This window comes from Ixodes scapularis, unplaced genomic scaffold (assembly GCF_016920785.2).
Source record: "Ixodes scapularis isolate PalLabHiFi unplaced genomic scaffold, ASM1692078v2 PGA_scaffold5__190_contigs__length_132052651, whole genome shotgun sequence".
NCBI lineage: Eukaryota > Metazoa > Arthropoda > Arachnida > Ixodida > Ixodidae > Ixodes > Ixodes scapularis.
Window position 1 is genome coordinate 61,028,862 of NW_024609880.1, and position 72,089 is coordinate 61,100,950.

The following is a 72,089-nucleotide window of genomic DNA, read 5'->3' on the forward strand; positions in this document are numbered from 1 at the left end:
GCAACAATGTCGGGAAACGGAGTTCCGATACTCTAAGCGCAGCACATTTAGTGGCTCTAGCTCAGCTCTTAGAAAATAGAATAAACTAAGATTTGCTCTCGGGTCGCTAAATAAACATATATTTCCCTTTCAAACTTTCGAAAACGTGACGACGTTTTCACACTTTGAGATGTCTATCCTCCCGAACGACATTCAAGTTTTTGCCGTGCACTGGGTCAGATAAAACTGTTTTGGCTGAGTATATCTATAGTAGGTGATGTGTGTACCAGAACCTAGAATAGGTAAAAGTTAGTGTTGAAGACCTGCAGGCAAATTTCCCGGTTTCTAGTTACCGCTGATTTAATTAGGACCAACGTTGTTCCCTCACTTTGCCCTTTGTCAGAACAAGGGCACCTTGTTACTCCGTCCCTAGCCGAACGCTGTTTTCTTGCCGTTGTGAATGCATTGTTTTGCGATGCATTGTGAAGACAAACGAACGCTCCCGGCAAGCATATGTCTCCCATCATAAAATGAATGAATGGATGGATGATGGATGGTATTGACTGTACCCTTTGTTTCCGGCGGTAGCTTGCGCAATATAGTGTAGAAACATTTCCATCCCTTCCTCTTTAAATATTGCTACACATTATGTGTCTAAATCACCTACCACGTAAATTGTGTATATAAACATGCTACTTTAAACCTTTTTCACGAATCTTCTAACTTACTGCATTGCCAACAAAATCATTTGTTCCCCCGTTCTTCGATCATAACCAGCAAAACCAAGGGCTAGGCAAGTGCTGATTGTTGGGCGAGTTCGTATTGTACGTGAGAAAACATGATTGCGCTTTAAGGCAAGGACGGAGGAAGAAACCAAAGGCTCTCTCCAAATCGGTTGCCTATTTAGGGAGAGCAGGACAAAGCTACGTGCATTATAACAGAACACATTCTAGCGTTTAATTATCTCTTGAAATATAATACCGACGTGACTTTGTCCACAACACTCACATTCTGGTCTCAAACAGCGAGAAGCTTTCCCGTCAATTATCGAACACATATTCATTTCGTTTTACATGCTTTTCTGACCTGCAAATTGCTAAAGCTGGTTTTTCTTGTCTTTTTCTTTCACACTTTTTCTTTTATTAATCTTTTACTTTCTTTTCCACTGAACTAATTTGGTCAGCCAAATCACTAGTTCATAAAAGTTTAAATGTGAGCGTTCGGGTTTCGTTCGTCCATTTTGTGTTTTCATGTTTTCATGTATGTAAAACTTCCGTGCCTGTCGCGTATCCTCCATTTCAGTTGACTTTTGTTCAAATTTCAATTTACTAATGGCCCCTTTGCTTTCAAATGTGAGCCAGCCAGTTCATTTCTTCCTGTAAACCTTCCTTTGGAGTGTTCTGACACGCCCCCAGTGCCAACATACCTACGCTCCTTTGTCGGAATTCTAATCCTGATTGAACCTCTTACCTCATGCAAAGTACCATACTGGCAAATATAGACCAGGAACCATCACTCCTTTTCATATATCTCCTACTCTTTCATATTAATTTTAATTCCAGAGTGCCTTGAGTTTTATAATAGATGAATATGTTTTCCCTTTCCTAATTGAATCGCATTATGCTCCTTTATATATTTCCTTCACTAATTGAGCCATACATCAAAATACGTGTATTTCACTACAAGGTCTGTTTTTTACAATGTCGTGTATTTTAGGGAGCTGTCTAAGACACAGACCCAAGATGTACCCTTCCTCTTCACATGTCCCAGTTAGTTCCCGCACTGTATTTTGGGATATTTGTAATAAGTATTATGTACGGGTTCGAATGAAAAGCGAACACTGAAGCGCGTGGCAGTCGACGCATGCCGCGCCTCGTGGAGTCCTCTGAATACTGATAAAGCTGTGGTGTGGAGAGTAGGGAGCTGCGAGGGTGTGCGTCCTACTCAGATATGTTTGACCATCGTCCAGCACAACTTAAGGTTCGACGTTGCACCGGTAGTACGCTCAAAAGTCCGTTACTGTTCGCATTTTATTCGAACTCGATAGTACTACGACTGTTGAAAGGCTGCCCCTTGTTGCGTCACACGACATAATATTACTGTTCAAACTTTCTGCATCAAAATTTTATTTCCACGTTTGTTATACAATATCAAAAAATTCACAGTAGTTTCTTTTAAGAACTTAAGCAGTAATTTATTGCAACGTTTTACAGTTTTTTAACAGTTTTAGTAGATAGCCTCCGCCAAGTCAGTCGAAAAATATGATAAAAAAACATTGTTCTCTAAAGTATGTTTCAAATATTTCAGGGGCACCTGTGAAATAAGATATGGAAAAGGTATTTAGCGAGTAATTTATACCTGCTCACTACATATATGTTCAATAAAAGGGTATCAGATGACTGACTAAAAAATAGATGAAAAACGTTAATGGGGATCGTGGAGATACTCGTCGTAGCATAACGAGCTTTGTGAAGAAAGCGCAGGAACATTTCATGACGTCATGTTCGGCACTACATCGTTACGCATCGAAATCGTTAAAATTTTTCTACCATCCATACACAAATATCCGCCAACATTCATTACCTTCCCTTCGGTTTCAGTCAGAGTTCTGATCGTAACTTTGGGCACCCCTTCCTACGCGCCCCTTTTGCAAAAACCACCGAGACGAGAATGTTAATTCAAACTCGTCTGAAATCTCCGCAATCGGTCACGCATCGAGACACGGGCTCAAATGAAGCTCGTCTATTTAAAAAAGGGAGTAGAAAAGCACGCACGCATCAACCAGACGCATCGGCAGCTACAACACCCGAAAGGGTTCTCCAACCCATCACTTCCAAACTTGTCAGTCCAGTTCCCAAACTCTGGACCGGGACGGACCACCAAAAAGACACCAGAGCGTGTCTGAAACTAGGCTTGAAAGTAAAGGAGTAGCCCATTAACATTCCGGGCGCATAATTTTATATCGGTGTTTCAACCAACCTGTCCTGGGAGAGAAACGCAGAGCGTCCATGTGAAGCCTGATGTCTCCGATGAGACCTCCAAACAAGAGAAAAAAGGGTTCTTATCGCGCACCTGTCAGGCTGCGCATTGGGAGTGTCTCGGCGAGTTTCTTGACCTTGAAAATATTTGTTGTTTTCTTGCCTCGTGGAATTCTTATCATTTGAGTTCCCTGTGCTCCTGGGTTGAAATGAGCCCTATTAAGTCCCTGGATGCCGGCTAAGAGTTGCGAGCCCTGTCGAAACTTGGGGATGCGTGTATTCGAAGCACGCCACGGTTTGAATTGACTGAGAAAAAATAAGATTATTCCACGTCGAAGCATATCCAAGAAAACTTACTTTTTTTATACCTGTTTCGCAAAGTCAGAACTTGAATATTTCGAAGCACTCTCAGAGTGAAGTTAGATTATATTGGGGGGGCCACCTGAGCTATAGTGAACATTTATGACTGTGCAGGTAACAAGGCACAAAGCGCGACACTGTTAGCACCAAAAAGCCGCTGCCAAGTTGTGGTTTTCTCTAATAATTTGTTATAACGGTCTATTATCAAAAATATTCTTACATTGCGTCACTATATCATACGGTTCATCAACCTAAGTTGTAAAATATTATGTTCGTCATAGCCCTGCTTCATAAAAATGCGAAAAAGCACCGATGCCGTCTTCATGCTCACTGTGTAGCACAGTGTACCTAACTATGCAGAAGGCAACTTTGTCTGCTTCTTGCACAGGGGATGCGATGATGTCAGCTCTTTTCGGCTGACTGAAAAATAATGGTGGGTTGACCTCAAGGCACATTGCATTCAACCCAACCACTATCCTTTAAATAAAAATCCAATCAGAAATCGGCGTCGTTCTGACATCACCGCAAACCCTGCGCAAGAAGCAGACGACTTGCTCTCCGCGTAGTCACTGACAGCTTAAGAAAGCAGGGTGCGGCTTATTGCGTTCCGGCTTCTTGCTTCCTGATTGGTCCTTCGGCGTTCGTATCGGTAAATGCTGCAATCTCATTGGCTGGAGAAATATAATGAGATGCCCGGGACTCCCCACGGTCTGCATTCCTTAAGCTGCCGAGAACTATGGGTGTGGCCATGATAAAGTGTTATTTAGATCAGGATGAGCAAGCGCTTCACATCGACAATTGCACACCAATTATACGCGCCGCTAACACATAAGTCAATTCATAATAATGCGTTCACCCCTATGAGCCAACGTACTAGTTTTGAACTTTAACAAAATAAGTTTCTATGCACCTAAACAACAAATCTTTAATGTTTATTGTTTTTTTGTTTGTTTTTTTTAGCTTTGATTTCCGTATTTAGGCCTTTCTGGAGAAGAGCCAAGACCAACCGACCGGGTCGCTTCTCTGGTGTTCTTTGTGTCTCCAGGAGCTCGCGAACGTCAAGTGCCCCGAGAACGTCAACTTTCGCGTATTTTACAACATCCTCCGTACGTGGAACTTGACCATTACATTTTCGTCGAAATTGTTTTTCGCGGTAGTTATTTATCGGGGCCTTTTATTTCGCTCTCCGCTTTTTTTAGTGATGGTCCAATACTCTAATTTTGAAATATTACAAAGAGCATAGTGCCACTCAAGCATTTGATCGCAATTCTACTCCGAGTAATTTCATTGTCACGAGCAGTGATGCTGAATGGCAGTTCTACACTAAACATATATTCTTGATAGTCTCTAAATACCTGAATGTTGTAATCTAAGGCAGAAATTCCCAGCCAGTAACGAATTAGAGCTAACATTTAGACTTAGTAAAATTAAATACCTTGAGAGGTCCAGCCTGTTGCTTATTCTTTAATTTTTTTTTAGATTTTCAATGTGTATCGCACATTGGGTCAAGGTTGTTTCGTCCCGCCAGATTTTTTATAAAAAATAAAATATTGCATCTTCTTGCACTTTCGCCACATCGTGTGTCTCAGCGTTCTTAATAAGTAAAGTCAGCCCTATGTTAAGCTGAGTCTACGATAGTTATATGGCATTAATAGGCAAGAGAAACTCGTAACATTGTGTCTTAGAGACACTACAGAATTTGCTTCGCAGCCCTAGACTCCCTGTGATAGTTTTCAAATGACCGAGTCACAAAAGAGCAGCTATTGTTGATATTATGAACAAAATAAGTGCAGCCAAAACACAACTTTATTGCGCTTCATGTTCCAGCGTGCAATGACACTTATATATTTACTCTCGTAAGGGTGTGAAAATTGTGTTTTCGGACTTGCACAGACGGCTATAGGTTTTCGTCAACCCTTGTTTCAAATTATACATATTTTTTATTGTACCTTAGTGCGTTGTTGCAGGGAACACGTCATTTCTAAAAGGTATAAAAAGGATGTAAAAACGTGTGCGATGATGCCCTTGTCCGCTCCCTTCAAACAGCTTAAGCGTATGTTTTCTTAGCAACTACATCAAATAAATATTGCTCATAAGAAGGATTTTTCCCTGGAGATATTTTCCTCGAAATTTGAGATATTGTGCTTTATGCTGCGTCTTCAGGACAACAAATCAACATACTTATAACCTTCGTACCTGCAGAGACAGTCAACTGTAACTGAGTATCTTTCAATTGTCAAGCATATAAGACGCTGGAGCAGTCAGCTGGGTTTGTGACGAAGGTATTTGGAAGGTCTTGCCTGTCAACTTGTTGCGACTTGAAAACAAAATCCCTAGGATGCTGCTAACAGTTCCAGCATTTTATGTTAGGGTGTTCGGAAGCACACTGAGGATGTTGCCGTAACGTAATTGGGGTGTTAGCCCTGGGTAAGCAAATTTAAACCCTTCATTATGTGAATGTTCTCACTTGTGTGTCAAAACTTAACTGAATTCAGATTCAATCAAGCCGTCGACTTCTCGTTGCTAAATAACGAGAGGTCAACGGCTTGTTCCAAGCAAACATACTGCTTACATCTATATTTTCATTAGATAAAATAGGCCGCATTTCTTCTCACCTGTCAAACTCACATTCCATTCAAAACATGAGCAAGAGAAGCCCACTCCTCTGCTCCCAAATAAACTACCGTGAATGAAGCGCTTCAACCTGTACAGATCTTCATAAAAGCTGGAAGGAATGAGGAAGCACGTACATTTCCTACGAATAAGATGCCGTACCTTACGAAGAAAATAATAACGAAAAAAGCAAATTCATGAAAGTAGTCGGAATTTCGAAGCCGTCTCGGAACCTACTCACAACCGGGTAGTACTTGAAGAAAAAAAACACTAAGGAATTTGATGAAGAAAAGAAGAGAACGAAAGCAGGTAGACATGACGCAATTCCTAATGGTAGATCGCGAGTCGTCGAAATAACAAGAGCCTTAACGCATCGAGAAGCTACCCCGAGCGCACGCCGTAATTTGGACATTAGGAAACATCTTCGGGGAGAGAAACTAGGCTACACCTTCCTCACCACGATTTTTGCACCCTTAAACTCATCATGAGCTCAAAATTTTTTGTTCTTTTTCTTAAATTTTTTTTACTGTTTCTGCGTTTTTTATTTTTTTTTTTATTTACGCGTTTTTTTAGTTAAACTACATGCAGGACTTTTCTACGTGCCCTCAACGTAGCCTGCGCCGCGAGAGCGTGGTCATAAAGCCGTTAAAAAAAAAAGAACGGATATGGAGCGTTATGGCGACCGTGCGGAAAGGCAGCGCAAAAGAAAAAAACGGTAAGCCGGTAGGATCCAGGCCCGTCTTGATGGGTGGCATCCGAAACACGCGTATGCTGCGAAAGTGCACTTCTGTAATGATGGCGTTCGGCGAGTTTCACCGAAGCGCTGTCAGAAACGGTGCGCGGATGTTTCGCTTTTTACACGAGGAAATATGGATGAGGCATCAGGATGAAAATGAACAACGGGAAAACGCATGCTCGAAATAAGTGGGATTCATACATGTACCGTAATCGTCCCCACGTCAATTATTATCACTTCCAAGCATCTCTTCGGTTTTTTTTTTTTTTTTATGGGAACGTTACATGGTTTTTGCAGTTATATTTAAGGGGGTGGAATAAATAGATAACTATAAAACGAATCTCCGAAATAATATTTCAAGGAACGAAGTAGGAAACGGAGCACGTGAACAGTTATTACTGAAACATAAAAGCGATATCAAAAGTGAAGGCTGTAAGCAAGACATCGTCCAAGCGACGCAATGAACGATTAAAGATATCGAGAATACTGGTATTTGAAATGTTTGAAGAAAGAGGGCTCAACATTTGAATTTGTTTTATGAACTCTAGACACAAACCAATGTATCTCTGGATATTAAATTTGTCCTAATGAGAGACCTTACGTTAGCATGCTTGAGTCAGCATCGAATCGAAATAGCCTTATTTTAAGACAAGGGTTTTTGTGCCCTTGAGGAACAGACGGAGCCAACTTAGTGTTAAGGGACCTGATATGCACTCAACAAAATGCCGGAGCAATTATTTTAGCGTAGTGCACTTTATGAATTAATCACTGAACAAGAGACCAGATAAGATATGGCCTTAAATGTGTTCGATACTTTCGCTACAGGGACACTGAAGATGACCCTGCACAATATCAGTGTCCCATCACAGACAACAATGTAAGAATACAATGTTTTGTGCACCTCGTCCTTATATAAACTTCCTTCTTCAGTAAGAAAGACTGATCCTTTTCATGTTTCAACAAGAAAAAGAAACACGAACTAATCACTAGTCCACACTTGAAATAAAAGTGTCTGCTAGAGGTGCATTCTAATGTGACAGTGTCGTTTGACACATCTCTCACATACTTAACATCGGTTTGCCCGGTGTGGCTTGTTGTTTTAAGGCAAACGGTTAGGCGGCTTTCTTTGTAAGGGCCGCAGTGAAATACCAACAGTGAACCTTTCCTGGCAGGCCCACCATCAAAACAGATTTCAATGACACTCCCCTTATTTTGGCAATGATGTAGGAGAATTTGTAATAAAAAAGGTCGAATATCATGAAGTTAAGCAAGAAAAGAATTACACTGTATACCAAAAAGAGAAGCATAAAAAACAGAATTATAGCATATATATGCCGCTAAAAAAACGTAAAGAATGAAAATATGAACGAGTGTTAGTGTTGAGAAAGTTAAACAAACGAAAAGCCGCGTAAACACGAACGGTTTTGAACTGGAATATAAAAACCGTCGGCGTGAGAAGGACATAGAACACAAGAGTGCTTCATGTCGGTTAGTTTCACTTCGTCACTTCCCACAGGCCTTGAGGGCCGGCAAGATGTCATATATATATATATATATATATATATATATATGAACGAATATGTGCAGATGAAGGAACCGTACTTAATCCAATGAATCAAAGAATCAAAGTTTCCAGGAACCCGCCGAAAGCCAAAAATTGGCGGAGCCAGGATTTGAACTCTGGGCCTCCCAATGTCCGGTCGGGTGTGCTAATCACTATATATATATATATATATATATATATATATATATATACATATATATATATATATATATATATACATATATATATATATATAGGGCATAGTTGCGTAGGGTTGGCCGAAGGCGTGGAGTAGAGAAAGTTGAAAATCCCAAGTCAGAGAAACAAAAACACGGAAGGTTTATTTCAACGTTTCGGCAAGAGTCTTGCCTTCGTCAGGAATCTGACGAAGGCAAGGCTCTTGCCGAAACGTTGAAATAAACCTTCCGTGTTTTTGTTTCTCTGACTTGGGATTTTCAACTTTGTATATATATATATATATATACGAATCGGGAGTAACGGGATGGGCGGGTAAATACAAATTTGAAATCCTCACAAAAATATTGTGATTTTACAAAAGTTTTGTGCCGTAAATATCTTCCTATAAACACAATATGCAGCAAATAAAAAAAATAGTCTATGCCTTTCTGCAGGTTTTCTAAACATTATCAATCAGAGCACCGAGGCCACGTGAAAAGTCATTTGAGCTAAAAAGAACAGAATGACTTCGATATTTCGGCGACTCTCCAGGATGCCAAAAAAATGCCTCCCTGAATATCAATGAGTGACCCTATCGGCGACGAATGCCTTTGAAGCCCTTCAGAACGTACTCAACGGTTCTTTTTTCTTAAGGCGTAAGCCGGGGTTCAATATGTGGCTGCGTTTCAGGCTCGCTGAAATCGGTAAAAAAAAACTTAGCGTCTTCTCCTCACAAAAAAGAAAGACTACTAAGGGCTTTCCATTTCTGTCACGTTTCAATGGAGTTCTGCCAAGCAGATTAGATGTCGTAACGTGAAGTGGGATGCAAATATACCACCCAAGACGGGTTAAAAGACCACCTTCAAATTTGGATCTTAACATAAAAAAACAACTGGTGCAGTCGTGGTTACCTTGAACTCTAGACAGTCTTGGATACGGTAATTTGCATAAACATACAGGGCAAACAAGAAGTTTACATGCATATTTATTCTGTAGATACATGTGTCGTCCAGTTTGTTCTGTATTCTTTTCTTCTTGGTAACATACCTTAGTTATTTCTCCAAGCGCGACTTTATCGATGGCTGTTAATCGATGCTGGGGGTTTATTTACAAGCCCTAAGTGGTGACATAATATAATAGAGGCTGTCACTCGTGCTGATGCCGTACTCCAGCCGAAACGCCAAGTACCTTAATTTTAACTATCTGATCGCGGCCCAAACCTGCAGAGTTATATATATTTCGACATATCAGTAGTCCTCCGACGTCCATCATTTAGACATGAGACATCATTTAAACGTAGGCATACTGAATCCGGAGACAAATAAGTAGAGACAGAAACCAAAAAGACTATACTTTTTTCAGCTGTTTCATTTTTCTATTCTCAAACGAAAGCCTTTGGGGTTACGTGTTTAGACTGCTAACATTATCTACTTTGCTTGTGACCGTGTGACGCCAATGGTAAATGCGTTTGGTTTCCTAAATAGTGGAATATCACTGTTACATATTACACTAGATGGACTGTTACATTTTACACCAGATGGGTTTTCTTGTTTCATACAATCAGAACAACTTAGACGGCACTCGGCATCACGTTTCGTAAAATGTCCTGAGCCTTTACCAAAAATGATCCTCAAGCCCAACCAAAATTGCTGGCAGAGCTCGTTCTTTCGGACCCGTCTGAACCCGTAAAATATTGAGTTCTGTTTACGCTTTTCTACAATGACCACTTTCATTGCCCCCTGTTGTTGCATCGTTTTTGGCACTTCAAGCGGGTTTTAGATAAACGCGCGGTTGAACCATTTCTCAACAAATAAAGGCTGATGTAAACATTTGCGCTTGAGTGTGATCAACTGTGTTAGGACCAATCATAACCGCTGACGACGAGTGAAAGCACTACACTCTAAGAAATGCTTGAGAGTCTACTTACCCGGAAAACACTCAAAGAGCCAACCTCTGCGATCTACGAAATCAGCACAGTGAATAATGAAGCGGAAGATCTGTCTAGACGTCAAAATTAAGTCTGCGCTGTGGCATTACGCAATGCAAGCGTGACACTTTGCGTTGCGTAATGCCACAGCGCAGACTTCATTTTTAGGTCTAAGCGGATGTTCCGGCTTATTGTTCGCTCAGCTGATTTCATAGATAGCAAATACTGACTCTTTAGTGTTTTGCGGGTAAGTGGACGCGCAGGCATTTCTTAGGGAGTGGTACTCGGCGCCACCTATCGGGTAGCGCTTCAACACTTTCCAGCTGACTAAAGGATTCGCTGTGCTCGCGAGATCAAATTGGCGCCCTATTTATGAGAGGTGGTTGCTTAGATGATTCTCGAAATTATTTCAAGCACAAGGTGAAAGAACGATGCATAAAATATAGATTTTAAATGCGATAGCAATATTAAGCTACTACTCAAGACTTTCAGCTATGTGGGTATCATATTTTATGGCCGTGTTTTCGGGTTCCCCGAAAAATTTAGCGGAAAAATTTACGTCATGCGACCTACGCCTCAATTCAGGATTCGTGTTAAATTTAGCAGGAAAATTGACGTCACACGACCAATGCACCAATTCAGTTTCCCCGCTAAATTTAGGGGAAACTTTATGTCATGTGGCCTATGCACCAATAAATATTCCCGCTGGATTTAGCAGAAAATTTACGTCGCGCGACCTATGCACCAATTCAGTTCCCCCGAACCTGCCTGTGTGTGCAATGATAAATGTTATCGCATTCATAAATAATCACCCCTGTGTTGTTCTTCTTTTAGTTTATTTTAAGGGCATTGCTGGAACACGTATTCTTTTCTCTAAATTTTTCGGCGAAAAAAAAGGAAAACATTTCATTTACGGCGTTAGACGGAATATAGGTGGAGGTCACTGCCCATTCTAAGCCCCACCCACAGATCACTGCCCTTGTGAAAAATACACCAGGCCGAGGGCTGTTGTGACTTGATGTGACACCAGACCTTTTCACAGATGTGATTTCAAACATTTTCACACCAGCAATCTGTTGTTCTGGTGTGACACCAGAAATCTGGTGTGCTGGTGTGACACCAACAATCTGGTGTTCTGGTGTGACACCAGCAACCTGGTGTTCTGGTGTTATTTTAGGTTTTGTTGGCCGGAGCACCTGTTGACTAGCTGTTGGTTTAGTCACAAAAAATGTGCAATGATAAGTTTGACAATAATGCATCAATCATATTTACTTTATTTAATAAAGCGAAAAAGCACTACAATAAAGCTTCGGAAGTTTTACCGTTGTAAGGAGTTGGTCGTGATCAACTGGAGCTTGTTCAGAGCCACTGCCCTGCGTCGAAGAACTGGACGCTTTGTCGTTCCAAAATTCTTGGCCTTTCAGCTGGCGGTTGACTCGTGTCTTAGGCTGATCTGTTCCGCATACCCCTCCGCGCCAGTTATCTCCTCTTCTAAAATATCATATTTGACAGATGGCTCGATTACCTTGTCCAGCTCTTTCAGGGAAGCCTCTTTAAGTAGAAGAATATCAAGTCTTTCTTCGAGCTCACCAATGTCGGTTGGATCCATAGCCAGCATAACGCCGGCTCGTAGGGTAGTCCTCTTTCGCATTAGGCGGTCGACGCCCTCCTGGCTTGTAGTCATGCTCTGGCCGTTAGTTTCGGGATTTCAGCACCAAAAACTGCAATCATTACTAGCTTTTCTAGTTGTTTTGCTACCCAGACCATGTCTAAATATCTTTAGCTCGTCGGAAGTCAGGAAAGCGCACCAACACACATCTTCTCAGCTTCGACTCACAGAGCAGATTTTATTTACTCAAACTTCAGCAAGAATACTGGTGGAAAGGGAGAGGGAAACCCCCGAGGAGGCGAGCACCCGAAGACTCAAGGCCGCCCAGGAAAGTGCTGGGGACGAGGAGGACACTTCTTAAGCACAAAGGAGTCCGCCACGGGGTCTCTGGCAACCGCTAAGACGGGAGAAAACGAGGCGCCACGTCGGGGCAGGGGCATCACAGAAACTAATTAAAAACAAGCTCGCGGACGGGGGAAAATTCAACAGAAATACAGCACTTGTGTCCCATCAGACTGTATGGTGTGCACATCAGGCCACCTGGTGGGCACATGAATCCGTGTGGTGTGACACCAGACTCTCTTGGTGTGCACACCAGGCTGTTGTGCAGGAACACCAGCATTTCTGCTGGGCACACCAGGCTGATGTGCTCGACACACCATCATTGCTAATGGGCACACCAGATTTTCTGGTGTCACACCAGGATTCTCTGGTGTTTCACAAGGATTGCCTGGTGTATTTTTCTTTAGGGTGTCACCGTCCATTACCACCGGATTGGCTTGGCTGCGGCCGAACGTGCTCGGGAGCCTATTGTCCCCTAGTGTCACCCTTTCGCGACATTCGGTGCGTCTAGTCTGTAGTAGGACACCACCTGCTAGTCGTGCGAGCACACGGGACTCTTTCCGGAGGTGCGATGGGGACAGCGGGGCTTAAGCCGCCGGCGGAGTTTCCGAAGCGGCGTGTACGGGGGCGCCAGGATAGAGTTCCTCGATATGCTCCCCTGAAAGGGGATGAGGGTTGCGCATCGATTTTCTCCCGCCGCCACGCTGCTATTCGCCGAGATTGATTACGTGAGGAGCAAAGCATACTGCGCCGTGCAGGAAAGCAACTGCTACGACCGCTCCGCCGACATTGCACGCGCCCCAGCATGTGTTCCCCAATGCTTCCGCCTCCATCTCCTTCTGTTCTCTCTTACACGCGCGGCGGAGCGCGCGGAGATGCTATTCACCGAATTCAGTCACGTGACGAGCAAATTATCCAGGGCCGTGGAGGAAAGCCGCCACTACAGCCACCCGCCGAGGATAAATGCGCAACTCTGCTAGCGTATGTATCTACATACAGAAACTCTAGGACATTTGAGTTTAAATTTTTAATGAGCCAGCCAGTAAGTATAAATATGCATTCTCTACTAAGCGTCGCAAACAGGGGGCCGGGTAAGGGTACGGTGGGTTAATACGCGCCCCAGTGATACACCTGCCGTGCCCCACTGCGCCCCCGAAAAGGGCGACCCCGAGCAGACGCGCAGCAGCCTCGCCATCATCTGCTATTCCACCGCCGTCTATCGTCGTCTGCAATGCCCGGGACACTGACATCAAATCTGCGCGTCGGCGTCCGTTTTCTCCTTTGTCTGTCTGCTCTTCCACCGCCGTCTAAAAATTTTTCCAACGCTCGCAAGACGCGACCATGAAAGTGTCGTTATGGCATTTCATCATGCTCGATGAGGGTCTGTTAGCGTACGTCGACATGCGATAAAAATTAACCGTGAGGACAAAAAAATCAAGAATATAAATAAGTAGTATATCCAGCTTTCCTGTTTTTGTTACTTTTCGCATGACATCCACGAGTAAGGTGGGGGTGAGTCAAGACGACAACTAAAACCCAACGTAAAATATTCGCTTTAGCAGGGTAGGTACACTGCAAGACTTGAAAGCTACTTTCTTTTCGAAGCTAAATGACGGGAACAAACCTGACCAAGATTGGTGCGAGCCGAACGCCCGATGGCCTCCAGCAAAATGACTCGCAAATTCTTACGTCTGTATGGGTATCTTCCAGGTATTGAAACCATGGTTGCAATCATGACGTTTTCACATTTCCCAGAGTAGCGGGGCCGCTTTTACGGGAACCCTCATCTTTATTCAGCATCAGCACGCGCAAAGCAACGAATTAAGCAACACAGTTGACGTGGAACGTTAGGCTTAGGACAGTTCGCCACGAAAACAAGCACCCTCAGAGCTCTTCCGAAGGCGCGTACTTGCGACAGTTCTTTGTTGCAAACTAGGTCGGTTGAGGATGTATTCCTCTAAACGCCTCGGTGAAGGCAAAACGACTCGCACTCATAAAAATAGACGAACTCAACGAGCACTTCTCGTTGAGCAATCCGCAGACGCCGGCAATCATGTTCGATGTCGTTTATCATCAGTGCTGAAAATTCAATCTTGGGATACTTTTTGAAACAATAATTACTCTATATAGTTATTTTGTTTCTTAAACATAAAGTCATGCCTATTAAAATATTATTACTGCACGGAGACACAGGTTTACAAACAACATTTCACACGTCAATCATTTAATAACACGTGAATCATCTAATCAACCAATGACAGTCGAGAGAATGTACTTAGTTATCTAAGCACCGGGCTGATCCTAGAGCAGGGCTACTCCACCCAAATTGCCTCTAACGGCGCAAATATTGCAAAAAGATAAATGTTTTTAGGAAACATTTGCAATAAAAAGAGATAGATGCCCCCCCACCGTCGAAGCCTTTACTATTTTTTTTTAGAAAGATAGCGCGGGGCTTATTATGTTTACATATCTTGCTTCGCGATTTGTTCTGCCTTCTTATCGCATAATACGATAATTTAATTGACTGGGGCGCGAACATAAGATTCTCAAAGCTCAACACACCCTACGTTTCTTAAACTGTCGGTGATTGTAGCGCGTTCTCTCGTTGTAAGAGGAGACAAGCGCTTCCGAAGCGGTCTCTGGCACTTCAAGGAACTCTGCAACAATTTCAGTGCTTTGCTTAAGTAATTTGAGAGATGGTGTCTCGACCTTTCTGAAGTACAGAACGAAAAACCGCTTTTTCCGGCACGTCCTAGTATTTATTTTAAAAATTGGAAAAGATTGAGTTTTTCGGCACCTCCGAACTCCTTCACCATCTTCCGAGCCACGAGCGCTGTGACGTGAAAGTGGGACTCGCGGAGTTCCGGTAAATCTCTCTCTCTAGAGCCAACAGTGAGCAGAAAGAATTCATCCGCTCGTGACCACGTGACCACCTGCTTCCGCAGCGCGATCAACATGGCGAAAGGAGGAAAGTCTCGTCCGGGTTCGGCCATCCCCGTCTGGCTCTGCTCCCGTTTCCCTCCGGTTTCTGGCGGCTGTTCGTGGTAGCAAAAAGAGCTGACGGTTTTTTGACCTCGGATAGATGGTGCCACTAATATCCCGCACAATAAAAGCTTTATCGATGATACAACGTTTTTGACGCATTTATAATTATGTTGGAACGACAAGATTTTAAAAAAAAATTGCATTTTGTCGAGCAGGTATTTGCACAACATCCTATCGTTTTACAAGTCCCCAATTAACGTCAAGCCGCGTGGATCTCATGTCCGCCGCTCGCGGCTGCAGGGCGGGAAGTATTATAATTTTGGCCTCGTGATTACGCGGCGGAATCGCAACATTTCGAAGGACGGAGACATGTTTTCTGTCCTTTGTGACAACATAAACAATGTCAAAAGCAGAAGATGCAAATTCTTTCAACGTTACAATCGTTGCACAGCTTTTTTAATGGTAAGAGTGACAACTATTCTTAAAGCTGCTGTCCTGTCTAATGTTGTTGTTTTCTTCTTGAGCGCGCACCACGCAAAAGAAGAACTGACCGCGCACGCAGAGAGACAGAGATCATATACAAATCTCGAGGTACACCTAAGCATTTCTTATGAGTTGTGAATGCGAAAGCATGCAAGCCGCTCGTCCGCTCCCTTTGTCGTCTGCTGCGTACTAGCGCGCGCGCGCTTCTGGATCTCGGAGGCCATGGCGCAGCGGCCAATGGGAGCCCCGTCGACGCGCGCCAGCCAATGGAACGGAAGGCGCGCGGAAACTATCTGCCGTTTTTGCGCTTCCAACTGATGACGTCAGCTCGCTCCATGAGACAGTTAATGCTTTCGCATTAATAAATCTCGTTTTCTCTAAGGAAAGATTCCTTCAGGCCTGCTGGATCATTCGTCTCATGCGGGCCTGAAGAACACAGCTTCAGCGCCGCTAAGTGTTGTGGCTTCACGACTTTTACTTTCAAACCCTGCTCCTTAGCGAACGCACCTTAGTATTACGAACGAGAAAGGCCCCGCGTATGTCCGTAAGGCTAGCAAATACAATCACGAGTAGGGAAGAGTTTGTATCGAAATGGTTTCAATTATAGTGAAACCTCCTTCCAAAGCCATCACACTGGGTGAGTCTAACTTTAAGCCTGGCCGTTGAGAGACAAGCGCAGGAATAACGGTTACCGCGAATACATAGCGGTGGGCCGATTCAAGGCTGTTGGGCCATCCGAACAAAGCCCCCTTCGGGCACTTAAATGATGGGGCCGAGGATCTTCGCAGTAGGTGCTTGTCATACTGCCTAGTAAATACAATGTTTTAGTAAACAATGTTAACCCTGACCCACTCGTCTGTCCACATGAGCTCCCGTGGCCCCTGGAATTATTTCTCAGCTGGCGTATCTGAGCAATAAGCTTTCTCTATAAAGAGATCTCTAGCTGACGTGTAGTTTCCGTCTTCCGAAGCTGTTTGCGACGAAGAGGGGCAACCGCGTCATCTATAGTATAAAAATAAATCCGAAGAATAAACTATAGTTATTTCTTTTTGAGCATTGCGAAAATGACTTCCCCGTTGTCTCTGCTGCAGCAAAACAAATATATATATATATATATATATATATATATATATATATATATATATATATATATATATATATATATATATATATATATATATATATTGTTTTGTTCGAGGGTTTAGTGCACCCTGATTTCTTACTTTATATCACGTCAAGGCAAGGATTCAGGCCATATTACCAATGAAACGAATAAATTAACCAATCTCCATGTTTAAATACAAATGAGCTCTCAACTCTAGTGATGCATTCCACTATCTCTTTAACCTCAGCGGCCTCCGATTGTCAGAATTTAGGAACAATTTCGAAAACAGAAACGCTCCGAGACAAAAAGCGAAGTAAACAGAAGCAACCGCGTCATTAAACCACTTTCGTAATGGCTGGCGACGGAGCCGGGTTTTAAAGCGGAACCAAACTTCGAAGGCCCTGAATACAGGCTCTGAGAAACAGTGCACCTCAAAGATCTATTTGGCTTTTCATTTTTATATTTGTCTTACAACAACGTATCTGCACATGACCCCCTTTTCGCGTTTTTTTTTTTTTTTTTCTATTTTTCAGAGAAGTCGCGTCATGGGAATTAAAAAATAAAAAAATAATAATACAGCAGCATGAACAAAGGGTTGCGAGATGTAGAAAACCCAGAAAGAGTAAAATGTTGTTTTATTTTTTTCTTTTGTAAAAGGGGGGTCTGCATAAACAACAAATACAATAAAACAAGCAAGCGACGCTTACAAATAAGAACGGCTTTAATCAGTTAACCCTACAAGTCTTGGGAAAGACATCGTGATTATGTGTTTCCAGACACTTTCTCTATTCAGCTTGTCAAAGTGCACATTTCGCAAACGACAGCACAGGTACCACCCCTGCCGAAGTATGTTTCGAAAGCGTGACGCAGGAAAGTAACCTTAACCTTCCCTCGCATTGCAGACGATAAACTCCACGGTCACTTGAGCCCAACATTCACGCAATGTTCAACCGACCGACTTGATACACTCCTCGCTGCTTGTAAACCGAAAAGGCCTTGTGACCTCGGTAGCGGTTGGCCGCTCGCAAAAAGGGACCCCACTGACAGGAAAAACACTTCCGAGACCACGAAACTGCCGGTGAACCTGCAAAGCATCTGCTCCGACAGTCGATTCCCTCCTTAAAGCCGGTTTCGCTTCGGGGCGGCCGCGAACCCCCGACGCGCCGCGGCCCGGTGGGACCGGCGTCTCTCTGGCAGGCAGCGGTGGCGTCGTCTGCTCCGGCGATCTTCGTCCGGATGCTTCGATGGAGGAGGAACGTCCTTTACCTTTCCCTGGCGGTCGATGACCTTGGCGGCTCCTGGAGCGGAAGACCGGATGGGCCGATCTTTTCGGGGCGGGGGTCCCTGACATAGCGTGGACGCCCCCCGAAAAGGGTCCGCCAGAAGCCCGCAGGTCCTCAGCTCGGCTGCGTCTGAAGGTGAGTCCCCCTCGGCGTGCGCAATAGCACCTCCCGAGCCTCACCCCCAGGAGGGTCCGTCGTCCGGACCCGGGGTTGTGGACTGATGACGCGGAGGCTCATTCTCTTTAGCCTGTGCTGCTTGCAGCGGAAGAAGAGTGCCAAGGCTGAACATTTATTTTAACGAAAAGCCAACTCTCCGTTATTTTGAAGATGATGTGAGAGGGTGTTTAAGCTTGGGTTGTGTTGAAAGAATCCTCCCCATTATTTGCTGGGTGGCTCCTGGTAACGGTTACGTAAGTCATCAGCGCAAATTCGCTTATATATAATTGTGTTGATATCGGGTAAGAAACAGTTTCTTTCGAGGTTACGCATCCAATGTTTTTTTTTTGTTTTTTTTTTTCGTAAAGACTCTACAGAGCATACGAAAAATATAAATATTAATATTACACCTCTACTCTTTCGGGTAGATGTTATAAAAATACAAAAATGTGCAACTCTGCGTTCATGTAAATTTGTGCATTGTGTGTACGGCATAAATCTGACAACGATGGCCAAATTATCAAGAGCTTTGCAAAAGTGACATCAGCCGAGTCTTTTGGAAACTTTTGCAGAGTTAAACATTTCTTCAATGACAGCAAGGGATTAGTGTTTAATTCAATCGTCTGGGAATATTTTCATTGTCTTCGTAGTGGCGTAATGTTGGTCCTCAATTAGGAAACTCATTGAAAATATTTATTTTATAAATTTCTCACAGTCGCTTTTCTATGATATTCTAGTTATACAGGACCACCGTTTGTACAAAGGATTCCAATAAATTCTAAAAGAAAACACAAAATTATTTTTTTTTTTTTTAGAAATTAGAAATTTTAAACAGGCATAGATTTTGTCAAATAACAAAAAGCAAAGCGATGTCCAAACGCTGTTGAATGAACCGTGAAGAGACCGAACGATGATTGAAATCTCCCATACAGTTATCCTTCTGATGTTTTCACTTCGTTTTCGTATAGCTTACTTTGCCCAGCTGGCGTGCATTTTATTCTTGCTCCGAAATAAATCAGTGGCATTTTAACTGGTGCAGGATTCAGAAAATCTGAAGACACAATCGTCTTTCAAAGACGAAAACGGTTGCATGTCAGAGAAAGTACGACAGTGTATCAACAAAACCAGTTTTACAATAAGGTCAATAAAATTCATAAAGCTATGGTATGTAAGAATTTAACACAAAAATATTCAAGAAAAAAAAAGAGAAAGCTCGCTGCGCCGATTAAAACACGATTAACTATACACTCAGATATTTCTTGCAGGATGACGTCTTGTGTGACGTTAGACGTCTTATGCTGTCAGCCTTGCTTGTATGACGCTAAAGCAGGATGTGGCCGTACGCCGCGAGGCGCATTCAAAAGCTATCATTGATGCGAACAACGACGTTGCGTGTATACGCTCAGCTACCTAGTCCACGTGCGACGCAAGGATGCCCCGACAACTGACCAGGTACGCGAGTGCCGCTCGACAAGCGGATGCGCTGTCGGCGCGAACGAGAACGAGGAAGGTCAATGTCTTCCCGTGGAATGGTGCCGCAAGTTCGACTCCCCTCGCCTGCATTTGTTTGCAGTTCCACCCGCGGGGTGTCGCAATGTCACGGAAATTGCGTGGAACCGCCTGGCGCGAGTGACGAAGTCCCTTTCCGATCTTCAGTTAATGACTAACTTTGACGAAGACCGAATGACAAAGTGCGTAACTCTACGCAATCCTTCTATTAGCGTTGGAAATTGTTGTCGACCCGAGTCTCCTTGTTGATTAAAGAAACGCGAGCAAGAGCCGACACGCTCACTAGTATAAAAATTTAACACGCGAAAGTTTATTGTGTCCGTGACCGGGTCACTGTGGTGGTGTTGACTTTTGAGCAATCTCTCGAACGCGAAACACAAATCATGCGAAAGAGTTACAACTTTGCAATAGACATGTCTGAGTAATCTGCTAAGTGGCATCTAGTCTGCGATGTACCGTCCGCACATCAGTCAGTGAAATTGCCAATAATTCGGTTTTGGGTCTTGTGTGTATCTGCTTGCGCGTTTTACAGGGAGGATAATCGAACCTGCCACAGACAGCATGAAAACTAGACTCCGGCAGCTCCTTCTGTGCTGCGCCCTTTCTCTGTGCTGCTCCGCTGAAACCGAAAGTAAGTCTCCATCGATATATCGGCATTTTCGCAGACCGTTTATTTTCCGATTTGCGCTTAAGCAATTTTAACAAATAAAACATTATAATATGGATGGAACTGTAAGTGGGCCAAACAAGTTAGATATTGCCACTTCGTTATACTTAGTGTCGACAACTTACGAAGTATGATTTGAGAAAGTAAGAAAGGTACCCGTTTACGCAAAATATGATGGCAAATATTTCAGCGTGGTGCTCATAACATTTCGTAAAACAAATGTACTGAAGTTCACTGCATACTGGCTACGGAGCGTGCAGCCGGTCAGAAGCGCGTTCTGGCAATGTCGGAATCAACCCAAATGCCAGTGAAGTTCGTGTTCATCTCCCTCCGCCATTTATTGAGTTTCATAATTGAATGTCGACATCGCAACTTTTCGGTGGTGCTTTCATACTATCTAAAGTGTTAAGGTGGTCATTTGGGACAGTTGAGTGTCGTTGTACATGAAGGGAAATAAACAGCTGAAAAAACGCGGACAGCGAAAAATTAACACAAACGACAGGAGCAAGCTATGTTCGTAACTGTAGAATTTCATAAAAGAAACAGGATAAATAAAACATACACAGTATCTTAATAGATTGCAGATTGCAGTTGAAATCTATTAATATACTATGTATGGTTTGCGTTATCCTGTTTCTTCTATCCAATTATATAGCTGCGAGTACAACTTTGTCCTGTCGTTTGTGTTTATTTTTTGCTGCCCGCGTTTTTTTAGCTGTTTTTACCGCACCATGCACCAATCTAACCTATTCTTATTTTATATCTTTAGATGCTAGCTATTGAAAATAAACAAACTCGATGAGTAGCAATCCACTTCCCGATTAAGAGGATTGGTCTGTAATTATTCTTACATCCGGTCGCTCGCGGGCAGTTCAACTTCTGTTTCTTCTGCAAAATAGGTTTACGTTTCACACAGATCTACGTGTGGGATACTGGGTCTGCACGGCTTATTTTCTCATACCAATTATTAGGCACTATTTAAGTTATTAACGAGTTTTAGTATTACGTATAGACCAACACGCGGCCCTAACGCCCTGCAGCTGCGGTGGCGCTGTCGGCGGCACAGCGCATGCGCAGACGCTTCACTCCTACCAAATTCGGTTACTGCGCACGCGCACTGCCCACGCCTGGTGTGGGAAAAGGCGGGCTTGTTTGTAAACAGCGTGTCGGTCTATGTGAGCAAGCGTAAGTGCCGTGCGTTTGCGTTAGTGTTGTGTGCTACAAGCTGCATACGCGCTTCGTCACCATTCGCCAATCCAGGACGCAGTTTGGGGCTTTGCGTACGCTCAAGGTGGAACACGCAACGCTAACGCAAACGCACAGTGCATACGTTTGATTGTACGCGCAACACTAACACTCAGTATTAACCAAGTTTCTACATTTATTTGAGCGTTCCTGTGTTGTTGTTGTTTTTTTGTTGTTTTTTTAGTGACAACTAACGAAAAGTGGAAGCGTGCAAGCATAAAAGTTGCAAAATTTACCAGTCCCGGTCATATAATCAGATCACGACATCAAGAAGAGCTTGCCAATAGCAAGTCGTTTTGTTTTCATATTCTATAGTTGTGTAGACACATATTTTACAAATATGGATATCGTGGAAAATGTTAACTTCCTTTCTTACAGATATACCTCTGGCATTTTCTGTATACATTTTTTTTTTGTTTTTTTTTTGTTTTAGGAAACAGTATGCCTTCATTTCACTATAACCTAAAATACACATATTATTAACACGTGGTGCTAGTTTGATAAAGCAGATTGCCTCCCCGAGCGACTAGACAATAGCATTTTTGGGCATATATAGATGTACTTAGTCTGGATCGTTGCCTGAACTTAACAACAATAACAATTTTTTTTCAACAAGTGCTTGTTCCCTTTTTAGTGCGTCCTTCTCGGTTTACTGCTTATTTATATATATTTAATCTTGTTTACCTTTAATTTTAGCCATTTTTTTTTTTTTTGCTTTAATTTCAAAAACTTTGTTTGCAGAAACCATTTGCGCAGGCGAAGGCTTTGTTTAAGAATTGTGGGGACACCCAGTTACCGTTTGTTGTTGTAGCTGTTTCTTTACGAACCATTCCTTCTGTGTCTCCTGAACTGTTCATAAAACTAAAGAGGAACTGACGGATAAATTATACCCAGTTATCAAAAGCGCTCGACCATATTCGATTTAACGCTTTAAAACGTTTACACCAAAATCGGGGGGGGAGGGGGGGGGGGGTGAAGAGAAATTTCACGAAAGTTCGCCGAGCAGACAACGATTGACCACATTATAAGCAACGCATTCTTCAGAAATCAGCAAGAATGGTTGGTCAAACTTTGATCTCTGCTCGACGCGATACAGTGTCTTGTTCTTACGGGGCCCGTTAATATGTTCACTTCCGACAATATGGCATAGCATGCTACGTAATATTTCCCTCGCACTATGGACTACTTCTTGGGGGAAAGGGTGGTGTTCATATTAACGAGGCATGAGAGTAAGCAGTAAATAAAACTTCGGTAAAAATGATTATTTCAGCTCCTGTCGAGACCACAACGCAGTTACTGGATTCGTCGGGGGCGCTGGACGACAGGTCTGCCAGCCGGCTCGAAAGTCCGGGTGATGGAACCCAGAGGGGACGCATTGTGTGCTACTACAGCGCTTGGGCCCTGTACCGCCCGGAGCCTATGAACTACGACATCGAGGACATTCCCCTGGACAAGTGCACCCACCTCATCTACGCGTTTGTGGGGCTGAGCAACCAGACCTGGGAACTCTTCAGCATAGACCCCGAATACGACTTCAACAAAGGTCTGCGATATTGTATTTTGCATTGCCCAAATATCTGGCTTCGGTCTAGATAATATCCTGCACCGCTGAAAAGCCGCATTGTCACGGGATAGGGATAAAATTACTTTATTGTTAGTTCTTACCGAATGTTGCACACACACACAGATATGCAAAAGTTTGTGCAATATTTTATGGAAACTCAATCAGCATCATATCCCACAACGCAGGGAACAAAACACGTATTAATCACACTCGTTTAACAAACGATAAAAAATAAAACTTGAAAGCATTGAAACAATATTGCAGGATAGCCAATTTTTTCTTCAAATCTACGTGGAGAAAGCAAATGTTTGAAAATCTCAGCTCTACAGTAAAGTTTTCTTATTTTGGAAGCGTGGTATGATCATTGTAAAATTAAAAATCGCGTATGGAACTTCTTTTCATATATTTATGTTTTGCTCGAGTACGTATTACGTATTAGTTTTAACCCGAGACATACATTACGAGAATACAAAAGCGAACTTCAAAGGTCATTTTATTGCACTATAATGCTATCCCATACTCATACCTACCAGATACGTAACTGGCTGCATTGTTTAGCCACTTCTGAGCAAATATATACAAATAATAAAAGGGATGCTTTTAAGAATTTATAGTTGTATTATTTACGTAATCGAAACTCATCTTTATTAAACTCGGTATTTATTTTGAATTCCGTATCCTTGAGTGAAACTCGCAATATCACGTTGTTGTTTGTCTTTTTTTTGTGTTCTTTTGTTTCTTTTTTTTTCCAACATCTTTTTTTTAATTGGCATTTGATTGGTAGATTTTGTCTTCACTTCATGGTTATCATGCTCGGCGGACATTAGATAAGGAAATGGCCGTCACGATACGTATACTAATTAACATTTTAATTAATTGAATAATAGGTTATGTCCAAATTTCAGTTTCAAAGGCAAACAATGTTGAAGGCTCTACCGATTTAAAGAACCTGGGAAATGCATTGGTTTGTCAGACCTCATGTTTTCGTCACTTGGTTTTGAAACTTTACGCAATAACGCGTCGAGGAGTGACCTAGTCATTTTGCGCTCCTCATCGGCAGCATCTTTGGTGGATTATCCGACGATGCACTTTCGAAATAATGCCACAAAACCTGAATGGAGTACTTGCTCTTATATGCATTACTGTAGAAAGTACTAAGGCTCATTGACACACAGCAGTGGCGCCGTGTCAATATCAGGCAATATTTGAAACATTGTGAAGTTGTAAGGAAAGTTGACTGCCAGGACGCACAACCTCTATGGGAAGTCGTAAACATAGGAGGAGTGATTAATAGGTCAAGTTACGACAGAACACTAAATGCAGCTTTGGGCTTCTTCCTCTTTAAAACGAATATTTTATCTTACAAACATTTAAGAGATGACGGAGTGCGTGTAAAAAACAAATGAGCCTGTTCTTTGCTAACATTAGATGGGTCACAGCAGCGACAAATCTTGAAAATATTTTCAAGTGCGTGTTAGGCAAACAACTGATGATCATGCTGTGGATTTGCGTAGTCTGAATTTCCCGTCGCCAAAAAAAAATGTTTTGTTTGTGTGTGCGTGTTTATAAGCCTGCGCATCCGGTGCATCTGTGCGTGCACACGTGCGTGTGTTCGAGTGGTTTGAAGTCAATTAAATTCATATTGAACTAAAATATACACTGATCTTCAGAATCGTCCAAATTTTACGTCCTGCAAACGGCCGGAAAAAGTTACTTCTCAGCTTTTATATATATACATATATATATATTACTTTTTATTTTTATTGTTTGAGCTTCGAATACTCAAGTCGCATCCTACCACTTTTCGCGAAACTTCATGGCCTTGTTCTCGCCATTGATTACTGCACGGGTTGAAGGATAAGTTGTATTACGGTTGATATACAAAGCATTTAGGATTGAAGTGCCAAAAACTGCTAAGTACGCTATATATAAACGTCTACTGTACATTTGTGATTGGAAGGTTGCTTTTTCGAAATTGGACATGAGCACGCAGCGCAGGGTAATTACCATATGTTGCCTTAAAGCAATCTTCCTCTTTCAGCTAGGCACGTGCGTTACGAAACAAAGTTACGCAAACAAGGCATTGCAAAAGGAGAAGTAGCAAAAAAAAAAAAAAAAAGAACAGCCGAAGCCTCTGAATCATTATCTTGCCTCGCACCGTCTGCGAACTATTGTTTGTTTGTAGTTATAGTAATTTCAAGTGGCGAACTCAAGGATAATCAATGTTAGTCAAGACCAACGTATTTTGGCAACCTAAAACTCAGCCCAAATATTTATTTTAGATCAAAGCAAAGATTCCCTTTTTTTCCACCCTCTCACAGGTTTGTTTACGCAGAACGTACAAATTCAATATGGATCCAAAATATTTTAATTTAGTGTCTTTTTTTATCTAAAATTAGACCACGTCTTTAAGTGTAGAATAGCAGCAAGATTCAGTGGCATGCTTTATGTCATCAAAACTTACTTCTTCACTAATTATTAAGTTATGATACGAAAAATTACAACCAAAAATAATTTTCAGATGGTCTTAAATTGATTTCGCATAAATCATGCATGAAATACTATACCTCGCTGCAGTTTAAGTAAGATCGCAAACATCGTCATAAGCCGACACCATATGAAAAATTGCCATTTTTTTGTGCGTGTGCTTTCATCGGCGGGTTGTGCCAACTTCTCATGGGCGGCCAATTTAACTTAATTCGGTAAATGAGGTTTCATTGGCTAAACCAATCAAGCATAGTGAATAATACACTGTGTGATTGCGCTTTTAGTACGTGCGTTTTTGTTTCTTGTAGTCTTTGACAGCGCTGTGACTTGTCGTGAATAAAAAAACGAAGCAATTTTACATTTTACGGATCAAATCGAAAAGTGTTACGTCTCCTGACAAAAAAAAACATAAATTATCAAGGAAAGCACAATAGCACCAAATTTATACTTTGGACCACTGAAGCACTCAGCATATGAGCGTGTGTAAAAAACAAAACTTTTTGCCGTACATTCAATAAACTACTCAATAAACGAGTAAATTTACAACTAAAGTCATGTATGACGTCGCGTAGCTTTACTAAAAGTTGTGCGACGTCATCGATGTAAAAAAACTGGTGTAGAAATTTGTTTGCGATCAGATTTTTGTAGTTATTTTAAAGAGGCAGAAAAAGCATTTCTAGGTTTTTTGTTTCTGTTTTTTTTTAATATGGCTTATTGGCGGCCTGTTGCCGTGCCTACATTTTCATCGAAATTTTGAAGCATGTATTCAGACAATATATTGCAGTACCACAGAAATCAGGACAAAACTTTTGCAAAACATTTAAGTAAAAAAGATGGTAAGATAATAACTAAAAAAAATGAAGAAACCAAAAAAAAAATAACTTAGTGTGATGTTTGACTGGGCAGCCTACGTCAAGCACAGTTAACGCCACAAGGCGCGCAACGCCAATGGTGCGATGCGTTAATTCACTGTTTAATAACTTCTACGTGCCACAAATCGTTTAAACATACCTAAACGTTGTTAATACTGTCCGCAATACCCCTGCTAATCATAAAAATATTTTCTAGGATGTATCTCAGCAATAAATGCCATGTCGCGATGTTGAGACGCGCTCGGGATTCATTAAGATGCTTGAGGCGTGTAAATTACGTTCGAGCTATACATAGACAACATGCAATTGTACAGCCTGTTCCCAAAAAAATATCTAGGGTGTTCTTCTCGCCTCAAAAATATACTACGCATCGCCAAAAACTCATTTTCCGGCCAAATGCAACGCTAACGGTCCCGACCAGATGACAGTTTTAAAACTAACCCCTACCTTACTCAGAAAATGTGATCTTCTGGAACATTCAATGCGACAATGAGGCCTTTTTCCGGTATCTGGCGCAGTTAATTTTTATGTATTTCTTGGGTGTGGTGGGCGCCCTTTTCCTTTCGAAACTTTCGAAACTCGATGTTAATGCAAAACATACAAAGCTACAGGCGAGCTGGGTAGAATAAACGAACCCTCTCCATTGGAAATCAAGAGGCTCGGCTGGTTCGATAACAGGACCTGGTGAATTTTATTTTTTCCAGCGGGCACCAGTCACCAAGCTGTGTTTGGAAATGTGTATGTGTCCCTTGCTTCCCTTGTTCCCCCTTCCCCAGGGATTTCTATCATTTGTCCCGGAACTCGTGAAGAAATTTTGAATCCGACACCGGCAAGCTCTGAAACTTTTGCCCTCTGGTCACGAAAGCTATAGTGCTACCGTTTGGCACAGACTGAACGTTCGACGATGCCTAATTATTTTTGCCACAAAAAAAAACAAAAAAACATAACTTTTGCTTTTTATTTTTATTTATTTATTTATTTTTTTTTTTGAAGGGGGGAAGGGGTGTTTTTGCAGCTGGCTCTTGCTTTAACGTAATTGTCGCAACCATTTTTTTTTTCAAGGCGGCTACAGACGTTTTACGGCACTCCGCAAGAGGTACCCCAAGCTCCAGACACTGCTGGCTGTGGGGGGGTGGGCGGAGGGCGGCAAGAAGTACTCGGAGATGGTGAGCACCACGGGCCGGAGGCATACGTTCATCAACAGCGCGCTCAAGTGGGTTCAGACGTACGGCTTCGACGGCTTCGACCTGGACTGGGAGTACCCCGGGGCCTACGACCGAGGTGGAGCCTACTCGGACAAGGCCAATTTCCTCCTCCTCGTCAAGGTAAGACGCAGCCTCCTACAGCCCTTTCCATCGCTTATCACCCGAGCAAAAATGCTGAGTCACTGAGCTATGGATACATCCACAGCATCTGACATACCGCACAGCAGAGCAGCAGCGCATGCTCAGAAAGCGTTCCGCAGCCCAGCAGACAAAGATGGCACCGCGAGGAAGGCAATATTTGCGGAGGCTTATTAACAATTTCTATGCTCTCCTTCTGCGCACTGCCATCTGTGCCTACTGGGCTGTGTTCTGGACATGCTCAGTAAAGGGCTGTTCTGCTATATACCAGATGCTACAAACGCGTCCATAGTCCAGTGACTCTGCACACCTCCTTTTTGGCATAAGTGCAGGAAAGGTCCGTACACTTTTTTTATCGCTTATCACTGAGGAAGGAAATGCTGAACTATAGGGACGTTTGAAACATCTCTCTTAGAATTAATAGCCCACATCACGCCAACAATAACTGGACGTTACTTTAACTAAACAATTAATTGAAAAACGCCACTATACAGTATATACTCGTTTTCACCCAAAGAAAAAAGGAAGTTTTGCGCAATGTTTATACGCCGCGAGAAGTAGTTCTTACAAGATTTGGTTGTCGGAGGCAGAAGCGATGCTTTTGGCGTTTGAAGCGTGGACCTCTTGATAAGATACCAGATATCCAACCTAAAATGCACCTACATGTACCTTACTTCTCTACGTCAAGTGGCAAATTAATAATGCTCCGCGGGGAGCCGGACGTCTTTTACTACGGTTCTTGATTTGGAAACGAGTATAGGTATTAGATTTTTCGCAGCCTGTTATTTTGATTTGTATGTATACAAAGCTTTGTGGTTTTCTTTTTTTTTTTTTTTTTTTTTTTGTAAAACAGACTTCTTTGTGAAAACAAAAAAAAAAGCCGTGAAAGATACACAAGAGCGGTCTGTGCAAGCGAGATATACGGCCAGGTTGACATTATGCGCAAAAAGGAGGCAACTAAAATATGACTTATTAATAAAAATGTACTAAACATTTTTTTTATTTAAACGTTCTAGCGCACATGTTAATATGGAATAGATGGAGGCAATCAATGTTAAAGGCCAGCCATGTTTTTTTTTAACACCTGGATTGAGCACGCGGTTCCAATTATTTATTGTTAAATTTTGTTGTGGAATTTTCTAGATCCAGAAACCAAATGCTCCATGCACGCCGGGATATCAGCCCTCGTTTGACGCCGGAGGGTCATGTTTTATTGAGGAAATTTGAGTCATTATTTCACGTCAAAATGCGCCGGAGTTGATTTCAGTCGGTGCTCCATGACTGGAAAATTAAAGCGATAAACCACCCTAGCAGCCGCGACAAGCTTCTTTGATTTGCTGCACAATATTACTAAAAAGGGTTCTATTTTTCTTTTTTTACTAATTTTGGAACGTTAAACAGTTTCTATCTGAGACGATAGCGAGTAATCGTAAAGTGACAGATTTATTAGGCCGTAAAAGTGATCCTACAGACGCATCAATATCATCGTATCAATAACTGGATTATTCGAATGAAAAGCATACAATTTCAGATGGGACTCTGACCTGTCACGATCATAAGCCATAGTTATAAACTCTGCTGCTCCGAAAGAGGGCGGCTCCTTGGCTTCGAGCTAGCTTTTGCTCTTTAATCTTCGACGCACGGGTACTATTGCAAGCCAAGGTATTCTGGATTCAGTGCAACACTGAACGGTTCAGTAATGGCTTCCCCGGTGGGCTTCAGGTATTTAGTCACAAAAAAGGTGAACACGTTCCCGGCATGCGCAGATATGAACGGTAATTCCCGAATGGCTAAGTCGCTGTACGCTGCTTGTTTCCCGGATCGTCGGGTCCCAGATATGCCCAATTTGCAAGCGTCTTTACAAGGATTCGGAAACAGATTCTGTACATCACAGAAGGTGCACAAAGGCCGTTGCCGTAAGTGAAAATTATAAAATTGACATCCTTGCCCACGTGAAGGTCCACCAGCATGCCAGCGCCAGAGAGATTGCGCGTGACTGCGGCAGCAGCGTCACTTCCATCTGGAATGAACGGAAGCCATAGCCTGCATTCGTACCATGTGTGTCTACACCAGGACCTCACTGAAGCGGACTTTAAAAAACGGCTGGACTTCTGCAACTGGGTTCTACCTAAAACGAATGAGGACAAGAACGTTTTCAGCTGAAGACGAAAAAGTCTGCCGCTACGTTCACAATGCGCATTACTGGTTACACCGGAACCCTCATTGGTTAAGAAATCACAACCGTCAGTTTTGCTGGTCTGTCAACGTCTGGTGCGGCATTTTCAGAAACAAGATTGTTGGACCTTACTTTCTAGAAGGCGATCTCATCGGCGATAAGTACACATTGAATATTAAAGGAGCCGTCTATGACTTTGGCTGCGCCGTTCGACTGCAAGATCTGCCACAGGCGTGGTTCCTGCACGATGGAGTACCACAGCATGTTTCGTCTGGAACTAGCTTGACAACAACTTTCCAAATTGGTGGACCGAACGAACAGGAACATTGCTTTGGCCTCCCAGATCGTCCGATTTGACACCACTTTACTTTTCTTCTTATGGTCACGTAAAAGCTTAAGTCTACGTGACCGGACCTCGGGACATTATGGGCTTGAAGCAAAAAATCTTCGATGGTTGTGTAAGCATCAGTCCGGAAAAAACTCAAAGAGATGGGGATCAATGAAAGAGCGTTTTATGGTATGCAGTCCAGCTGAAAGCAGGCACTTCGAGCATTCTTTTTGACCTTGCCCTTTTGACAGACGTGATTTATTTATTGTTGCTAAAAGTTATAGTTCTGAGACTGAAAAAAATAAACAAGTCATGCCCATGCACATTTTATTACGAATGCTTTTGTTCATCAATGAATAGCCATCAGGCACCGACAGATATGCCTATAATCACAAGGTTCTACAACAGTTCAACATGCAAATAGGACGACAAAGCCTAACGTGTTTCAATCAGTGTTCGTTATCATCAGCAATTTTAGAATATTTAGAAAACAATAGACGGATAACAGAGTTCATTACATTTTTACGACAACTGTTCGCTGCGACTGAGGCCAAAGTGTGATCAAAGAATTGTTCAACCAGAGCGCTTCTAGGAGTACAACTGTAACACCTACTTGCAACCTGCGCTGGACAACAAGACAACAACAAGGGAGAGGACTTTCGATAATCGACCAGAGTCATCGTTGACTAGTTTCCACACATGTCACTCAAACCGTAGCAGGACTTTTTCCGCCATCCACGTAGATGCCGTAGAATCAAGCAAACAAAAAAGAACTACCCGAGACTGCGGTGACGACAGAAAAATGACGAGAAGAAAAGTATCAAAAGAACCACACACGAGAGTAGCGGCAGCAGTGTAAGGCGAAAGGCTTAACGTTGTCGACCTATCTCTTGCTCGTGTGCCCTCCCTGCCTGGAGGGTGATTCCACGTCATTAACGCAATGACGGTCCGGGTCACAATTTAGATAGTTTTGTTAAAAATATATAAGAAAGCCATGTTCTTGAGAGGAACATTCCGCTATATATGAACGCCGTAACAATTTGTTTCGCTGGGATATAAAATAGAAAAGCTCGAGGCATGGAAATTAAGAAGATTTTATGATTCAACCTTGCACAGTCGTCATTTACTCATCGAAGTTTTCACGTCACCATAATCGTTTTAATGTGTTTTACAAAACACATAAAACACATACACAAAAAATTAAAAATATCAAGAAAATATTTCTTTGCAAACAAACAAAAAAATCAAACATGGCATAAAAATGCGTTTTAGAGATGTATTCACAATTTTTTCGCAAATAAAACTTTTTTTTAGAATACTTCACAAAACACATCAAAATGCGCGTCTTTAAATATTGTTTACGAATACATAAATAAAATATGCTCACTCTTAATTATGTTTTTTTATTAACGCGGAAATGCGGCTAATTTATCGAAATGTGGCAAGATTGGGCGTCGATATTTTAAAAAAAAACTCCATCTTTTATTTTCTTTAAACCCCTCTTTGCACTTTGCAGTGGCTCGAACTAACCTGTTATAGCAAAAGGTTGAGTAGCATATGACCTCCCAAACAGGAAAAGCTACGACAAACCTTCACTCGGAGCGAGCCGACGTCTTCGTCTTAACGGCTTTGCCGCACAGCACCAAACATTTTGAGCGTTAGTTATGGCATGTTTTTTATAATATTAATTTTTCTTTCCATAATTGATGCGTATTAGTGACCCGAAAAGGTACTTTGAGCTGGAATATATTAATTAGCTTACAATTCACAGAAAGAAAACGGCCCCCCTCTGCAAATTCGCTAACTATGCATACATAAGCTTAAAACTCTCAGTTGCGCGAGTGGCCATCTATACATCCGGCCTCTCGGCTTATGATGACTTCCACAAACGAGATGCCTGGATTCCTCTTCTTCACCGCACGAAACTCTTGAACTCGAAGACGGTTGTGAGCACTGAGCGAAGCTGTTTGACGCGTTCCGCCGAGCGCTGAAGGCATGCAGTTCCCACCTGGAAAGCAAGCGATTATACACGTGTAGAGAAAGACAAACAAAAGCGACTACGTTTGACGCATTCCAAAATTGAACTGATCTCCTTTTTTTTATTTGCACGCGATCTTCTCTTTTTTTTTTTTTTTTCTCGGTGGCTATGGTCACGTAGCCCCCCTTTGGAGACGGAGTCGTCCCAGTGAACTGTCCTGGAGTGTTTGATGCGGGTCGCGGGTGATATGTTGAGCTCGAGGTGGCTTGCACGCTGGGAAGATCAGTCGGCTGAGCGATCGTATCGCTTTTAACAAATGCTGGCTTGAGGCGGTCAACGGACACGACCGTGTCGCGGCCATAAACTCGCGGCGTGAATGTTTTTTCGCCACGTGCCACGACGAGGTGGGGACCAGTGTAAGGTTGCTGGAGCAAACGGCGGACGCTGTCGACGCGCAAAAACACGTAGCCACTGTTGTGCAGGTCGCAATGGAAGAAAGGAGGCTAGCTCTGCCGTGTCCGCGTCGGTGTAGCGCGCACGTCACCGAACAGACGGGCTAAGTCCTCCACGTAAGGCAATGCTGCAGTCATCGTGGGGCCGCCGTGGATCGGAGTGGTAGGGCTGACCAATTCAGCTGGGAGGCGCAGCGATGTTCCATAAACTAGATGTGATGCGGCATATCCGAGGTCTTCCTTTATGGCTGTGCGCAACCCTAGGAGGACGATGGGTAGAGACGTGGCCCATTTATCTAGTGTGGCGCGGGCCATGAGGGAGGCCTTGAGATGGCGATGGAACCGCTCAACCAAACCATTTGCCTGCGGGTGGTAGATTGTGGTCTTCAAGTGAGCGATGCCAAGAAGAGTTGTCAAGCTTCGGAAAAGGGCCGATTCAAATTGGCGTCCGCGATCGGTCACGATTTCGGCGGGAACCCCAAAGCGGGAGATCCAGGAGGACAGAAGCGCAGAGGCGACAGTCTCGACAGTGATGTCTTTGATGGGACAAGCCTCCGGCCAGCGCGTGAACCTGTCGATGACGGTTAGGAGGTATCGGTAGCCCTGCGATGACGGTAGGGGTCCGATGAGGACCACGTGAATGGTGGCAAAGCGCGTGTCGGGGAGTGCAAACTTTGCCAGAGGCGTGATGGTGTGCCGGGACACCTTGCTCTGCTGACAAGCTATGCATGCTCGTGCCCACGCGCGGACATCAGTGTTCGTGCCAGGCCAGACAAATCGTTCCGCGATTAGATTTTGAGAAGCGCGGATGCCTGGGTGTGAGAGAGCATGAAGGTTGTTGAAGATCTGACGCCGAAGTGATAAGGGCAGATAAGGCCGTTTCCGTCCGGTCACCGGGTCGACGTCGCAAACGATGTTTGTGCCCAAGTCGGAGAAGTAAACGTCCTCAAGATGGAGAGAGGAGGTTGGGGAAGAGCGAAGGTTGCGGAGCTCTTCGTCACTCTCCTGTAGAGCAGGGAGTTGTCTAAGGTCACACCCGCGGTACTGAGCTGCGGAGACGCGGCTGAGGGTGTCGGCGGGGATGTTGTGGACGCCCTTGATATGCTGAATGTCGGTAGAAAATTCAGCTAGGAATGCCAAGTGTCGCGTCTCTCTCGGAGAGTATGTGGCCTTAGATGATCTGAAGGCATTGGTTAGTGGCTTGTGATCTGTAGAGATCACAAACGATCGTACTTCCAGGAAGAATCGGAAGTGCTTGATGGTAAGGTAAGCCGCGAGGAGTTCACGGCCGAAGGCACTATATCGTTGCTCGGTTGGTGTAAGTTTCTTGGAGAAGAAACCGAGCGGGAGCCACTCGTTGTTTATGCGTTGTTGCAGCACCCCTCCTACTGCGTATCCAGAAGCATCAACCATCACGCTCGTGGGGGCGTCGTGCTCTGGATTAACTAAGAGGGTAGCAGAAGCGAGACGCTCTTTGATGGTAGTGAAAGCGTTGTCTGCAGTGTCGGACCAGTCAACAGTGGCTCTTGTACCCTTCGTAGTTTGAAGGAGCGCTTTTAGGGGAAGTAATATTGCCGCGCAAACCTGGAATGAACCGCCTGTAGTAATTCACCAAGCCCAGAAAACGGCGGAGCTGGCGGAGCGATTCTGGGCGTGGGAAATCGGTGATCGCTTTCACCTTGTCGGGAAGAGGTCGGATGCCATTGCAGTCTACCACGTGGCCCAGGAACTCCAAGGACGGGACGCCGAACGCACATTTTTCTGCGTTGATGATCAGGCCATGTTCAGCGAAACGCTCGAATACTAGGCGCAGGTGGCGTAGATGTTCCTCCGGCGATGAGCTGGTGACAAGAACGTCATCGACGTAGCGAAAACGAAAGGTAGTCCGCGGAGAATGGCGTCGATGAAGCGTTGGAAGCTTTGCGCGGTATTTCGCAAACCGAAAGGCATCCGGGTGAACTCAAAAAGTCCAAACAGTGTGACGATTGCAGTTTTCTTTACGTCTTCGGGAGCGACCGGGATCTGATGGTACGCTTTCTGTAGGTCGAGTTTCGAGAATATGGTACATCCGTTCAGGTTGGTGGTGAAGTCCTGAATGTTGGGGATGGGGTAACGGTCGGGGACTGTAGTCACGTTCAAGCTGTGATAGTCGCCGCAGGACCGCCAGTCGCCTGTTTTCTTCGGGACTAGGTGGAGTGCAGAGCACCAACTACTCGAGGATGGGCGAGCAATGCCTATCTCCACCATGTGTTGGAACTCTTGCTGGAGCGACGGGAAGCTTTTCGGGAGCTAGCCGACGAGACCTCGCGTGTGTAGGTTGACCGCTGGTGATGATGCGGTGGACGACATCATGCCTGACCGGTTTGTTCCAGTCGGGAGCTGCCGTTAACGATGGGAATTCGCTCAGCAAGTCCCCGTAGGGCGACTGTATTGGTTGGCGAAGTGTGAATGCAAACGGCTGGAGTGCGGAGGTTTGGCCGATGACGAAAAGGCCTGTGGTTGAGTCATGAATTTTCTTTTGGGCCATGTCTACTAGGAGAGAGAAGTGGGACAAGAAATCCGCTCTTAGAATAGCGTGACTGACCTTGGCTACAAGAAAGATCCAACGAAACGTCCTTCGCAAGCCAAGGTTGATCAAGATTGACCTCTTCCTGTAGGCGGGGATGTTGGATCTGTTGACCGCTTGCAGGTGGCAGATAGAAGTAAGTGTACAGTCAAAAGAATTTGCGGGTAGCACACTCACTTCAGCTCCTGCGTTGACCAGGAACTTCAGTCCACTGGTAGCGTCCGTAATGTAGAACCGGCGACCTTGCTTATTTGTGCGAGCACTCGTCGCCACTAGCGATCCCGCGTCTTGTTTTCCGACCAGCTTCAAGGCCTGGTGCAGCGTTCCGCAGCAGCTCCAAAGCGCTGGTGATACCAGCAGTGCTGTTGCTCTTGCCGCTGTTGGTTATGCCTTGGTTGGTGGTTCGCCTGTGGCGAGGGAGAACGACGGCGGGAGCTTCTGGTCTGTGAGGATCTCCTAGGGCTGCGAGGTCGTGAAAGCCACAATGTGCTTGTGACAGCCTCCTGTAGTTGTTGCACGTTTCATCCCGAGTACCCGCGGCCGCTATGGGTGCGCGAGTCGCTAGAGTGGCGGGCTCGGTGCGCTGTACTGATGAGACGGTAGATGTTGACGGGTGTTGGCTTGCAACCTCAATGATCTTATCGGCGTGGAGAGCCAAGGCAGGCAAGGACAAGTCGGATGCAGTCGCCAGGATCATTTGCACCGACGGTGGGAGTCGCTGCGAGAACAGCTCTTTCAAGAACTGACTGTCGACGTCGCGACACAGTCGCCGAGAAGCACCTGCGTCTGGCGCAGTAGTTGCGATGGGCGACGGTCGCCCAGTTCTTCTGCTGAGACTAACTGCTGCAGGCGCTTGCGTTCCGAAAGCATTGTGCGTTCTAAAATGGCAGTCTTGAGCGCATCGTACGGGTTCGTCGCAGGTGGTCGTGCGAGGATGTCGTAGACCTCCAGCGCCACTTCGCACAACAGCGAAGCCTGGACATGGCTGAACCGTACCTCTTGGGATATCATGTTGGCCAGTCGGAAGCTTCCCTCGACTTGAAGAAACCAGACTTCTGGGTGCTGTGCCCAGAATGGAGGCAGGCGAACAGCGTAGGCGCCTACGGTCGCAGCGGAGGTTGCAGGAAGCCCAGCATCAGCTCGGAGAACGTCTTGACCTTTTATGCTGGGACGTCTGGGTCACCAATGTAGTGAAAGACAGACGAAAAGCGACTACGTCTGACGCATTCCAAAATCGAACTGATCTCTTTTTTTTATTTGCACGCGATCTTCTTCTTTTCTCGGTGGCTGTCGCCACGCACGCTTCTACCTTTAAGCATCTCGAAAAAAGAAATAGTGCGTCTGGTGTCGAAAGCGACTGCCTACATGAATGATCAAACAAGAAAACTGAAGCGTAAAAGTGGTGTATGGGCAGCCCCTCATCCCAACATGGGGGAAAAGGCGAATGCCGAGGCCGTAAGCGTTGCAACTGAGCACTACACACGCGACGACCTCGCATGCTCCGTTCAAAGTACCAACAAAAAAGACGTCATCAAAGCCATGATCAACGACATTTCCAAAGTCGTAAAAAGGTTTACGACCCGCTCTATTAAGGAAGTTCACCAGCTGTTTAGGAAGGACCATCCCCTTCCAGAACTAGCCATCTCCAAATTTTATTTCCTACGAACAAAATGGTTAAAAAAAGTCCCGAGCACAAGGTGCGCGCATGCATATATTGCGTCAATTTTCAGTTGCTTTTACGGCAATAACAAATTGCCCAAAAAAGACATTTACTGAAGACCACCTTAAGCGCATCTACCTCTGCAGCGCTCCGCAGGACGATTGCTTCCTGCGCCGTTGCGACAAGTGCCCAAAAACGCAGAGCATCTTGCTGCAGTCGCTCCATCTCGACGAAGACGAAGAAATCTGCTTCGCGTTATGGGACGCTGGCAAACTCGTCAAAAAGGTTATGGACAGTTCCGCCTTTCTGCGGGAACTGGAGAGCGAAAAATATGTGAAGCATTTTTGTATCCGTGACTTTCAGCGAAGCCTGATACATAGCATAACACCCACCTTACCACCCGAGGCAGTTATGTTCCACTTCAATTTTGCGCACATATGGACAGTACTGTTCCCAACCAAAGTGCAGAGTTTTCATTGGAAAAAAAACTCAAGTGTCTCCCTTCACAAGTGTGGTTACGTCCACGCAAGGCACGTAAAGCTTTGCCGTTGTCAGCGATGACGCGACACATGACACAGCTCACGCTTTTCTAGCCACAGAGCCCATAAAAAAGTATGTTGATGAACATTACCCAGTCTTTTCTTAAATATTTTTTGTATCGGACGGAGCGGCGGCGCATTTCAAGAATAGCTTCCAATTGCACGAATTGTTTCCGAATCCGTACTCTTCGGCAAGATGGATCTTTTCAGCCACTGGACACAAAAAAAGCGCTTGTGATGGAGTAGGTGGTGTTCTTAAACACCACGCAACGCTCACCAGCTTCAGAATTTCGCTCAACTCAACAATTGTCACCGCTAAAGACTTTGTGAAAGTGCTACGCGAAAAATAACACATGTCTGCATGTTCCACCTGTCTGCGGAACTGGTTCGAGAGTTTCGTGCGGTGAAGCAAGCAGAGTGAACCACCGTAAAGCCTGTGAGAGGAATCCAGGCATCTCATCTGTGGAAGTCATCATATGCCGAGAGGACGGATGTATACATGGCCACTCGCGCAACTGAGAGTTTTAAGCTTATGTATGCATAGTTAGCGAATTCGCGGGGTGGGGCCGTTTTGTTCCTGTGAATTGCAAGCTAATTAATGGTATTCCAGCTCGAATTCCCTTTCTGCGTCATTAATACTCACCCCTTATTAAAAAAAAAGAATTTTAATTATATAAAATACATGCCACAACTAACGCTCAAAATGTTTGGTGCTGTGCGGCAAGGCCGCTATGACGAATACGTCGGCTCGCTCCGAGTGAAGGTTTGTCGTAGCTTTTCCCACTCGGAGGTCATATGTTACTCAATCTTTTGCCATCACAGGTTAGTTCAAGTCACTGCAAAGTGCCAAGGGGAGTTTAAAATAAAATAAAAGATGCAGTTTTTTTGTTTTTTTTTTTAATTATCGAATCCCAATTTTGCCACAGTTTGAGAAATCCGCCGCATTTCCGCGTTAATAACAAAGACATAATTAAAAGTGGGCAAATTATATATATATATTCGTAAATAATATTTAAAGATGCGCATTTTGATATGTTTTGTGAAGTATTATGAAAGATAGTTCATTTCTAAAAAAAAATGTGAATATGTCTCATAGCATAAAGACGGGTTGTCTTTATGCTATGATCGATTTTTTTGTTTGCATAGAAATATTTTATTAATATTTTTAATTTTTTGTGTGTGTGTTGTATATGTTCTGTAAAACGTATTAAAAAAGTTATGGTGACGTGAAAGCTTTTATGAGGAAATGGCCACTGTGCAAGTTAGCATCATAAAATCTTCTCAATTTCCCTGCCTCGAGCTTTTCTATTTTATATCTCAGCGGAAAAAAATTGTTACGCCGTCCTTACATAGCTGAATGTTCCTCCCGAGAACAATGTTTTTATATATATTTTTTTAACAAAAATTATCGTGACCCGGACCATCATTGCATGAACTGACGTGGAATCACCCTGGATTGTTTTTGCTGCCGGTATGAGGAAAGATATTGCGTGGGAGCCGGTCCATTCGAAAAGTGTGTGTGTGTGTGTGTGTGTGTGTGTGTGTGTGTGTGTGTGTGTGTGTGTGTGTGTGTGTGTGTGTGTGTGTGTGTTTGTGTGTGTGTGAGTGAGTGAGTTTGCGGGGGGGGGGTGGAGGGGAAGTTGTGGGGTTGCACGTAGTCCCGCAGTTACGGGGATAATCATAAACATAAATTTTATACTCTCAACCTTGGTAACGCCTTGTGTAATACGTTTATATATATATATATATATATATATAGTAAATTGTACGAGACCGTGCTTTTAAAGCGTATTTTAATGTCGAATAAACGCGCACGAACACCACTGCGCCGCTCTACAAGAAACATTTTTTCACGTCAATACCAGATATTTTCTCACGTGGTTGCGCCATGGCCTTCCTTCTCCGACATTGTTATCTAACCTCTCGGAATGCTACGGCCTTCTCTTTTCGGACGTATTGGAGAGAGGTGGCGGCGGTGAGGAGAAAGAGTAATAAACTTCTTGCATCGTTGCGTTTGAAAATTGTTAGTCTACGCTCAGTCTGTCGCCGGAGACGATCCGCCAGAACAGAGCCATAGACTGCTTCGCTGTAAAAATGTGATTCACAAAGTACGGTGATGCCTAAAGCATCACGTGATTATCAGGGTTGTTAAAGATACTTTAAAAATGTACCTAAGATACAGTTGCAGTTACTCCTACGAAAAGGTACCTAGGACTGTACCTAGATACTCGCTTAAATATATACCTAGGTACAATTACATTCACTTCAGAGATACTTTATTTATTTTCTCCAAATTTGTCTGAAAAATTGGAGGTAATCTCTTTGTACTAAAGATACACACAAAAACGAGTTCGATAAATTTGGTTAATTGCTATCACTGCGATGTCCACATTGGAGTTGACTTCTCACGTGCCTTATCCCCACGCTCGAGTTGATTCACCGAGTCAACTGCTTCCACTGTTTACCATGTCACGCCGAAACCGCCGCGACTCGCTTGTTAACATTCTTGGCGTCAGAGTCGGTGCTGACGCCGGCGGGCCCAGAAGACGTTGGCGACACGAAGAAACATGAGCCGAGTGCATATGCACCTAACCATCTCGACGACAAGCAAAAAACTTCATGCTTCCTCAGTTTTCTTTTTTCTTTTTTTTTTTAGTTGGAAGGAAAGTGTGCTTTTCTTTCTTTCGTAAGTTTTTCAGTTTTGATAACTACAAAATTTGAGTCCGATTTATTGAGTGGAAACTGTATTATATACGCGATGTTACATTGCTTTACGATTGTAATTATAGTTTATTTTTGATTATATTTTATATTGTAATTAAGGCATAAGAGAGCCACCACCAGGATAAGATAAAGGCAACGAAAACGGCGCACATTTTCAAGTTATCTCCTCTCCCTTGTACAGCTGTCAGAGAAGCTTCAAACACGCAATAAAGTCGATTTCGGTTTGAGATGAAGGAAGCAGGTCGCTATTTTCCCTAAACGTAGTTCCGAAACGATTCGATAAATTGGTGTCCTTAGAATGACACCGCTAATTCACCATTCGCTCAAATGAACACCGCCATTCGCTATAGTGTCGTTCAATGAAACATCATGGGCGGATTTACGTTCGCTGAAACGTCGTTTGCCTCCCAGGTCATACCCAACTCAACGTTAATCACGGCACATGGTAGTGTATTAATGCTTCAAAATTTATAGTTTCTACCGTTTTGACGAAGTGAATAAAAAAAGTACTTGTAAAATGTGACTTCACTTAGTTACAAGTTACTAAAAAAAATACCTAAGATACAGATACAGATATACCGAGCAATAAAAGCACCTAGGTTTTTACCTCAGCTACAGGAAAAGTACCTAGATTCCATTTTCCAGTTACGTGTACCTAGGTACTTTACCAGCATGGTGATTAGAAAGAAACATATTAGGGCCACCAGTACTGTCATTTTTCTCCAGTGGTAGTGATGAAAGAAATGAGGTTGCACAGGTTCTTTTGCTTATTAATATCAGTCAAAGTATAATATAACTTTTTTTTTCCTTGTTTTATTTTTTCATATAATGCTTGGTGCAGTACGGGTCTGCGTGGTTATGTAGTTCAGAATATAGAGTAATAGCGTTGTGCACAATACGGTGAAATCATCTGACGAGGTGGCCGAGAGGTTAAGGCGATGGACTGCTAATCCATTGGGCTCTGCCCGCGTGGGTTCGAATCCCATCCTCGTCGTATGTTGTTTTGTTTGCTATGGCTGTGGTTAATCTTACATTGTGACGAGTTAATACATTTTACCTTTGTTTTGTTTTTTAGACTGGCAATTTTTTTCATTTTTGCCATTTCATTGTCTCCCCCTTTATAATTTCAGTTGTTTAAATATTCACAGAATGGTTGTTTTCTTATTTCTTGAAGCAGAATTTTGATACACATTTACCAGTTTCCTAATCAATATATCCTACAGCTGTCAATGAATTCGATATTCGTTTTTACTTTCTATCTATGGGAAGGCTGGTAACTTGCATAGGACACCCTTAGGGCTCACTTGACTACTTGACGCGTCTCTGGCCATGATCAGTCACGCGGCGTCACGCTCTCACGTTGCGTTGCAACGTAAAAAGAAGTCACATGACGTTGTGATGTCCCATGAGTCATGGTGCGAAGTTCTGGTGTAACGCGTCAAACTACTTTTTTTTTAGATCTGGTAATGTAGAATATTAAGACGTGGTGTAAAATGACATCAAGTCACGTCACCATGTTGCGTGACGACAGGTAACCTGACGTCACCGTGTCACGTCACATTGTGCCACGTGACGTGGCGTGACGACATCACACTTTACGCCGTGACATTACGTGACGTCAGGTCGCGTGACGTTACGTCAAGACTTGACACCGTTGTGACACGTAACGGGACCCCGTCGCATAGCGTCGTGGTCTCACGTTACACTGTTATACGTGTCTTGACTTCGTTACACCACCTATCACCTTTACGTCAAGAGATATCACGCTGTTGCATTCCAGATTGCCTTATATATCGCTAATGCATTCTGATCACAAGAAAGTGGCGGTAGATAAAAGGAGCGCTATAATGTTTTTTTCATTGTTCCGTTGTACTGTTCTATGAGGTGTCTTAATACGAAAAACCGTATACCTCATACCCTATTTGATATGACAGTTCCACATTTCCTAGGTTTGAGAAGAACAGTACCATTCTTGTTTGTTGCAGTGATTTGTGGTTGATGTTCATTCGCAAATGGAGAAGTTTAGAGTGAACTTAAAATTCACTTTAAAACTACTTTAAGAGACGCTGCTCAAGGTAAACTGTCAAACTAAATATCCTCCTCCTGTAGCCTTATTGGAAAACTTCGCATTAAAAAAGGGGATGTGAAACGAAAATTAAAACGCTCGATTGTTCTTTATTTGAAATTGTCCTAAGCTATTTGATATGCATGCCAAGATTCGAGAGTTCCAAAAACTAGCATAAATAGATTTATTGTTTACGAAACGCCTTCCATTTCCGGACCTGCCAACACCCGAAATCTCGTAAACTTCCAACTCGAGCCGAACTTGTGCCAGACTGCGCTTCCACACCAAGCGCAATGCTCGTTCTGAAAACATTGCGCTTGTTCTGGACAGAGCGATGGACCGCAGTGACCGCCACGAGCCATCGGAGCTAATCCAATGTTCTAGGGGGGTCACGTAATTTTCAGAAGGAGCACGCCAACACCCGTGACATGAAGTCACGTAGTACAGTCACAGTGCTGGATTGGGTGAGATAACTAGCAGCGTTTACTGTGGTCCATAGTAAGGTGAAACGGAGCATAGCGCACAGCGACGCCAAGATACAGCGTCTGCAGTTTCTCCTGCTATCTAGTCAAGCCACCGCGCCCTTGAGCAAGTCAGGGGTCGTGACGTGCAGCCCTCGTCTCCAATGTCGTGCTCGGTCAACTATGCATAACAAATATAAAACTTTTACATAACAAATTAGATAGTAGACAGGCTACTTGCACAAATTAAAAACGACTACTGGAAATCTGTCTAAGCAGGCAATAAAGAAAAAAAAAAAAAAAAAAGAGGTGGCCGAGAGGTTAAGGCGATGGACTGCTAATCCATTGGGCTCTGCCCGCGTGGGTTCGAATCCCATCCTCGTCGTTTTTTGCTTTTTCCGTTGTTTTTTTTTTTTTTTTTTTTTTTTTTTGCTTTATTGTTGAAACGTTGGTTTGGCAGACCTTCACGATCTACCAGCATTAACGATAATAGGGCGACTTGCCTCTTTTGTGTCACAACAAGCTCCTCCATTTGTGTGAGAATTTTTTGTCGTCGCGTCTTATAGTTCGCTTCAATTTAAAACTGAGCAAAAGTGAAAACATGCGAGACACGTAGACACAACAGGTGAAAACCCAAGGTCTCGGGCATTATCTGCGCTTGTTTTGTTTACTCAGTTATTAGCCCCGAGAGCGAACACAAGCGTCGCTGCGGTCGCCGCGCCCTGATTGGGTGAGGTGTACCGTGACGTCAGAGGGAGGACTCCGCTCCGCGATCTCGCATCGGCTCGCTTCCCAGCACCGGTTTCCTGGTTTGGCGTTGTGTGCCGCAAGCTCTTCGAGGAGCTGGACTTCGTTCACCCGGTGTACAAGACGTTGGGTTAGGCCGATATTGATGTGCTTCCGTACATTTTATAAGCCTACTTGTCTCTTTTACCTTTAAAACTGGGTTACAAATAACGAAAGCAATCGGCGGAGGCAATTCCGCCGATGAACCTTCCCGTCCGTCCACACGACACAAGGCAATCTTGCGAGGAGTCGGTGAAGTGGTGGCGCAAGTGTTTCAGACGCTGGAATTCTGTTCCTTGCATGTTCATGATTTAGGACGATATTACATCCCGCTTTCAAGGCATTTGAAGTGGCATTTATATCATCGGCCTTCGGGTGGTCGGCAATTTAGCTCGCGATTCCGACTCTGCGCTGCCACTCTGCATGCGCTGGTTCGCAGATATTTTAAAGGCCCTGTTTCTGATTATCTTTGAAGTGCTCGTGGAACAGGGTTGTTTTACATAAATGTAGTTTCTTCATGAATTAATTATATAGTTTATACACATATGCAGGCATATTTCTTGGAAGATGCACAATTATTGGAAATTAGTTTGTATGGTAGCAGCAAAAACGGCCGAACTGCCCCCAGTTGCCTGTATGATATGTATTGAACTGCCCAAAATATGCACAGCAATAGTGCCGCGATTTGGAATGTTTATACTTTTTCGTGACATTCTTTATTCCAGTCTTGGGTATTCGGAAAATACACCGTTTAGTCTGAATTGTCATTTCCAATTAAAAGAGACACTGCTGCAGGTTTCCAAAAGCTTCCTCAGCCTCCAAACTCCCTACAGCTGGACTCTCTGACAACAGAGGAAAACAAGAGTAAAAGCAATCATTCGAACGCCTGTCCAGTGGTAGATGCAGCACTAGTAGCAGAAAATGTGGAACCTGTGAAGGGCGACAGTCTGCGTGAGAAAAGCTTCTGGTATTTTAACTTCAGGACAATTCGATTTAATTAAAATATCAATTTTAGGGCTTAAGGGACTAATAACGAGCTAGACACCTTCGCTTACGTTTGTTATACATTAGTTGAGGGTTGATATAAACAAGCCCACACATACCACCCGTGTAGTCCATTGAAATACTATCCGAATCCAGCAAAGGTCAAATGCGAGCAATGCATATAATAAATGTTCCTTGTTTTTTTACTTTGCCCTGCACTTGGGCTGTCTTACTTGTGATTCTCTCCCCATGATCCAGACTGTATTTAGCATGTTGCTCGAGTAGTATGCAGCTTTTCTGCTTCGGCGATCGTGTAAAAAAGCAGAGATAGAAAAAAAAATAGTACGCATAACCAGCTGCCAATTCATTCAGACCATCAGCAGCATTTATTGTGCGAGATGTAAATCTATAGTCCATGATGCTCCTGCACTTGTGGCCATATTTCTTTATTTTCATATACCAGCTGCGATTCATGCGTTGCCTGCCCTCTCAACCATGCTTAAAATGTTGGTTGAAGTTTCGCCTGTAGCTGCAGGCCATACCTTAATAACGGCGCATATAAAAATTTACACTTCCTACGAAAAACACGCGAAAAAAAAAATTAAATAGAAAGGAGCGCGCCGACAGCTAGCGTCGTGCCAGCCTCCACAGGGCGAGTCGGGGAAAAATTCTCTCCTCGCCGTGACGTCACCCCGGCTCGCCGTAAGGGGGCGCCACGCGAACTTCTCGGGGCTAATAGTGCACTTACATAAGCCATAAACGCCCTGACCTTGCCCCGCACTCAAGAAGGAAGGTGATGAGCACCCTGACCTTTCCCTTCTATGGCTGCTTGCCATGTTCTCGTAACGTCGGCTGCACTCTGACCTATGGTGAAACTAGCTATAAAAACATAATTTATTACATCAGTGGTTCACCAACGATTAATAGTATTTGTCTTGGAACAGTCTCATTTTTTTAAATAAATTCAATATGTTCAAAGGTTTTAGGAAATTGTGAAAGATGAGCTGTCTTAAAAAGTTTTAGTTAATTTTAGTTGCGCAAGAGCGTCCCTAAAAACCGCTACTGGACCGATAAATTTTGCGGGAAAAAGTTAGCTAAGTCCGATGGGAAAGAACGTCTCTCACCAACCATAGCCAAATATAATGCATTAATTATTAATTTGTAATGAACTAAATGTAATTAATATACACATTCTTCCGCCGCACCTTCTGTGCCTCAAGACATTAATTTCTTTTCCAATTTTTTTATTTGTTTTGACATGTAAGTTTATTCACATTCCCTCCTTTATAGTCAACTGTCGGATAATTGGAAAAAACTGCAAACATAAGGAGTGCTTTATTGTTAAATTTCGTGTACTTTTTTCTTAAATGCGCTAGCACTTCGGGGAATACCCTACGCGCTTTTGCTCCCGTGGCTTGATTTGTAACCAACAAAGCAGGCGGCACGCATTTTATATGCATATTATCATCATCATTTATTTTCCTTGAGGGCCCGTGGGGCATTATTAGGGTGTGGCAATAGAACAAAAACAAATAGAACAGTAAACACAATTATAACACTGTAAGCTAGCTCGGTAGGTTAGATAAAGAAAGGGTAATGGCTTCAACAAATTTAGTAGTATCATTATTAAAAACAATGTTACGAGGTAGTGAATTCCAATCCTCGATGGCCAATGGTAATGTGGAAGTCCGGTGACAAACAGTTGATGATCGAATTGGACGTAATTTACATAGGTGATCTAGACGCGGGAAAATACAATGGGGAGCTGATAGCAGTGCTTCTTTGAGGTAGATATTGTGATAAAAAATTCGATGGAGGAAAGAAAGGCGTGATACTCGGCGGCGAAGGGAAAGTGAATGAAGGTTAGCTGATTGGCGTAATCCTGATATGCTGGTATATGGTGATTAGTAGTTATAAATAAAACGAAGGGCTCTGTTTTGGGCGGATCCTAGATTATTTGCAAGTTAGGACTGCCATGGGGAGCATATAGATGATGCGTATTCTAACTTCGATCTCATAAGAGTAGTATACGATAGTCGTTTCACGGAGGGTGTAGCAAGTTTGAGGTTACGGCGCAAATATCCGAGAGAACGGTTAGTATCAGAAATAAGAGAAGTTATGTGAGTAGTCCATGATAGGTCAGAGGTGAGATGAACACCCAGGTATTTATAAGATGAACATGCTATTACTTGAGTGTTAGAGAGGTAATACGAAAATGGTGTGGCACGCAAACTGTGGGAAAATGATAGGGATCTACATTTATTGAAGTTTAACGTCATCTGCCATTTTTCACACCAATGGATTACAAAAAATGTGTCGGTAAATGACACAACCGTCGGCGAACAGGCGCACAGAAGACGCGATATGAAGGTGGAGATCATTAATATCGATTAGGAACAGAAGGGGGCCAAGTACGGTTCCCTGGGGGACACCTGACGTTACGGTAGAGGTGGCAGATTTTTGCGTTGTTGACAGATAAATATTGCTAACGGTTAATTAGGAATTCAGAAATCCACTTAAAAACAGAGGGTTGAATATTAATATGGTTAAGCTTTGTTAAAAGACCTACATTAAACATACCTACATTAATCAGGCGTAAAGTGCGTAATGCGCCCGACGGATGTGATATGGTGTATTATCTTCTAAACATCAAATGTAGAAACCAAATATCTAGTTATGCTTTCATATGCAAAAAACAGATGCGTACTGTAAGTGGTCCTATATATGTAGTTTAATCCAACATTTCAAGCGGGGACCTCTATTCATCAGGGGATGCTTCTATCTGAATATTAAAAAAGAAATATTTTAATTGCTGTAATGCTACAACAAAAGTCTTTAATTGGTAGACGGAGACCTGTCTGCTGGAAGTAGGCAGATCAGAAAATTATATGAATTTGTTTTAAATGAGGACAGTGAAACCCGTTTAGAACGAACCCACGTACAGCGAATTATTGTCGATATCGAACTCACGGAAAATTAAAATAAAAACGAAAGCATGTAAAAACCACTTTTCATAATGAAAACTATATTGGGTATATCGAACATTTTCTCCCGGGAAGGCTTCCAAAAACGCGAAAATCTAACCTGTCCCCCCCCCCCCCCCCCCCCACACACACACAAAAAAAAAAGAAAACAACAACAGAAACAAAAAGTAAGAAAGACAGCAAATTACAAAAGCTCAAGCTGCGAACAAAATTGAGCGAAGAGAAGCGATTCAGAAGGAAAGAAAGCTTAAAAAAACACTCTGCACGCACGCACAGAAAAAAAAAAAACTTCATCCCAAAACCGTTGCCCACTATGAGTAGCAATTCAGAAAGGTAAATAAGCTAAAAAAAAAAAAAACTTTGCACGCAACAAAATTAGCTCGTTGTTATAAGGCGGAAACGAAGAGATGATGAAGGAAAGAGAAGCTCTTGCCTTACAACGAACGCATCGTGGATGTTAGTTGTAAATGGTTTTTGCTATATCGAATTACTTGCTATTTCGAACTGATCGTAGCGTTTCCTGCTGTTCGTTATAAACGTGTTTGACTGGTTCATGGACGTCGACGGAACGTATTTTTAGACTGTCCACTGCAGTTCCTAACATTTGTATAAAGAAACGTTTACTAAGAATAAGATGGTGCAAAGTGCTATCGCATTTCACTGTGCGCATCAATTTTGGCAATAGATATTTTACCATGTTGGACGTACTGTATGCATTAACTTCCCACCTTCATCTATATCTAGCTTTCACGCCCACTCTTTGTTTGTTTTTTTAGGAACTCCGGTCCGTATTTAACCAGTATAAGCTGCTGCTGACGGCTGCAGTACCAGTGGCCAAGTTCCGCCTGCAAGAAGGCTATGAAGTAGCCGAATTGGGAGAGTAAGTATTGATATTCTCTTCTGCCAGAGGTTTTGCCGGGACGATATGCTGGGGGTATCCAAACTAAAAACAGGGCCGCAGTTTTTCTCCCACAAGAGCCACTGAAATCTCGAAAATGCGAAGTTGCGGCTCTTGTATAATTGGGGAAGAATAAAAAATAATTAGAGTTTGAAATCATGTCGTTGTTATTTTTTTATAAGAGTTAAGCAGTAAGTAACATTACTTGATTAGGTCACTTGCGGAACTGCTCACATACGCTGTTTCCACGAACGGTAACCCCTCTCTCTCGCCGAAGCCCTCCTCCTGTCGTTCGGCGCTCCTTCGTTTTGAGGGCGGCGGCTATGGTAACTGCAGTGCTTCCTATAGATTATATACATTTTGGAGCAAAGCGCCTAAACAAGTGAGCTAATCTAGTGACGTTCGCAGTGAACAGCCGGCTAAAAATAAATGCTACAATTAATAACTCCAGAACCAATGTACCGGTCAAAAACGAGCTCGTGAAAATATTTAGTACTTATTTCAAACTCAAAGTGAATTGCATTCAATCGCTATAACACTCCGGTAGCATACTGAGAGACATAGGCGAACGTTTTACTTGTAATGAAAGCCATGGGTGTAAATTCACAAACAATAAACAAAGTTACGTCAATCATCATCTCTCTTCGGGCTTGCTTTCCGGTGCAAATATTTGTCACAAATTAAGGGCTGATCATTTCCTTCTATATTCATCCTTTCAATTTGGCTTTCTCGTAAGTTCGAGAGCATTCTCGTCTGATCTAGTTCCGAATATTCTACGCACTGAAAGTTCTACGCCGAACGATCCAGAAACTCACGAGGGTACATAAGAGGCTCCGCAAGGCGAGCAGGGTCAGTCTCGCCCCACCGTTCGACTCTGCTGTTACGCCGACTTCGACGCCCGCGACGCTCTGTTATTATCTTTTGCACCCTTTCATTTTTGCCACAAGTTCGCCACGTTAAACGTTTATTTCTTCCTGTTTAGTTACTGTTGCTTTGCTCACCACGCATGACAATATAACCGCTGGTTGGAAGTGACCATAATAGTCGGCAGCTTAAGAAACACAGCTCTTTACACTTAGCGTGGAGAGTTGCGTTCCTCATTGCTCCGCAATGAGAAACGTGAGTCAACAATGCTGTCCTCATGGCGCCCATGACCAGACACGCTCTAAAATGGCCTGTGCGTCTGGTTTTCTGCAGAGAATTCAAAGAGCCAGTCAGAGTGATCTACGAAGAGAAGTCAGCAAATGTTGAGTCCCAGTAAACCTTTCGGGCTGCAGTCACTGGCAGCTACTGATACTTATGAAGCACAAGGCGTTGGTTATTATGTTCATAATTTTCGATGCGAGATTCGTTTTATGCCCTCCTTATCGGGTGGTGTAGCAATCTCGTTGAGTGCATAGCGATTATAAGATGCTCGCAGCGCCACCCCATCTGTCAAAGACTACGAAAAAAGTTGATCAGTGCTGCTTGTTGGGCGAGTTGAAGCTAAAACTTTGAAAACGTGGTAGCGCCTTTTGACACGGACGAAAGGGGAGAACAGGACATCACAATGGCTAGCGCATTGTGTTGTCCTGTTCTTTACTGTCGTCTGTGTCAAAAGGCGCTACCATGTTTTCATAGGAATAAAGACCGCGACATGACACTGAGACTCCCGTGCTAACATCGACATGCTCACTCGCACATCGCAGACTTCATGTCGGGGTCTGAACGTAATTATTTTATTATCGTCATTCCCCCTGCTTCATCCGTGGATCGCAAATATTGAATTTTTGTGGGCTTTGCGGGAAAGTAGATGAACGGGCAGTTTTCAGGATGCATGGGCAGCAGCAAGGCTCTGCTCACCTATTACCCAGCGGCGATCGTTGCCCCTTTGTTTTGAAGCTCGAAACAGTTGATGTTTACGTGTACCGAATTTCAATGCGATATTTGAATTCAGTGAACAAAGTCCAGAAAAGATTGAAAGGTGTTTCAGCCCACCTTGAAAGCGTTCGACTTTGATTTAGCTCATTAGACCATCATCAGCATAACCAGGGAGTGCCATCTAGTAACGTCGCGTGAGTTAGATAACCGCCAGTATACTTTATTACTCTTCTCTAAATATTTTACGTATACCAGGGACAGAACGGAAACGCCACATCTCCACTTGGAATTCAAACCGTCTTTGATTAAAAATTAAAGTTGCAAAATATAAAAGCCAAACTTTATAAAGCCGAATTTATTTTTAAATAAAAGTTTTAACAAATCGCTTACTCAGCACTTATATTCATGATTATTGTAATAAGTATTTGAAACAATATTTTATGCTTGCAGGCTCTTGGATTGGATCAACGTAATGACGTACGATCTTCGAGGAAACTGGGCGGGATTTACAGATGTTCACAGTCCCCTTTTTAGGAGATCCTTTGACGAATGGGCCTACGAGAAGCTGAACGTTGTAAGTATACCCGATATGTATCAAAACCTCCCCGCCGTTAGTTTTTTTTTTTTTTTTGTGACATTACGGTACACAATATTTACATTTTTTAACCTTTGTTTATGTTAAGACCTAACGTGAAAGTATTCTACGGTCCACTTTTGGTAAGATGATAAAAAACTGTCTGCTGGAATCGATAATATTGGCTGACTCTGTATACATATCGTAGGCAAAGGTTTTCTACGGATAAAGCTAGTATAACACAAGACATAGAAGAAAAAATTAAATCCTTATTTTCCACTTGAAGTCACTTAGTTTGCAACAAGCGGTGAATTCATATCTCAGTGGGTTGTGCTGTACTCAAACCTTTCAAATGAAGTCTATTTTGCATTGTCGAATAAAAGAATGACTCGAGTTTGGTTGTGAGTTGGTTTTTTGGTGAGAGTCCATTTGAAATATTTTTTTGCGTGTTGCATTAGGCTAAATTTGTAAATAACATTTGACAGAACAAATAAGGGAAACAAGCGTCTACCGTCCCCGCAAACTAGAAAGATACCGTCACGAAAACGCCGACTTTCTTGATGAAAGTACTCGGTGGATTTTGTTATCGTTTAATACCAATATCACACTATAAGAGTAAATGCCTTGCTTTCACGGCGGACTGAATTATAAAGTATTTATTCCTAAGCTACTACTTAGTATTTGCAAGTTTTCTTGCCTTGATATGCTTGGTGGATTTCTTATTTCATAATATGCAAACGCATTTAAGTATCCACATTTTGTGCACCAATGTAGTAATTTCCGCGTGTCTGCTAAATCGACAGTTGTCTTTGTCTTAGCAATAGGTGAGGAATCATGTTAAATGCTGGCAAATCTAACCTGGTCTAGTGAAATGTTGTCTGTGCTTTAATCTTTCCCAATGTCACTCAATTTTCTCCCAGAATGTTCAACTCAAGACACGAGTTGCAATCCACGGCAGAAGTTTAACATACGGCCATCGCTTTTGATTACCATTTCTTAAGAATGTCGTTTCTGCGGAGCACTAACGTTCACCTGGCCGTCAATGCCACCTTTTATTTGTGACAACTCATTACCTAAATTGCGAATTTTTGATATAAATATTGTCTGCGTCACACAACCACCACACTTTCGTTTATGCCGTGTGGCTGCACCTTACCATTCTGCGTCTGTATCTAACACTGAGATAAGATGGTTAATTGGCAAGTCTGTTTTTACGCAAGGTTTAAACGAGCCCCAGATTTTTACACCTCTTTGTGATCAGGGTAATAATAATTGAATAGTTTAATGCTTTGATAAATACTCCTAAGTTAATGGTGGTCTTCAAATGCCAATGATGTCTTCTTTTTTCCGATGTGTCTTCAGCATGACGGTCTCCAACTGTGGATAAGCCTGGGGGCTCCCAGAGAGAAGCTAATAGTTGGAGTACCATTCTACGGTAGGACATACACTCTTAGTGATAAGGCCAACACGGGTCTAAGGGCATACATTAACAAGGAGAAGATGGGAGGAATCCCTGGACCGTACACGAACGCAACAGGCTTCCTCGCTTACTATGAGGTGAGCTCGGTTCATTTTACTTTTACTTACTTGTGCTTAGCAAGCGGCTGAGATAAGCGCACCTGAAGGAATTTTTTCGCAGGTTCGGGAAACAAAAATGAAGCGCATCTGACAAGAAATGGAAAGTTTACAAAAGAAACCGTTTTTTGAAAATTACAGGACTCTGATTGCTCATAGAGAGTAAGAACACGCTGCTCAGGAATAATAGTGTACGTTAACGCACTTAAGAGCCCTACAGTAACTTTTTGTGAAACTTTTATATAGAAACTTCTTTTACTTGCTCCCTTTCATCTATGACAACAACGTTTATAGATTCTTAATAACACTTTAGGCCTCTTACAACTTAAGATAAGCTGTAGATGCTCCGCCACCAGCACGCGCTCGTAATCTTTCGGTGTGTTTATCTTCGCGTGCGCCGAGGAGTTCTTGAAGGCAAGAAACTGGCTCTGGAGGCTGCTGCTCATTTTATATTGCGTTATCTATATCCGTTAGCAAACTATAGTTTGGTTTAAGAAAATAGAGTTGCGGGATGTGTTATAGCAGCACCTACTGAAAATAAAAGGTTACCGTCGTGCTAATAGAACGGAACGGTAACTCCACGTTTATTTTTATTTATTTTATACGTCTGTGACTCGAATGTTTCCTATAGTTTTAGCTAATCACTCAATTATGTATCGACTTGATCTGTAGTATTGTAAACTGCATGACGGAGGTTTAAATGAAAGAATGAAAAAAAGTTTGTTATCTTGACGACTACGCTTCTTTACAATGTATTCTCGGAAACAGATTTGCCCGCACGTTCATTCTGGAACATGGACGAAGAAGTTTGATGAAGTTGGAAAGTGTCCGTACGCCTACTACGACAACCAGTGGATTGGTTACGAAGACGAAGAAAGTATAACAATCAAGGTAATTCATATAAATAGTCATACTGACCCCGTGGGCATATATTTTCATCCCATTGAAAGTGGCGAAACATGTGCATTAAGTTTAGTGGATTTGACTTGCTTTAGATTAAAATTACCACAAAAATGTTGACTTACATAGTGTCTGTGTGTGTGTTTTTTTAGCACATATATATGAAAAGCGTTTATTTGCTATAATATTTGCTATTTGAGGCCAAACGTTTTAGAACCGTTGACGGTTATGTTTATAAAATCGAACCAAGAATTACGCTAGACCAAACAACACTGGAAAAAAGAGCGTACGACCACGCATTGCGGGAATAGTTCCATCCTTCTGAGGCGGCGTCCGTTCATTAATTTTATTATTTTCGGGGTTAAAATAAAGATGCCTGCTGAGTAGTTCCGTTTCAATTCATTTTACTAGCGCACGGAAAAGAAAAGCACAAAGAAATGACTGGATGTCTTATCAAAAAAGAGAATCATGAAACATGCACTCCGGCCCTTTGTTCCTATGCCCGATGTTCAATTCTTCTAGTATTTCAATGTGAAAGCATTAACTGTCCCATGGAGCGAACAGGCGTTGTCTGAAGCAGCGAAAAGCGGCACCTAAATTTAGTCTGTAGCAACAAAAAACGGTACCTAAGTTCCAACTGTAGCAGCGAAAAATGGCACCTAAGTTGAAATTGGTTGAGTGAAACGGCACCTAAAGTCCCATTGGCCAAAAGCACAGCAAAGGAGAGGCTTCGTCACGGAAGCTGTGGAGCGGGCGCGGGCACCGCGCCTGCGCAGTGGGGGAGCGTGACGTCACCGCCAGAGCGCCGTGTGAAAAAGGAAGCGCTGCTTGTAGGAATGCGCTGCGTGTAGGAATGAATGCGCATTCCTACATGTAAGCTGTATTAAGTGACTTTGTTTTATTTGCACAATTTACAAAAATTCCCCTATGATTCCACAAGCTAAGAAAAAGCGCGCTGAAAACAGATTCCACAAAACTTTACATTGAGGGTAGGCGCCAATTTGATTGGCCGATTTCAGAGCTATAGAAATGTTTAAGTCACGCTAATAGGCACTGACAGCTTAAGAAACGCAGGGCGTTGCGAATCCCGGGTCTGTTATCATCGCTCCGTAGCTAATGAGATTGCGCCTTTAGCCGATAAGAAGGCCGAAGACCAAACCACGAAACAAAAAGCGAGAACCAATATAATGAGCCGTTTCTTAGGCTCTCAGTGGCTAAAGATATGCCGTGAACTTCGCCATCAACTTTGTGGCCCGTTACCCAGTTTTTCGACGGCGTGAGCGTAAGCGAAAAGTTCCCGCCACTAAATTTGGCGGGAAAATGGATAGCAGGTGACCTGACGTCCCGGGACCTACAGACAAATTCAGGTTCCCCGCTAAATTTAGCGGAAAATTTACGTCATGTGACCGATGCACCAATTCAGTTTCCCCCTCTAAATTTGGCGGCAAAACTGATGTCACCTGACTTGACATCACGGGATCCTAAAGACAAATTCATATTCCCCTCCAAATCTAGCACAAAAACTGACGCCACGTGATCTTTGCACCAATTAAGTTCCCCGCTAAATTTGGCGCTAAATTTGGCGTTAAAGATCTTAAAATCATTTAGTTATCAAAAACGTATCGACGCTAAACCAACGCTACGTCATTTCAATATCAGATTACCGTATGTCCCGCAATCGGCGCAGTAGCAATTGATCGTCATCGTCAAATCGTTGAATAAGCAGCTCAGCTATCGCTGTCTCAACGCATCACGTCGTGTGATCGTCGCGCAATTCTGAACGCGATACCATTAAGGATTTTGTGCTGTAGAAAAGCCGTCGTCGGCGTCGGTGTCGTTGTGACGGGAAAATCATGATAGGTTGATAAGGTCCTGACGTCACAGTCACATGACCTCGCGCAGGAATTTCAAATAATCCGCAACACCCACGTGAAGCTTGACGTCACGCATGAAATTAAAGTGAGAAAAACATGACATGTAATGCGAATTAAGGACCGCCGCATGTTTGAGCCAGATATGCTACAGATTAGGACACGCAGGGTACGCTTGCACGGCGAACGAGAAGGCGATGCGAACAGGGCCCGATAACGCTATCGCGTTCCACTCTTAGAGGAGAAGCTTACGCGTCCCCCAAGTCTGTTTCTTGACGTTAACGCCAATTCCCAATGACTTCAAGTTAACAATGCTTTTCGTCAATTCCAGATGGACTACATCCGTGGACAGGGCTACGGAGGCGCCATGATATGGGCCATTGACATGGATGACTTCCAGGGAGTCTGCGGCAAGAAGAACGTCCTCATTTCAGCCATCCACGACAAACTCAAGGATTACGTCGTCCCGACGCCCGAATCTGACTCCACAGCATCGCCCAAGACCGGCCCCGACGACGGAGGAAACACAACACCGGAACCCACGACTCCCATACCGGAAACTACGACCCCAGTCAGCGTGACAAAGAGTTATCCAAGGGACTGCGACAGCCCCAACATCTCATTCATACCACACGAGAATGACTGTACCAAGTACTACTGGTGCGTCTACGGTACACCCATGGTAATGTTCTGCGAAGGTGGTACGGTTTGGAACCAGGACAACGGCAACTGTGATTGGCCAGAGCGTGTCCCCAGGCCGGAGTGCAAGCACGTGACCAGGAAACCCAAGGGACCACAGAGGTTGGAAAGCTCGTAATCGAAAACAGCAACCAAATCGCGACGATAGATCGCCTGTCGGAGAGAAGTCTACACAAAACTCCAGTGCCAATAAGTGGAACTTTGGTGGTTAAAGCTACAAAACAAAATCGGATTCGGTGTCCCTGTGAACCAGACTGAACATCGAATTTTGCGGGTCCATATCAGATGATCAAATGACGTTTTAGCGAACAACGCCATTGGAGCGTTTAAATAAATAGGGAGGCGAGTGTTAAACCCCCCCCCCCCCCCAAAAAAAAAGAAAAAAGTTGGCGTTTGCTAAAACGTTGTATGACCAACTGAGTGCCACCCCGAATTTTGCACATCTCAATTGTTCTTCTCTTCTCGGCTATAATTTTCTTATTTATTATGGTAGATCTGAATTGGTGTAGACGTCATTTTTCTTTTGTTTAATTTAGTGAAAGAACAATTAGAGAGACTGCACTGATGCTCGTTGAGGCTCACTATGAGACACCGAACAAAACGATACGACGTTCAGGTAAAAAAAAAGATGAAGTTGCAGTGCAACACACTTATAACAACGTTACATATAATGATGTACCGCTTATAACCATCAGTTTCTAGAGGACCATGCCTTTTTGCGTTGGGTATCCAGTCCAGATACAACAATAATCGGTTATAATGAATTGCATTTTCGGGATTTCTCATTATCGTTATAAGGGGATTGCACTGTACACTTACCTGGCATGCTTACGGAGCATGAAACTCAACACGCAGACAATTTATCTCCTTGCTCGGACATATATAAGGTCAATAGAAGAATTTCACTATGACAAGATGTGAACAGTGGCCCAACAATTTCTTAAATTTTTCACTAGTTTTTATTTTTTGTAATAATTCCAAAGGATTTGTTAGGTTGTAGTTCCTGCTTGAATGACAACCAATATCAATTTAAGGCGTTTTAGGAAGATATTTTATTAATGGATGTAGTTCTAGAAGGTGATTGTAAGTTGTAAGCATTTAGGAAAGGCCTGTGTCGACGTGGCAGTCTTGTGCTTGAAAGGGCATCCCAAGCATTGCGAAAGCTATCTGAGATGGTATTTGCCTTTCTAAAAATCCTTTTGTTTGTATGAATTGAAAATAATAGTTACTTTTCAATTTATGCAGCGAATGGAGATGTTTTGTACTCTCCAAGTTTTGGCCACCTAAGCTTAACAGAGCCCAATGGTTCAAAATACGAAAATGCAAGTCAAAATCAAATATTTTTTGCTTGCACTTGTCTTTCATTTTAGTTTCTCATCGTTAATTTTTTTTTTTTCATACGTGCTCACAAATCTTTTCTCTGCGGCACACAAACAATTGCTGAACTCGGAACCGTGCAAACAAAGATCCGCATCAAATGTTCAACTTCTTATGCTCCCGTCGAACACGAATGCTAGGTGTAGTTCTGCATAATGCATTTGAAAAGGCGCAAGCCAGCGCAACATTACATGTGCGACGCTTCGTGTTCAAAATCTCGATCACGAATTGAGTGGCTGATTTCTCCAGTGTCGCCAGGCTAAATGCCGTTTGAACAACTCAATAAGTGGTATTAGTGTCTCCAAAATGTATATGTGCGATGTCATTCCTCGTACAGGTAGTTCCCTAAACTGTCTGTGTTCATTAAAAAATATTTTTTTAGAGGAATAAAAAATGTGGCTGTCAGCATACTTTCTAGTGCAAGTTGTTAGTTTGTCAAAGTGTCTGTTTATAAGCCTGAGGTGCGAAAGTGTGCAATACAGGTTGACAACAAACGTTTAAGCCTGCCAGAACACCCATTCCTAGTAAAACAAACACTCATAAAAATAAATAAATGGGAAAAAAAAGCAAGTTGAACAAACTGAGAGCACATTCAAAGAAAAAGACGTTCTTGAAAGGTTCTTTGACGATGCAAGAACTTTAGAACTTGTGAAGAACAGTTTCGCCTGAAGCACTATCGCCCTCCGGCGCACTGGAATGTCAACTGGGCGATGAAGAACTCCTTCGCATAAAGAATGAGCTTAAAAGAACGCCTAGAGGTTTTTCACAAAGAAGACTTTTAGGGGTGCTTAAAATGACTTTTTATTATGTAAAATATCAACAAGCCGAAGAACCCCTAAGAGTTCTTTTGTGACCAGATTTTTTGGACTGAAGAGTGAAGACAACGGAGACAAAAGTAAACATTCACAAGGTAGAAAATATGAAAAGGAGCAAACAATCCCATTTTAGGTTAGGCTCGCGTGACCAGCATGTGAACAAAACTTTAAAAGTAAAAACAAAACATATAAGAACAGATAGAAGCTTCAGTATCCGTGAGACGGCGATAGTTGTCGAGTCCTTTACTTTAAGAGCCTGTCTTCGAACACTTGCGCTACCGAAAACGGTACTATCTTTTTTTTGTGTGTGTGTGTTTTTTTTTTACTGTTAAAACATTTTTTACACATTGAGGATATGATGTCTGCCCCTTACAAAACCCTAAGCTATTTTGTTTTAAACTGCTCATGTTTGGTGAGCTCGAACGCAGAGGGATGGCTACTGAGAGCACCAAAAAGATGACTGCCCTAACGACTTCTCTAGCTCGGAGCGAGCCACGAGAACCTTATTATCGCTTTACAATAAATATTATTGCGGCATTAACCAAAAAAAGCGGAAAAGCTAACCACGAAGTAAAAGGCGTGAAGCTAATTAACTGCACGCTCTGCTTCTGGAGCTGTCAGGTATTATATGGGGAGTTCCTCAGCGTCATTCAGCCGTAAACTGAACCGAATAAATCGGCCGAAGAATGTATCATTTAAATACATATTTGTAGAGTTCCATTGCCCTCCTCAATAAAACTCTACTGATATGTCCTTAAATAAAACACATATCATACTTAAGGCTCATAACTCTACGCCTTTTGGAAACAAATTAAAACAAAATGAACACTATATTACTATGCAAAAGCCAAACAAACGCAAAAAAACCGCCTGCTTGACGCGCTGGCACTCACAGATGGCGATATTCGCAGTACTACAGTGTGACGACGATCACATATATAAAGATGTTCGCAGTACAAGTGTTATATCACTGTACGCAGTTAAGCAGTAAGTGTGGCATGATTTACGAGAAAAAAAATAAACCGTGAATTTAGAAATAACCAAAAATCCGGAGAGGAAAAGCAAGCGCTATAGAAACGGGCCGCAATCACAAAGCACGAAATAATATATATATATATATATATATATATATATATATATATATATATATATATACCGGGTGTTTTTGCGAAGACTTTCAAAAATCCTAAAAATTAGGGCGATTGAAAAAAGAAGAAACTCTCTTCGGGAACAAACTACCAGCCACGGCGGACGTCAGGAATTGCCAAAAACCTACGAATTAGCCAGATAATTAATTAAAACTTGTTAATTAACTTTTTAATTAGTGGAAATAGACATATGGCTCCAATTAGAAAGTTGCTGAGTGTTATCGAAAACCACTAAATCAGTCATTTTCAGAAAGACTTTAAGCGCTTAAGAAGAGTAGTAGCGCACTAAAATTACCACTCGTGGAGCAGGTACAAGGCTGGGGCTAGATAAGAGGCGGAAAAATCGCGCGAAGGCATTACCACAACCGCTAGCCTTGTACCTGCTCCACGAGTGGTAACTTTAGTGCGCTACTACTCGTCTCACGCGCTCAAAGTGTTTCTGAAAATGACTGATTTAGTGGTTTTCGATAACGCTCAGCAACTTTCTAATTGGAGCCATATGTCTTTTTTCCCTAATTAAAAAGTGAATTAACAAGATTTAATTAATTATCTGGCTAATTAGTAGGTTTTTGGCAATTCCTGACGTGCGCCGTGGCTGGTAGTTTGTTCCCGAAGAGAGTTTGTTCTTTTTTCAATCGCCCTAATTTTTAGGATTTTTGAAAGTCTTCGCAAAAACACCCGGTATATATATATATATATATATATATATATATATATATATATATATATATATATTGCTTTTGGCATTGCATTTTGTTGAACAAACCGTTTTTTTTTTTATTATTATTCATTTTGGGTTTTGTTTTTTTTCTTGCACTTATAATACGTAACCCCCTGAAACAGCGAGTCATTCGGGATTTATAGCAAACCGTTCCGATGGCACCGATAACGATACCCAATAATCCGCCGACGCTTTTGCGCATGCGTCGCATGGTATGGGGTATTGTGACATCATAGAAGTGTCATGCTGTCGACGGTCCCAATCCTGGCGGTGTCACAGCAGCGGTGGTGCATGTGGCAGACGCCTGTTTTGTTACAGGTCGCTCTCCTGCTTGACAGTTCACGGAAGCTTCGGCAGTCAAGAGTTGGGACGCCGCGACGACAACGACACTCGCGTTTGCTCGTGCTTTTTTTCTTGGAACTTCTAGGGCTTACCACCAGGATCACGCCATCCGACGGCATGACGCTCCGGCTTTTGTGACGTCATTTGTCGCCACTTCGAGACGACTTGCGATGCATGGGTGGAGTAGGACGCTAAAGACGCAAGTTGGAGTCGTGTTCCAAATACCGTGCACAAACGATTTATCATTTGGCACGGAATCCTGCCAAACCTTTTGTTTGTGTGTGTGTGTGTGCGTGTGCATGTGCGTGTGTTGCGAAGACCCAAAAGCAGATCTTAGAAAATGCTCGGTCAGCTCGGCTGTGCGCCGAACTTGCCGCGCCGAACGTGACGTCATTTTTCAGTGCAAGCGTCAAGCAGACGGTTTGTTTGTTGGTTCAAATTTTGATTGAAAAGGAGGCCAATAAAAAGTTCGCAATCAACTCGACTGTTTTCGAGGTACCTACAACGACGATCAACATGCCTTAATTTTTTTACGTTTTACTACGGAGTAGAAATACACTCGTTTGTTGCTTCGCCCTAGCACAGAGTGTCAAATTGAACGTTCGTTTATATGTTGCATTTTTTCTTAACTTGTATATTCCTTTCTGAAAGACGTGCTTCACGCTTCTACTATACCAACCACGCTCGCTGAGAGTATTACAGGACTCCAAGTTAAAACACTATACTTCGGCAGTCCTTGCAACGCCCCGTGACTTTGCTCGCCTTACCTCATATTAAATGAGCGATGAATTGAAGACGAATAAGCAATGAGATATGGTTGAGAAACTACACATTTTATCTGTACCGTAACTTGCATAACAAAGTAGCACTCAAATTCACCTTCAATCTTAAGATAGTCTATACGGACTGAGTGCTGAAGGAAATAAGATACCTTATCAGCGCAGTGCGTGGAAAGAGGGGATATTAGAAAAAATCGAAAAATCGGTTTCTTGCTGTACTGAAAAGAAGCGCGCAGACGTTTAATGCAATATATCCGTGTATCTTTTCTTTAGGGGGAGGGGGGAGGGGTTAGTTACATAGCTAACACACATATGTTTTGTCTGAACGGTATAATTGTGGATCAGTTTATTTTTAATCAGGCAGAAATCCAGAAAAACATTTCATGATTTCGCTTGATATGCCTCACTGAAGAAAATGTATTCATTGAAGACAGCCAGTTGACAGGCTCTTTTTTATATCTCACACTTATGGTACCTTAGAAAACGAAAATTGAGAGGGAATAAATATCAGCATTCAAAGCAGTTGATTATTAAACTTTTAATGACATACACACTTTCTTAGGGCATTAAAATTTCTTGACGCGAACGATTTATGTATAGTCCCACTAATTTCTTTAGAACATAAAACACAAAAAATATATCCTCAAATGACTTGAGGTTAATATATGCGCCCGTATTGTCCCGCACGGGTTTTTGCATACAAGCAAAGTATTAAAATAATTTGTTCCGCCGGTAGCTGCATTGGCTCACTTCCTTTGGCCAGGAAGTGAGCATTGGCTCACTTCCTGGCCAAAGCGCTCGATGCAGGTATACGTGTAGTCAGTCGCTTATTTTCAATGCCTAAGTTCAAACCACGCTTTGTCAACAAGTTACGTAAATCTCTACGTTCCCACCCGTGGCTAGGCTATCCGACGAGCACAGCCGTGCGCCTGCGAAAAGGCTAGAATGTATACGTCAACACCGCTTTAGCATTAAAAACTCAATAAAACGCACGCACGCCGTTCAACCTTGAATGCAGCTATAAAAACACGTTAGGGCAGTTGTCGAGACATCGCATCGAGTTACAGATGCAATAAATATAGAAAATATAAAAGTAGCAACACGTGTGAAGGTGAAGAGTCTAGGAACGTAGAGCACGCGGTTTCGCAAACCTGAGCCAGCAGGGCCTCTTGCGTCATAAGAAGGGCTAGAATGACTTCCTGCTTCGATACTAATCGTACCCGCCAAAGAAGACGCTTCTACTGCCCGCATTCGCAGAGAGCTGAAATAGCAGACACGTCGCGATTTCGGACGGGCAGAAAACATCTTTGGAACTCGCAGTGTTTCCTGTGAGTCGAAACTGTTTTAGCTTGTTCTGTTCACCTGGAAAGAACTTGAGGTTTGAAGCGACATCCCGCGCTCAGATTATGGCCCCGCATCCGTAGACGCCCACAGACCCTACGGACGGGAGTGCCGCAGTCGTGCCGTCGTGCCGGGAGGTTTCAGCACGTCCGGTGCGCGAGTCTCAAAGCGTCGAGATGGCTCCCCCATGGATACCGAAGACGGCTCTGGTACTGCTGCTGGCCTGCGTCGTTCACAACGCGTCTGCAGTAGTGAAAGGTAAGGTGGCCGCAAACTTCCAGGCCTGTTAATGTACACACTGGATTTTTTTTTTCACTGGTAAGTTTTACGTTATGTGCCAACAGAACAAAGAAAAATTCGAAAATCGGAATACCAAAAGCGACGGGGCATATGCGCTGGTACTTGCTCACTTGGACTGGTTTAACATGTTTACTTTTGTTTCTTGCGCTAAAAGCAGACGCCACACCGCGTAGTTGTAACTGCCTTGGCCTTTGTGCAAGCAGCCGGCAAGTGAAGTATTAAAGGAAACTAAAATATATGAACAATGTAGCAAAAGTTTTAATTCTATTTACTATATTTACAAGAATGGCTCTCAGTCACACGAGTTGAAACACCAACATTGGAGCTTTTATTTTTTGTTATGTGTGCTATTGTAAGAAATACCCTAGATAGTGCATAAAACCTTAAGCAAATTATCGATCTATAGTTAGCATTTTGTTTTTGTCCAGCCCGATTCGGTTAATATTCAATTCCATCAAAGTAAAGTGTATTTCTAGTCACTAAATATTATTCTCAGGTGTGAATGTTTTGTTTATTTTTTCTAGGTCGCAAATAAAAAATATGTTACATTCCTTATACAAGGCGACATGATTCAGGAATATACGAGGCTTTTTATTTTAATGAGAAGAAACGTATTTTTTAAGGGGGGTGACAGTTACGATGATGCCACATTTACAATGTGTTCATCGAGCTTGGAAGACATTAGATCGGGCATTAGCCGACACGAGAAGTTAGCAAAGTATCACAAAATTGATGTTTAATTGATGGTTTAGTGGGTCAAGTTGCAATTCCAGATTTAACGGCAGTCATCATTACAGGCTAAACTTACTTAAACATTTCGCGTACAAAGGCAATTCTTTTTTAATTTAACGATCGATTTTTGCGTCTGCCAAGTTACTTCGAAACTGCAGGACGCAGGAATAGCGCCGCAACTCCCATTCCTATTGATGCTTAGAAGAATGTCAAGCTCGTTTCGGACAGTCTCATCTCGGCAGCTCGACGTAGGCGCAGCCACCGAGTACGGACTGCCGAGATGATCACCACGAGGCGAGCGAAACTACTACGTCAAACTGCTATGCATCATTGTAGACGAACGTATATGGCGCTCTCTCTCTCTGCGTCCGATATTGAAATCAGGAGACCAAGACGCGAAAATGTATTGAATGATGTCTCAAAGGCGTTTGGCATTTCACAAACAAAAATTTGGTTTGTTCAGTCTCACACAATGCGTGTCTTTAAAAAAAAACTGCAGTTTCAACGTAACCCTTAAATGAAAGTAATTAAAAATAAATAATACATTTTAGTTAATTAGCCAACTTATTACGACGCCCATCGTCTCTTCTCATGTCCGGCCGAGCCTGATTAATAAGCGGAGACGACGGCACCCTGTAACTCTCCCTCCATTTTTTATTATTTTATTTTATTATGTTTAAATAAAAATAAAATGCCATGTATATGAAGAGAAGTCAGTGTGGACATGCTGTACATGTTTGGAGTTTACTGTAAAAAGTTTACATAAAGTACATATCTAAATTTAATATTTCGCAAAACACTTAAAGATGAAAGTTCAGGAGAAAAAAAAATATTCCTGAAGCCTTGGCAAATTTACCCACCAAAAGTAGCGTTTGCTTTCTGTTTTTCTCTTTCTCTCTCTCTCTTTCTTTTTATTTATTTTATACTTTTTATTTTTTTAATAGTGCGCTAAATAGTACACCGAGTTATGAAGACACAGGGAGTCTTGAAAGTTTGAATTTCGAACTGATTATTCTGAATGATTATGATGTGTAGGCTTAAAAAGAATTTTGAGTTTTCAGCAGCTCCATAAATATACAAAATATTTCTCGTTATTGCTTTTTGTTTATTTGTCTACAGAACAAAATATAAACATGACTTAAATTCGCAATAACTGTTTACTGGCATTTTGTAGCAAGAACGATACCGATTTTTAAACAACCATGCTTAAAAACGGTCATTCGTGGTTGGTAGAATATTTTTAGCTCAACCGTAATGTTTTATTTTATTTCACTCATTTTTATTTGAAGAGACAAGTGCTGAAGGATGATATAACGCTACACACTAAAAATTAACAAATGCGTAACGCGCAAGACAATTGCCCCTCGGGAAAGACAGAGAAAAAGACTAAAAGACACTGATGGGGTTTTGCATTGCATTGGCTATCGCCATAGGAAACAAGAACAATAGAAACAACCTACTCATATTCAGTGCCCTGGTGTACATAATTTCTCCAATATGCAGCAGGACTCAGAATGTAGGAAACGTCAAAATGCGAAAAACAAAATGCAACATTATATCTCACTTGACATTCTCAAAAGGTACAAATAGATATCGTACCACGACGTTACGAACGTTCCGGGACTATGTGTACCTCTTTCTTTTAATTAAATATTAACTTAAAGGTGCACCAAAGAGGTTTCTGAGATCGTCTGTTCCTGGTAATAACTTATCTTAGAAGCTCCAAGCATCCTAGAAACACAAAAGTTGTGCTTGTGCGACGTCTATTTTCCTACAAAAAATGTGATAGAATTTCCTACCCCACCCATTTCTGAGCGGGAAAATACGAGCACAAAATCCAGCAGAGGCGCCAACGGCGCCTCTGCTTCTGGCACTTCCGCTGTCAGCGCCTCCGCTGTCGGCGCCTCAGCTTGCGCCTCCGCAGTCAGCGCCTCCTCCGCTGTCGGCGCCTCCTCCGCTGTCCGCGCCTCCTCCGCTGTCGGCGCCCCCTCCGCTATCGGCGGCGCCTCCTCCGCTATCGGCGGCGCCTCCTCCGCTATCGGCGGCGCCTCCTCCGCTATCGGCGGCGCCTCCTCCGCTATCGGCGGCGCCTCCTCCGCTGTCGGCGCCTCCGCTGTCGAAGCCTTCGCTGTCAAAGCCTCCGCTGTCAAAGCCTCCGCTGTCAAAGCCTCCGCTGTCAAAGCCTCCGCTGTCGGCGCCTCCTCCGCTATCGGCGGCGCCTCCTCCGCTGTCGGCGGCGCCTCCGCTGTCGAAGCCTCCGCTGTCGAAGCCTCCGCTGTCGAAGCCTCCGCTGTCGAAGCCTCCGCTGTCGAAGCCTCCGCTGTCGAAGCCTCCGCTGTCAAAGCCTCCGCTGTCGGCGCCTTCGCTTGCAATTGGCTGAAGCGCGTCCTTCGTCACGCCGCCGGCGCCTCCGCTGAATTCTGTACTCCGGATTTTTCCGCTCAGAAAGGGGCATGGCACGAAATTCCATCACAATTTTAGTAGGCAAATAGACGTCGCACCAGCATAAGTTTTCGATTTCTGGGATGTTAATATCCCGTAGAATGAGTTATCACTAAGAACAGACGATCTCTGAAACGTCTTTAGAAACCCCCGAAAGGAGGAAGGGGAGTGTAAAATATTGCCCTTAACTTTTTTATAGACGTTTAAGTCTTGTATTTATCAAATTTATATTTCGCTAATAAATGCTTTGGCGTCAATTACTCGTCTATAACCCATAAAAATGACCCCTCAGACATTTATAGTCGGTAGCCTCAAAGAACAACCTACGCTTTCATCGCGTTTTGGAACGTAAAAAGTTTATTTGGTGCTAATACTTCTCTACAGGTTCCGATGCCACCAAGGGAATCACTATTCCTAGGAACAAGTTCTTGGTTCCTGTGGTCTGCTACTACTACGGCTGGGCCATCGGTCGACCTCCGCCGATGAACTACAGGGTGGAGGATGTTCCCCTGGACTACTGCACCTTCGTGGTCCTCGCGTTCGCTGGCATCGACGACCGCACTTGGGAGCTCAAGAGCGTCATTCCTGAGTACCAGCAAGATGAAAGTTAGTTCAGGGTCATTTAATGGGAATCATTTCTGTCCCCGAAGGAATCCGGAATGCGCGGCATCTTGTTCTTAGAAATGTGAAATTTAAAAAAAGAAAATAGCTCCTTTCAAAATGGGAGACTCTTGCAACGAATATTCACAATGGTTGAAAGGTCCACCGATGTCTGACTAGAGAAGAAGCGTGCATAACAAGCCTAAAGCAGGTTCACCCATATACGTTGAAGTGTAAGGGAGGGCGTTGCTTTCCCTCCTTTCAAACACTACTGGCGCCATCTATCGGCTACACTGAAGGTTTTGCAGTGTTTGCAACATCAAATGTATGACAAATAGTCACCTATAACATTGTCAGAATTATTTCGAGCCAAGAATAACAAAATGTTGCGTAAAAAAAAGTAAAATATATACGCAAGTGTCCCAAATCTGACCAATATTAGGTGTCAGTGTGGAAGTGTGTTAATTTGTTAGAAGTAAGCGCAAAACACTCCATCGCACGCGAACTCAAATGTGTGAGCAAGACTTCAGAGATGTCAGGGTTATTTTTTTTTTTTCAAAGCATCATTATTTGTTGTAATTCGTTTTCAGGTCTATATAGAAATTTCACCGATCTGAAGACTCAGCATCTGTTCCTGAAGACAATGCTTGCCGTCGGTGGCTGGGATCTAGGCGGCAAGGTGTTCTCGGATATGGTGAGCAAGCCCGAGAGAAGAACAAAGTTTGTCAACAGCGCACTTGACTGGATGCTTCGCCACGGTTTTGACGGCCTTGAGATCATCTGGAAGTACCCGGGCTACGAACCTCGGGGTGGAACGTCGGACGACAAGGAGAACTTCGTACAGCTGCTCAAGGTACGGCCTTTTGACCTCGTTTGCGCGAATTTAAAGTTGCAGCCTCTTTGCACTCTAGAAATGCCTGCGCGTCTACTCACCCGCAAAACTCTCGAAGAGCCAATCTCTGTGATCTCCGAAGTCAGCTCAGCGAATGATGAGGCGGAACATCTGTTTAGAACTCAAAATTAGGTCTTCGCTGTGGCATTACGCAATGCAAGCATGACGCTTTGCATTGCCTAATGCCACAGCGCAGACTTAATTTTTAGGTCTAAACGGAAGTTCCGTTTCATCACTCGCTGAGCTGATTTCATAGATTGCAGAGATTGCCTCTGAGTGTTTTGCGGGTAAGTAGACGCGCAGGCATTTCTTTGAGTCTGCTTTGTGCATTTATTGGCGATAATATAGGATTACGCACTTACGTAACATACTTAAGAAGTAAAATTCACGTGTATTATTTGGGTAAGTCGGTCAGCTCATGCGCATTTAACGATATAAGTTGTTGCATACATCAGCACTGAGAAACAGCAATATTTGTCTTAAACAATTCGCAAAACAATTTTGTCTGTAAAAAAATAATACTTATGCCACGTACAAGCTATTTCGCTGAAACCCACAGGCAAACCTACTTCGAGAGGAAAAAAGCACGAGGATACTGAACTATCCACCTGTGGGATGTCATCTCAGTGCTCTTCATCGGACTCATAAATGCCATTTTAATCCGTGGGTTTTTAGCAAGCAAACGCTAGATTAATTGTGTTCTACACTTCACTGTGTCTCTGTCAAAATGGAAATCACGTATAATATACGATTTTTCGTCAAACCGTCTTTTTTAGGAACTGAAGGCAGCTTTCAACCCTCATCCGTTGTTCTTGACTGCGGCAGTCCCCCTTGAGGAAAACTACCTGGAAAGCGGCTACAACATTCCACGCATGACTCGGTGATTTCAATTCCTACACGCCGATCTTCAGCTAACGCCAATGTTAAAATCTTAAGCGTTTTTTTTTTTAGTTATGTTTCACAATTTACCCTAAAAAAATTATCATACCAATGACCGTGATATGTGTTGGCGCGCTTCCCTAAAAAATAACGTCGTCGGCTGTCTACTATGACCATGCAGCTTCATCCGTAGTTTAAAGGTGCATCGATATGTTACTCGAGTTAACTTTTATATTCAGAACAGAAAAATTAAAAATTACTATCCTAATTTAGACTTTTTCGCGTTCACGTGTAAACAGCAGGTTTTCTTACAACAGTTGAGAACCTACAGTTCCAAATAGCTTAAGAGACGCAGGTCGTGTCGAGTCCCGTGAGTCTTATTATTATATCGCAGCAAATCAAATTGCGTCATCAGAGCATAAGAACATCGAAGAATGAATCACATAATAGGACACGCCCGGCTTTCTTGCGCGTCCAGTGACTTTTTTTTTGCGCTTCCAATGACTTGTTCGAAATGAAAATAAACATACTTTCCTTTTTTACTCAAAACTTCCCGTCTTATATAGCTCACGTTTTTCAAAAAAGAAAAAAAAACCCACAGATTGACCCGTTGTTGAGTCACTCGGCGTGGCTCCTCTTTCCAATACGCAAAAAAACGTGACATTAACCGATGTCATAATAAGCGAGGACGTTTTAATTGACGGCTTCCGGGTAAGGCTATCGGCAACGGTAGTTAAGTTTTTCTCTGGGTGCACTTTTAAAGACCTCTTTATCTTCCCCGTGTGTTGTTGCTGATTTGCATTGCTTCGAATAGCGCGACCTACGTACAATCTCTGACGCCGCACCGTCGAGGTCGCGGAAGTGGTAAACAAATGTTGTCTTGGTACGTGCAGAAACGTCGACTGGTTCAATGTTCTCGCCTACGACCTGCGGGGCAAGTGGAACCGGTTCACGGATATGCACAGCATCCTCTACAAGAGGGCTGCCGATTCCAAATATTTCCAGGAACTGACCATCGTACGTATGTGGTCCGCGCATGCTCTTTACTCGATTATTGCTTTGTTGTTTTTTGTTCTTCAAATACTACCAAAGATTACAGGTTGCTGCGAGAATTGTTACGAAAATATCTATGCTCTAACATAAGAAACAAGGAAGTTGCATATGGTAAACTTTACCGAGACTAAGCTCCTTTGAAATCAACAGCATCAAGCCAGAACTTTCTAAAGAGAGATTCATCAAGGCGAAGAAGGTATGTTTTTAGTGTAACAACGGCTGCCCGTCGTTGACTATCCCTTCCCTTAAAAAAACAGTTCGGTACGGGTTTTCCCCACCTGCTATTGCAAAATTAATTCGTTGTACCGTTAAAGGTCTATTTAGTATAAACACTAAAATGAAGACGTCAAAACGTATAAGAAATTTTAGGGAGGGGCTTTATTTCAACATACTCTAAGTAAACTTTGTTTTCACAGTTCGCCAATTGCGTTACTTTTCTTGTTTTTGTCAGCGTGATTTTGTAATCTCACAGCGAGAGCACCCCGATCTCAAAACCGAAGTTGTGAAGCTCCTTATAATATTTGACGTCCTGCAGCGAATAACTAGAAATAACTATAAGAGTGAAATCAGCATAAGTTGTCTAGACCTGAGCCTCTAAAAACTGTAAAAAAAAAGTCTCACTCCACTTCTATGAGCATTCTATCGTCATGTGTTTACACAGGTTTCATGCCAGTTGGTTACGTAGTATGAATTATGACTACCACTAGAGCACGTAAAAAGTTGCAAGAGTTACTGGTACAATGACAAGTAAATCCTATCGTAATACAATATTTACTCGATTTTTTTTTTTTTTTTCATTTCAGGCAGAAGGAATGAAGCGGCTTGTCAACATGGGCGCACCCAAAGACAAACTCATGCTGGGGATAGCGTTCTACGGAAGGACGTATGTTCTACGAGACCCCGCCAAGCACGGAGTAAAGGCACGGATAAAGCACCAACAGCCTGCTGAAGCCGGGCCGTACGTTAGGTCCCACGATCTGATGGGATACTACGAGGTACGGTTCACCTGACCCAAGAGAAGCCCGAACCCTCCACGGGGCTTTAGCTTTTGCGTATAAAACACCAGTCATTCTTCACTCCTTAGCACCTCCGCCCACCATAACGAGACATGTTACCATTTCTCATCAATTCGTGATACCACAGCGGTGTCGGATATCCCCCCCCCCCCCCCCATTTTATGTTGGCCGGCAAACTACGGCGCGCAGTTTGTGGTCGAGGCACTGACTGTTCAGCTTGTGCACGACCCATGAGCGAATTTTACGATTGGCCTCTTTTGTGAAAGTATTTTGATATGTATGGGCTTCGTGAATTGTAACGGCGTTTATCGGTTTAGTTGCAGCAATGCATTGCACGTTACAGTCACCCCGCCACCTCGCTTATCAGCCGTACTGTACCGGCCAAACCAGACGTCTAAACTACCCTATCACGTATCTGTGTGTCTTTTAGAGATGAGCATGTTTCTTAATTCGAATGGTGCAAAACAAGGAATATCATGGGGAGCATGAACTTGAAGTGATTCCGGGCACACCTGCAATCCCTCCTCAACCGCTCACCAGGGACATATCCAGGTGGGGGGGGGGGGGGGGGGGGGGGGGGGCTTATAGGGCTTTAGCCTCTCCTCCCCCCCCCCCCCGCCCCCAAAATCCAGCTGACTCGATATTATGAACATGCCTTTTCAGCTTCCTCTCCCCTCCGCACTCAAAATCATGAACATCCCAGCCATCTTCGCCTCCCCCCCCCCCCCCCCCCAAAAAAAAAAAAAAAACATTTTCTGAATACGCCATTGCCCCTCACCCCTATCCTTCCCCGCTTAAACTCATGCGAGAAGAAACATGTGTTCTCAACTGAGCGAGGCAAACGAGAAATATAGCGCGAAGGAAGTGCATTCAGGTGATGAAGAAATGAAGAGGGAGCAAGATAATCGAAATACAGGCAAGCTCAGCGTAAACAACAATAAAATAAGTGCATACGTTACACAATCACGACCCCGCTTTGCGCAGGGTTCTGGCGATTTGTGGAACAGTTTTTGTGCGGTGCCTTCTACAGCGGAAAAAATTATAGCGATTTTTTTTGTCACCTTCGTGTATGCGCAGATCTGTCCAAACATTAAATCTGGATTATGGACTCGGAAATTCGATCAAGAAGCCAAATGCCCCTATGCCTACCACGGGGACCAATGGGTCGGGTACGAGGACGAAGAGAGCGTCGCCAATAAGGTAAGTAAAGAGCTCCCAGATTGGCCTTGTGCATACTCAAAAAAAAAAAAAAAAAATATATATATATATATACATATATAACTCTTTTGCGTTCTGTTACTACGGCATCCAAGTCTCTAAAACTTCATTCCGCTCGGTTGTATCGAATAGCGTTCACTGTGTCGCACAACATAAATTCGTGCATTTGTCAATTACTACTCTGGCAGTGGTCGAAAATAACTTTCAAATGAAACTATTTTTTTTTCTATCCCGCTCACGTCACGCATACGAAATGAAGACGAGTGACCATATTGACTTAAATGGGATTGCTCCAGAAACCACTATTTAAAGAAAATGACTCACAACGTCCAAGTGCAAGTTAAAACGTCTACGGGGCAAGCTGAACAGAGTCGTATTTCTCACATGCTTT

At 43.1% G+C, this 72,089-nt stretch overlaps 2 protein-coding genes and 2 non-coding genes across 4 annotated transcripts in view; all 4 read left to right on the plus strand.

Moving 5' to 3' along the window:
* The first annotated feature begins 22,954 nt into the window (after positions 1-22,954).
* On the plus strand, positions 22,955-56,312 carry LOC120840964 (endochitinase). Its single transcript, XM_040211776.3, has 7 exons — positions 22,955-23,240; positions 27,683-27,945; positions 48,443-48,546; positions 50,875-50,998; positions 52,361-52,555; positions 53,342-53,464; positions 55,676-56,312. Exons 1-7 carry the CDS (start codon positions 22,955-22,957, stop codon positions 56,159-56,161), a joined length of 1,581 nt encoding a protein of 526 aa, XP_040067710.3. The 3' UTR covers positions 56,162-56,312.
* Positions 41,299-41,380, plus strand: Trnas-gcu. Its single transcript has one exon. It is a non-coding gene; the product is annotated as a tRNA-Ser (tRNA).
* On the plus strand, positions 43,216-43,297 carry Trnas-gcu. Its single transcript has one exon. It is a non-coding gene; the product is annotated as a tRNA-Ser (tRNA).
* A 6,120-nt stretch (positions 56,313-62,432) lies between the features above and the next one.
* The window catches only part of LOC115314660 (endochitinase), a 10,942-nt gene continuing 1,285 nt past the window's right edge, over positions 62,433-72,089 (plus strand). The window contains exons 1-7 of the mRNA XM_040211772.2: positions 62,433-62,824; positions 66,425-66,646; positions 67,231-67,493; positions 68,309-68,412; positions 69,305-69,428; positions 70,268-70,459; positions 71,558-71,680. Coding sequence (XP_040067706.1) covers positions 62,743-62,824; positions 66,425-66,646; positions 67,231-67,493; positions 68,309-68,412; positions 69,305-69,428; positions 70,268-70,459; positions 71,558-71,680 — 1,110 coding nt within the window. The 5' untranslated portion in view covers positions 62,433-62,742. The remainder of the gene's footprint in view (positions 62,825-66,424; positions 66,647-67,230; positions 67,494-68,308; positions 68,413-69,304; positions 69,429-70,267; positions 70,460-71,557; positions 71,681-72,089) is intronic.

What these genes read in the sequence shown, in the direction of transcription:
- LOC120840964 (XM_040211776.3), top strand. Translation starts at nt 22,955, where the DNA reads ATGATTATTTCAGCTCCTGTCGAGACCACAACGCAGTTACTGGATTCG. An exon ending in CGAATACGACTTCAACAAAG is followed by an intron (nt 23,241 to 27,682) that starts GTCTGCGATATT and finishes TTTTTTTTCAAG; the next exon opens with GCGGCTACAGACGTTTTACG. An exon ending in CCTACGAGAAGCTGAACGTT is followed by an intron (nt 50,999 to 52,360) that starts GTAAGTATACCC and finishes ATGTGTCTTCAG; the next exon opens with CATGACGGTCTCCAACTGTG.